The 72,089-nt window shown below is 42.4% G+C and overlaps 2 protein-coding genes across 4 annotated transcripts in view; both read right to left on the reverse strand.

Annotated features, from left to right (window-relative positions):
* Positions 1-426, reverse strand: part of MAB21L3 (mab-21 like 3) — a 17,939-nt gene extending 17,513 nt beyond the window's left edge. Inside the window, exon 1 of one of the 2 annotated variants that reach the window (XM_014286802.3) lies at positions 273-426. The gene's annotated coding sequence lies outside the window, so the exon portion shown is untranslated. Of the gene's footprint in view, positions 1-206 lie in introns of both variants that reach the window. The other variant, XM_055712560.1, reaches the window with a different exon arrangement.
* An 11,116-nt stretch (positions 427-11,542) lies between these two features.
* Positions 11,543-52,911, reverse strand: SLC22A15 (solute carrier family 22 member 15). Of its 2 annotated transcripts, XM_055711824.1 has the most exons (12): positions 52,713-52,911; positions 38,036-38,248; positions 34,783-34,915; positions 33,608-33,772; positions 32,485-32,614; positions 30,492-30,707; positions 29,030-29,170; positions 28,174-28,259; positions 25,968-26,088; positions 24,941-25,013; positions 23,771-23,959; positions 11,543-20,774 (listed from the first exon to the last, which is right to left on the reverse strand). In XM_055711824.1, exons 1-12 carry the CDS (start codon positions 52,797-52,799, stop codon positions 20,688-20,690), a joined length of 1,641 nt encoding a protein of 546 aa, XP_055567799.1. In that variant the 5' UTR covers positions 52,800-52,911; the 3' UTR covers positions 11,543-20,687. The 2 variants fall into 2 exon arrangements, with proteins under 2 accessions (XP_055567799.1, XP_055567800.1); XM_055711825.1 differs by lacking the exons at positions 11,543-20,774; positions 23,771-23,959 and adding an exon at positions 23,981-24,828.
* Between the last annotated feature and the right edge of the window lie 19,178 nt (positions 52,912-72,089).

The following is a 72,089-nucleotide window of genomic DNA, read 5'->3' on the forward strand; positions in this document are numbered from 1 at the left end:
TATTCCTCTCATTCCTTCTAAACCGTGGGTCTCACGTGCAGGCGCACACGCAGATACCCCAGGCACTGCTCGGTCTCAGGGCAGGTCTGGCAGCACTTTGCAGGTTGCGCTGCAGATTCAGTATGCCCATGCACAGCATTATTATTCCGTGTGCCACAGGTACCTCCCTGCCTCACAAACCCTTCCCTCAACCATTTGTTAAACACCCTCAACTATCCCTTGTTGACTTCAATCCACCCGCTTTCCATCTGAAACCGCACGGGTATTTTTACACTCGGCTCATGCACTGGGGTTGCCGTCTGCAGCCGCTGCTCCCCTCTTCCCCTCTCCTCCAGTTTCCTCTCTCTCTCCGGCTGTATTGACAGTAAATATCCTGCAGCCTGTCCCCTCCTGTAGTTTGCTTTGCCTTCTTTACAGTAAACAAACAGAAAGCTCTCTCTCATTTTCTGCCAGCAGCTCAGCTAACAACCCCGCGTGGATAATTCAGAGAGGAAAACAATTGATCAGGCCTCATTGATCCAGTGAGGGTTGGTGGCTTTTAGAAAAAAAAAAAGGGCACATCAGCACGTGGAAGGGAGTGACAGGGTATAGAGATGAGGTGCCATGCTGCTAAGTGTCCCTTATTAAGGAAGGCACACTCCACTTTTGAGTAAAATCGTTGTTTCCCCCTGGAAACCGAACGTTGATGTCCCTTGACTGATTTATGACCTCAGCAGCAGCTGGCGAGTGCAGGTGGCACTTGGGCAGGCGCCAGGTGCTACCTCAGGGCAGGCACTCAGTGCTCGTCATCCTGCACGATGGTCCTTAGTAAAATACTAAGTACGTTAGTGGAGTACCAATACCTGCAGGACATCTGACTCCCCCGAATCTGCAAAGCAAACCTTTTACGAACCTGGACAACGGGTTTGGAAGGATGTAGGGGCAGGCTGGCTGGGGTTAGGTCCAAGCAGAGCATATAAGGCAGGAGAATGAACCTTCTAAATGGTTGGGCTCTGGTAAAAGGGTGTCCCTAAAACATCGACTCCCTTGTGTCCCTTCAGGCAGCTAGCTGTACGTACAGAAGGCAATTTTCTTGACACTCCTGATACCGTACGTTAATGCCCAGAACCTCAGAGGCGTGTTAGGAAGCAAAGAGAGATTGGGGGTCTCTCTGTCACGCACCCCTGAGGTCTCTCCTCACAACAGCTGTCCAGAGTCACAGGTGCTGGCAGACAGATGAAGAAGTGGGTTTGGTCACTTTTCTTGTGTACAACAACACAACTTATGTTTATAATCCTTTTCTATTGGGAAACACTTCCCCAAGAAGGCCAGCTCCCCCTCTTTGTAGCGAGGGAAGGTGGCATAAAGCCTTGGACAAGGACCATCTTTTTGATTGATGTTCAAGCATATTTAAGTTCGAGTCCAAGTTTATGCCGAAGTCCAGGATATGAGCAACAGTTCCTACCTGCTCCTGCCATCTGAAGAGACAAAAGAGAAAAAATAACTCTCCCTGTCCCTATTAAGGAGGTGGAAGGGGAGATGGCAGAGGAAAAGGCAACAAAAAGTAACACCAACCACAGGCTTTTCTCAGCTCTGACAACTCCTTGCTTCACCTGTAAGAACCTGCTGCTTCCTAATTTCCTTGGACTTCAATGAATTCAGAGAAGGAAAGAAGAACCATTGCAAGAACTGGATGCAGGAGATGATAGCAGACGGACAACTGCACCGAGTACCTGTGGATTTTATTACGCTACTGATAGGATGAGAAAAGCACTCTTTGACCGACAGAAAATGGTGTTGCCTATAAAAAGCCCTTACACCAGCAGCAAAATAGAGTGCAGGCTGGAAGTGGCAAGAGGCCCTTCTGTAAGGGAAAAGCAGCGCGGTGGTACGGGAGGCAGCAGCCAGCCTTGGGCTCACTGATGAGAACAGACATCGTAAGGACTCTCACGTGAGGACCAGACAGCGCAGAACACAGGGGAAAAAGTAGAGGCAGATGGCCATGGGTGAGGAAGGAATATTACTGTGGGGAAAATCTGCATCAGAAAAGAATAATACAGAGCAAGGGCAGTGCAGAGAGGAATGTCTGCGGAGATAAAGGAGGACATAGGCTCAAACTGGGAAGAATCCAGGCTCCTTCAGCCAGATCTGCTGAGCTGATGCAGCGCTGTTGCAGTGAAACCTTCATCTAACTTCAGCCAACAGTCACAGCTTTTGCAGCTCTCCCCAGTCAAAGCTCAGGATTTCTAGATTGTCTCTTTTTTTCTTTCTTTTCTCCAGTTGACCACCAAAACTACAGAAGTAAACCCGTGCTCCCTCCCAGGGAGCATCTATCCTGATAGTTCTTCTATAGGAAAGTAAGATGATAAATGGAGAAAACCCAAGATGGACCCAAGGTCCAAAGGCTGATAAACACGATCACCTGAGAAAATATTTCCTCTGAGCCTACAGCTTAATGCCCCAGGCACACCAGCCAGGTGGAGAGAAAAAAGCCCATTTCTTTGTTCCTCACTCTTTGAGAAGCATAGAAGGAAAGAACATCCCTTTTGCCACTTAAACCCTCCTCCTTTCTCCAGCACCAGGCGTATTTTGTTCATTGAAGGACAGCGTTTGCTAACTGTTGCTTTTTGAGCAGCTTACACACTCCTTCCCCACACCCGCTGCACAGGGGGGCCATGCCCTGCCGCAGAACGTGGCTTCATGGAGTAGCAGCCAGGGCCATGTGTTCCCATTCAGCTGATCTAAGTTCATCTGCAGTGACTCAGCTGTATCACACACACCCACCCCCACACACAACCCCTTATTTTATTTCAGTACCCACCTCATAGCCTAGTATTTTAGTGCCCACCTTACACCCACCTTGCAATGAAGTTCAGTTTGTGGCTAATTGCCTCTGTACCTGTGCCTTCGTTGGCTTATCAGTATTCTTCTAAGAGGATTTAGGGATTTCCTAGTATCTGCAAAAATACTGAATCTGTGATATATCATCCCTATTCGTGCCTTTGGCAATACCCAGAACTTCACGTGACTGTGGATCTGTGAAACCCACATAAAGGTATTCTGTGAATATATACCTTGAAGGTTATTAGATTGGCTCTTGGATCTTCTGAAGCTGCCAATTACTGATGCTTTCCATGCTTGCCTGGCTTTCCTTTCTTCACTCTCCAGGTTCACAGATACGACAAATATATTTCAAACCTACAGTCAAAAATAATCCGAACTGTGAACGGTACAACAATAAAAAATGGCTGATCTCATGTAAATAAGAGCAGTAGTATTAACTGTATAGGGAAGTCCAATATTGTGCCTTTTTCTGTTTGGCAACTATTTAGAAAAACTACTCATACGGAACAGTAAGCATGTATTAAAAAGCCTCTACTAAATCACACAAATGAGTCAGTCCAGTGTACCACTTGTGACTCACAGATGATCTGCAGTGGCAACAAATAAACCCCATTGAAGACGCTGCCTTCCAGATGAAATATAACCCTTAATTTGCAGTTGCTAATGATGACCCATCACTTCTTGCTCTAATTACCAGAGGCATTAAGTCTGTTGCATTAGCTGAAGCATGTACTTGGGTCAAGAGAGACTACCAAAACAAATCATTCTAGTAGATTTAATAATCTCTGACAGTTCTCTTGCCTTCTTAAACTGTTGCCCCATTTCTCCCCATTAGTGGATTAAGTGACTGTACAAAATGAGTAATTGTAGCTTGAATCCCCTGTAACATTTATGCTGCAACAGTCTTTGGTAGTGATGGTTCAGTACTGTTCAGACTCTCCGTTCAGAGGATACTGGCATAACATCATCAGCCTTTCTTGGGACACTTCTGTGAATTGGGTTTTTTTTATTCCCACTTTGTCTTTTAACAAGTACATCCAGGCAAAAGCGATGCTTCAATGACAAAAGCCTAGGATGGACCACAGGAAAAAAAGTGCTGCTAATTCACTGTGACAGCATCCGAATCGCATAGGGATGCCAAATTGAAATGTTTCTCCACTCATTCCCACCCCTTACCAATGAATACTTGGCAGGCTCAAAAATGCTCCAACTGCCTGTGCTGCTTGTTCTCACTGCCACACGTTCTCACATCAGCCTTGGGCCTGCACTTCATATCAAGTAAGTTAAAGGTTTATATCCCTTCCAAACTAAGCATAGCATTGGATCAGGTCCAGTGGTTTATCAAGCCTGATACTTTTTTCCATTCATGGCCAGACAAAACATGTCAGAAAAAAGCAGTTAGTTTTTGCTAGAAATGAGTTCTCTTAACCTGGGAAGAGTTTTGAAATCCAAAATTATTTACAACCTGAATCTTTTCAGGCTGCAGCATAGCATTTCCAAAGAATGCAATCACTCCAGGATCACAAGCTGAGGATGCAGGAAATTCTGAAAACTGCTGAGCTTATGATGCTGCTACTCACCACTCACCAGCCTCAACTAGCAAATCCATAAGAATCCAGCCAGTTTTGCAGCTATAGTTAAGAAGCAAGCCACTGGACAGCAAACATAAATCATACAGCAAGGCTTCCAGCATTGCCAAAATCACGCACCCAGTGTGGCGAGCTGTTCAGAGAGTGTGGAGGTTTCCAAGTTCATAATGGTCAGCTCAGAGGGTGATGGGGGGGCAGGAAGCTGGGATCCCTCCCTGCATTGACTCTGAGGCTCCCGGGAGAGTTAGCCGAGATGTTGGGCAGGAAAATTGGTATTTTGAGTTCTAAATTCATGCATTGTCCTCTGGACATTCACTGAAATAGTACAAGTGCAGTGCATCATGATTTAAACATGAAATATCCCTCTGGACCATTTCCAAGCATCTGCAAATGATATTTTTCCTCCACCACTATGTTTTATCCATCACTGAACTACAACTACTGATCTTTTGTTTCAATCAGGATGCCCCACCATCCTGAAAAACCACCTGTGGCCAGCATTCATGAAAACAGGAGCCTTCCAGCACTTGTATTTATATGCCTAGGTAAATGGCCTGAATGCCAAAAAGGAAATACTCAATCCCAAGAAGCTCTCACTGATTTAAACACATGGTTAGAAGAAAGGTGTCTGGAGAAAACATGATGCTTGGCAGACCACAGTGCAACTGGAAAAACATTTAGCACTGGAAGTCTTGGCAGGTGAGAGAAAGCTGCCTCATTTTTGATCTCAGCATAGATTTGCTCAGCTCTTGGTAGACTGATCATTTTCAGCTGTCAAGAAAAGGACTTTAAATCTAGAGGCACAATAACTCTGGGACAGACAGACCACAGCCGAGATTTACAAGAGCCAAAACAAGAAGCTTGCTTGCAGTGATGCTTTGTCTGTATGAGGAGCTGAATCAGACTGGACCACAGCATTTCCAGGAGCAGGTATTTTTTCCGTGGCTGACCTCCAGAACACAAACAATGTTAGCTTGTATTATTTTTTACACTTTGACGTTGTGCGCAAATTGACCCAATTCAGAACTTACTGCTGAGTCTATGGCAGTTCAAAGCAAATTAAATAAATCACCAGTGCTAAGTGAGAGTAGTCACTCCAGCACAAACTCGCTTGGGAGAGAGAAGACAGACCAGCATCCCTGTTCATGTGCTTCATCCCATGACTGACTAGTAAAAAATGTACAAGTGTTCACTGGAGCCAGAACTAGAAACTAGGTCTCATATCTCACAGGCCACTGACAGCTATGTACCCATAAAATCTATTGGTTTCTCTTGATGAAAATGTAATTATTGCCGAACAGGTCAGCTTTAGCGAGCTGTTGAGAAAGGTCTCCAGACCCAAAGACCCCAGGTCTCAGGAGCTACTTCTGATTGCTGGGAGATATATTTGTATGGGGGGGAATGGGATTAAAAAAACCCAAACCACAAACACAGTAGAAAGGACTGGACAACCACATTCTGCAAGAGCTTGAACATACTAAAGCAACCGTGGGTTTGGACAATCTTAGTGGTATGGCCCATCTGCTGTCAAAGCTGTCTGGTCAACCTTCGCAGCTTGTGCCATCTCACGCACGCTGTAACAGATATCAAACTTACAGGTGATCCCTAGGGTATGTCCGCTTGGACGCTGTGTTGTGTTCCAGGGCTAACATGGCATTGAGGAGAGGATGAAAAACAGAATTTGAAGGGATAAAGGAAGGTTTTGTCACTATAACTGTAGAAGTGTCTCAAGAAAAACACAGGGAAGGGGCCAGACGAGTGCATGCTTTGGGTGGGAAGAAAGGAGGGGAGGAGGGAATCATTGAGTCTTTACGATGCAAGGGCCCCAAGGGGAACAGTTGCTGTAAGAGAGTAATTACTATACAGATGAGAATGAGAGCGCCAGCAGAAGAAAAGCGACGCTCTTCATTAGAAGTGTGCTGTATGTACCGCAAAGCAGATCAAGAGATTCAGTGGACAAACCGGTGAGAAGCAGACTTGTCTGAGAGAGAATCTCAACAGGGGCTTCAGCGAAGCCTTCTCAGAGCATTTCTACACAGATCAGGTCATGACCTCCATTGCTACACACTCCGGCTTCAGTCGCTGGAAAACGAGGTGTCAGCCTCCCGTCCAAGCCGTGCCTGGCACACACACGTCTCTTCTTTCAGACAGCAACTTCTAAAAACTTGTCATCATCGAGAGCAGGCGGCGGGAGAAAGGAGGAGGAATGCAATTGCATTCTTCGAGCAAACACTTCCTCCTCTCTTTGAGCCTAAAACTTTGCAGCTACAAGCGAATCCTCGTGACCAGCTGCCTGGCCCTTTCGGCTTTATTGGCTGGTTTGTGCAGTCAAAGCCAAATCGCCAACGGGAGAGGATCAATCATTTGCGCTGCATCTGCTCCAGGCAGTGCTAGGACACAGGGTAGATCTTTAGGGCTAGAACTAGTTAAATGCAGATTCAGGGCACTGAAAGCGAGAGTGGGGGAGGAGAAACAACCCTGGAATAAAAGCGCTGGGAATATGCAGAACAAGTTGCTTGGCCAGGCTAATTCATGGAGGAGCAAGCCATCTCTGCTCCTTGGCCTTTCGTGGAGGGAGGGGAGGGCAGGCAGGTGGGCGTGTGTGTATTTTGGAGGGGAAACAAGGTGAATAAAGCTATTAGTTGTCTAGGAGGAGAGCGCAGGACTGCTTTTCCACCATGCTCAGTTAGGGTGAGAAGGGAAGAGGATGCAGAACAGCATCCATAGGTCATTTAGTCCAGTTTCTGCTATCAGGGACAACAAAGATCTCATCTGAGTGAGCTTCTACTACATTCGCTGCCTTCTAACAACCCAAAGGCTAGCAGACCAAATGACCTCAGCTGTAACTCAGAATTTTAGAGAAGATAATGGACCCTCGATTCAAACAATCCAATATCCCTGAGAAAAGACCACTGTGCAAGCACTGCTTTCTCCTGCCCTTGTGTGTACTGTTTCTGAAAGCCATGCCACCCCCAAAGCTCGCCCTCCCTACGTATCGTGCAAGGATCAAAGCATTAAAAACTGATTTCCTAGAAATTTTCAGTTTCTCTACGACATCTCTGTGCCAGCTGTAACAGAGATGCACCTTGCCCAGCATCATCATTATAAACACTAATTGAACATAACCTGTGATCTGGCAAACTCAGCCACTTTATATGTGGGAGTGGGGGTGGGGGTGGAGGGTTCAAGAAAGCAACAGACTTTGGTGAGAGAAGGTGACTTACCCAGAGCTGGTGCCAATTTCAGCTGTAGCATTCAAAGCTTCCATCCTAATCACTGCATCGCTAGCGTATGCACTGACAGGGCTTGCAGAGGCTTCAGAGGATTTTTCTCCACTTCCTTTAACAAGTTGTTAATCAAACATTTCAAAATTAATATCAAACAAACCAGAAAGAGAGCTTGACTCAAACAAAATAAGGCCTGTGCAAGCACAAGGCTCTCATCGCTATGTAGGAAGCAGTATACAGCAGGGTGGGCATTTGGTACCCACTGCAACCCTATCCGTGGGTCAGGATACGCAACACGGCTGGCAAGGTGCCTTGCTGCAGGTTTAAAATCAGTTTTAAATCAGAAAAATGAATAGTATGAAGTACAAGTGGCCACTTCCACTATTACAGAAAAAGAATGGTGACTGCAGAGCAGGAAACCAGCACCATGGGAAAAAAAAAAAAAAAAAAAAGCAGCATTGTAGGCTCCAGTTGGCAGGGCAGATCTTCCCAAAGGGCAGTACCGGCATGCCGAAGGATGGAGCCCCACCACTCTCCTGTCACACAAGGGAGCTCTGCGCTAACCTGCATTTGGCTCCTTGATGTAACCATGGACAGAACACCTCCTCTAACAGCTTCTACTTTTACTTAAGCCCAGCATTTGCAAGGTAGCACCTCATACTTGGGGAAGAAGGAGAAACTGTCACTCAGTTGCTAGGACTCATGCAGAGGTAGCTTCTGCTATCTGGTCACCCACCATCCAAAATGAGGTAGAAGATTTCTATCAAATCCAAGTATTATTGATAGCTTTAGGAGGGGGCAAAGCTTGCAGGAGCTCTCGGGAAAAGTAGTTGATCAAGAGAGGAATTACCCTGCACTGAACAAATCCCTTCTTCAGTAGTTTTTGCTTCCACAAAGTGCCTGCATGCTGCTTACGCTTGTTTCTCTGCATTAAGCACACCCAGCAGACAGCTCCATGACAGCATTAGCAAAGGCATCACCTTGTCCTGGCACGGCTGGTAAGCAGAGCAGCTGGAAGATCAGGAGTCTCATACTGTAAGACACAGTGTCTAAGAGCTAACAACAGTCCTAAAAAAAAAAAAAATAAAATAAAATAACACCATCCCCCCCTCGAAACACATTAGAGCACTCCAGCTTTGGGATCTGGTCCATGGCTCAAACCATAGCTGAATCAAAATAAAGATGAACTAGACTTTTAATTGTTTCTGGATTTGCAATCTTCCAAGTAATCCCATCTGCATGGCTCCATCAGCCTTCCCTTCAATGAGTCCTTGTAACACCCCCCCATTGTAGTTTTGCCAAGCTGCTGCATAGATTGTACAAAGTGCGGAGAAATGAACAAAACTGCCCACTTTGAGCTGCAGAACAGATTGCAGGATTTTCATATCTTAGCTACCTTTCAGCAGCAGACATGAGGAAGGGAAAATGTGATGAAATGCTACAGCTTTTCTGGTGCATATTACCTCCTCCCTCCCCAAGATGGAGGCAAATCTGATCAGTTGCATCTTTGTCATCTTTACTAGCAAAACAAAGGGCAAGAATAAGTCACTCAAGAACCACTTTTCCAAGTGTGACATTATATTACCTGTTGTTACAGAGTTGGATCAATAAATTGAGGTTCCTCCCTCCTCCTTGCAGCAAGGATTGTTCATTGAAGGTGCTCTTAAGCCATAAATCAGGATTAGAGACCTTTATTTGCCAAGACAGAGAGAATTTCAGAACAAGTATTTGTCTTGTCTCTGTGTAACCAACAAGACACAAGATGACGATGCTGGAGAAGGCAGGGTTGAGTCTCTCTCAGAACCACACCGCTTGGAGACAGTCTGAGCCCAGCAGAAGTAAGGTAACTGTAGTGAAATTTCAGCCTGGCGCAGTTTGGAAGAACTGAGGAATTCTGCCTGATAGCTGCTTGGCAGCTGGTAGGCAACGCTTACTACTGCCATTCTGCACCAGTCACTGGGTAAGGGACAAGCACATTTCTCAAAATGTCCCAGCTTTCCAGGGACGGCACTTTAGCTCCACACCTCCCATCTGAAGAGTTCAGAGGCGTCTTCCTCTTCTCAGTATGAAAAATTACTGATGGCAGAAGCATCACAACAAAGCAAAGCTTAAAGCTACAATGACTCAAAAAACCCACCAAACCACCAAAGACAAACCATCCCCACCCCCTAAATAAAAAAATAATCTCAGAGCCATATGAACCAACGTCCCTTCAATTTGTGGCCCCTTCCCCCACTCTCGGTCTCTCACCCTGTTTTTCCTTATCTCGGTCCAACAAAGAGTCTGAGGCAACGGCCTGGTCGTCAAACCGGCTCCAGTCGCAGCAAGATACAGCCAGTTTAAAGCTGCATTTAAGACCAGCCCAAGTGGACAGTTTCAAAAGAAAGGTGCGTCCATGTACATCAGCCCGTGGATACGGGAGCTCATACTGCCATACCCAGCAGTGGCTCACAGAAACGCTCCTTATGCTGATGCAGGGAACAACCAAAGTCTTTCACGCCACTAGTTCCCTGCAGCAGGGAGTGGGAACGTATTAGAGAGGAGAGAACAACAAATCTGAATGGCTACGGGTGGAACTATGCTGAGCACATACCCACACATCTGAAAAATGGGGCCGTCAATCATCACCTCCATGGTGAAACAGCAGCGAAAGTGAAAACTAAAGTAAAATCCTAAGTATCTCAAGCACCAGGAATAAGAGTAGGGCTCACGGAATCAGAAAACAACAAGAACAAAAGATGGCCTTTGTCTGGTATCTTCAGATCAAGGGATGAACAAGTGATTTTGGATGCTTATGTATGCTTCATATATTCCAATTACTCACCCTAGAAAGGCTGCTGCTGAAAACACGTGGCATTCAAAAGACTTCAAAATACCTTGTTTAAAGCTTCAGGAGATTCTGGAAAGCATGACAGATTAATCCAAAAAGATACTTAAGATAGCTGTATTTCTCTTTTGCAGTAAGTCAGCCAAGAGCAAAGGGTGACTTTTGCCGTGGTCTGTGCCCAGCAGTGTGAACAGGGCGGCTGGCCGGATTGATCTTCTTAGCTCCACGGTGTCGAAAAGTAAAATGCAACAGAACACAAGGCCTGGTAGTGTTACCTATCATGCAGACCACCTGCCTCCTTCAGAATGTACACTTTAAAATACTGATCAATGCAGTGCTTTGGCATCTGCTCAAAGGACTGCCTAATCATGGAGAATCTTTAATTTATCTTTTTTTAAAGCATACACAGAGGTATGAAAGCTCTGGTACCCAGCAGTTTAAAAAAAGAGCACTGATCCCCATCTCACATAGTCACTTTTTTTCAGGTTCAACAATATTTTCTTGTCACTGGACAGGGGACAGGAAATGCAGTCAAGCTATTTATCACCTCATTTCCAGGTAATGAAGACAAATGTTCAAATTCTGCCATTCCCCGCCAAGATATTTAGGCAGAAGCCCCGGCCGAGGACAGGGACCATGTTTTTGTGCATTTGCCACAGCGCTTCAAAGGAGGGGTGTTATAGTGCCAACCAGGGCTCGTGGGAACTCCCCCAGACAAATATTAGTAACAGTACCACAGACACTTTGCTATTCCTAAACCCCCCAAAGTGTTTCCAGTCTTTCAACATCAATCAGCACAACTGGAGCCAGTAGTAAATTGATTCTCGCATTCCACTGGTGCTGGTTTTTGTTAGAAATTATTTGTGATAGATATGGTGGAATATATTGATTAGTACTGACAGTCCCAGTTTCCCAGGCGCTTTGTAGCACTGCCGTTCCAAAATGACCTGCTTTCCACCTTGTCAATTTTCTTCTGCAGAGTCCATTATAAATATCTATTCTATTATGAGACCTTCAGCCCCCTCCAGAAAACAAAACAAAAGGGTCAGGCAAGTAAAAAAACCAGGACAATAAAATAGGTTTGCAGTGTTGCAAAAGAGCTTGTTTTTATTGAGAGATTGTGTGTCAGGGGAAGAAAAGGCACAAAATAAGTTACAAAGACATTATATGAACTGTATGAGTCAGAGGCAGTATCAGAGCTGTTACAAGTCACCTTAAAGTTGGCTTACTAACATAGGTTAGCCTCTAAAAAAAAATCTTAAAAGAAAAAAATGTATTTCAAATGATCAAAATCATTCAGAAATTAAGTGAGACTGTGAAGACCACCAATATTAACTCTTGACTAAATTCACCTGGATTACCACCACCACCCTTCTCTTAGAAGACAGATATCACTGGAAAATATGTACTATTACAGAATTATTTTTAGAACTCATTTACATTTTATAAATTAAGAACCTGATATTTACTTTTTGTACCTTCAGTGAAGTACAGTACATACAGGTAAGGCAGTATGCATAGGAAACACATTAAGAAAACAGAACAGGTAAGTGCAATTGTTCTGAATATTTCAACAGCCGTTATGGTCCTTCACTCATGGCAAAGAACATCTTAAAAAGATGAATCCAACAGCTGTTCACAGAACATATGGATATACCACCAGAAAAGGTCTGTTGTGGAAAAGCTTATGCTGTCTTTAGTTGTGACTTCTCAGGTCAAGTATTCTAAAAACATTCGGCGGTATAACTCTGAGTTAACAGCAACACACTAATACAGTTAAAGTTCTTCTGAAACGTATCAGTCCTCAGTTTAACATGGGAAGGCTCATAACACTCAGTATTCAAGTAATCCAAATAAAATATTTAAAAATAACACACACCAACCATATAGAACTTGATTTTTGTTTGAAGCAGTGAATCTATTCCCCCCCCAATTTCTACTTTCCTCCTACTCAAGTAACTCTCAACTGCCAAGGACTTTTTGACGGTTGGTTCAAATTAATCTGGCATGAGGAAACAATACAAAGTCTAAAGGATATAGAGACTATACAAAGGTTTGTTTTCATGATGAAGGGTTGAGCAGAAAAAGTAGTTTACCCCTTTGGCTGCTCCTCTGGTCAAGTGGAGATCTAAGTTCTGTCTTCTGAAATCAGCAGGGATGCAAATGTAAACAGACACAGAACTTGGCTACACATGTCTGATTATGTCCCTAGGAGTTTCTTTTATTTGACCTACAACAACACTAACACAGAAAGGGAACACAGTACCAATTACAACTCACAAAAACTGTCAGCCCAAACTATAAGGCCTTTACTTGCAAGAAACCCCTACACCGTCATGTATCGAGCATAACTGTCAGGGTTTTGGTAGAGAGGGGCTGTGGGGTGTCTTGTGTGGGAAGAGGCCAGTGACTGCCCCGTGCGGGTCCCAGCCAGCTCAACAACAGGCGGCACAGGAATCACAGAATGGCTGATGTTTGAAGGGACCTCTGGAGGTCATCTAGTCCAACCACTCTGTTCAAGCAGGGCCACCTACTAGAGCAGGCTGCCTAGGACTATGTCCACAAACCTTCTGAATACTTCCACGCGTGGAAACTCCATTAACTTCCCCAGGCAACCTGTGTTAGTGCTCAGTGACCCTCACAGTAAAAAAAGTGATCTTCAGATGGATCCTCCTGCGCCTCTTGGGCACAGAGGGCACTGACCCACTGTACTCCAACACTGCCAGAGGAGTTTCTGTCACTTCTGCAAGGGCATGTTTAAGAAAGGGCAATAAATGCCAAGAAAGAGATTACAGTGCTATAGCAGTGGGAGGAAAAAAGGATGGGACCATGCCAGCACAAGAGGAGCGGGAAGGAGAGACAGCTGAGCAGGAGAAATGCCAAAGGAAAAATCATAGCCTGAGCAGAGGCTGAGAGTAGACTCAGAAGAAGCTACAACTCTAAAGGGATTGGCGGCTGGTGAAGAAACCCCACGAAAGCAGAGTAAGAAACAAGGAGCAGCAGAACAGCAGCAAGCGCAACAGACTGATCCCAGTCCCCTGTCCTACCCGCTGCCTTGCTGAAGGGCCCGAGCATAGCACACAGCCAAGGAACTGGAGACCACCTTGGGGTGGGGGGTGGCATGGGGGCGAGAGAGCGAAAAGCATTGTCTGGAAGAAAGCAGCAGTGTTTTCTTTAGGTTTTCTTCCAGTTCCAAAACCAGCACTTAAAAGCTCCTTAACTGCCAATAAATTAAATTGATTAAAACTCCCCAACTCAAAACTTTATTGCCTCAAAAGTCAGGTCCTCAACTGAGATTAGTATAACACCAAGGGCTTTCAGGCCCTTCTAAAAAACAAACAGTACACACAGGAGAATCCATGTTCTAAGTGTGTAATTATTCTGCTCCTTCAAAAGCTTAAGTCTTTTAACTAAATTTAAAAGGCCTTTAAGAAAAAACTTTAAACAGAAGGAGGACTTGTGGTCCTTAAGTCATTGACTCCTACATAAATAAACAAAGGAAATATTTTCTACCTTCTGAAAAATTAATTAAATACAAAATTGACAAAAAAGCTCAACATAAAGAGGTAGCTTAAAAATCAGACTCATTAGATTCAGGAAGGAAATGTAGTGCAATAGAAGTACCAATTAAATTTTAACAAGAAGAAAATAAAATTTGGATTAGACTTTGGAGAGTGACAAGGATTAAATACTCAAAATTAGTCTTTTAGAGGCATACTTGAAATCACAGCAACCACAATACATTCTTTCATCAGAAATCACCCAGCAGTTGTCTGCTCTGTAACAATTTTCATCAACACTGATTATTTTTTTTCTACAAACACCAGAAATGCCTGTCTCCCAATCAAATTTTCATCATTTAAAAACATGTTGTTTGAACACAGATGTGCCAGATACCTCTCATGGGTCATCTTTAAGTAAATATAACTTTCAATATTGGCAAAGGTATTCTTACCACCATACTTTTTCCTGCCTCCTGATAAAAGCAGGTATAATACGATCACCTCAGATATGTTGACGGGAAGCTGTAAAAGACCTGTTTCATCTACTACCCTTTTGCTTTTGTAAATGAGAGTGGACAACTACTTATTTAAATATATTCCACCCTATAAGCTTGCCGTGTACAACAGGACCCTGACACCCCATGGTCCTACTTCGCTCTGCCCACACACTGGAGAAAGATATATATTTTTTTAAACCATTCTTCTGGGGACAGCCAGCTCTTGCTGCCCAAACCTGCCTATTTACTGGCAAAGAAGCAGCCACAACAGGGCTGACTTGCAGTGAATTTTAGTTGTAATAGGGATTTAAACTTTAGATGTTATTATTTAGCAATGCCTCAGACTGTATATTTTTATAGAAAAGTGCTAGATACTCTGAAGCTCCAGGCGAGCTGTTATTAGCAATGCTAATTTGTAAGGCTGGTGAATGAACTAACAAATTCCAATGTGCAGTTTTAAACCCAGGTTTTATCAGTCTCAGAATAAGCTTTGACATTTGCAACTCTGAAGCAAACAGGCTCTGCAGATTTCTCGATAATGGCTACATGGTATAAATTCTGCACATTCTACAAAACCTAGCTTTATTTAAATCCTTCATTTAATTTATTTGGTTTCTCAGAAAGAAAAGCTACTTAAGTGAACTGAGCAATGAAAGACAAGCAAAGGTAACTCTTTCTGTCCCCTAAAGCTCCAGAGATGCTTGTAAACACCAGTTGTAGCAGGTTGCGTGGAAGAATTCCAAATGAATGCAGCTAGAACTAGTTTTGGACCATTGCTTTCCAGAAAAACTGTCTTTGGCACTTATGTAATACAATTCTATGATGTTACTTTACACACAGTCCCCTATCAAGTTGGCTGAGGAAATTAAAGATGACTTTTATAAAACAGGCACTTCAAATCAGAACAGAAAAATCTGCTCCCCATTAGGCAATACAGGAGCCCTTCTCAGAATGACAGAAACAGCAAGTAGTACCAAAAATAAGATGAGAATGTTCAGTAAATTCAAACTGTCAGGGTGAACGTTTTACCCAGCTGTTAGACCTAGCACCTGGAAAATCTGAAGGCTAACAGACTGGACAAGACAATAAAAATACATAGCACGGAAAAAAATTTTGTATAAATTTGTTCACCCTCCAGTTCTACATTTAGATCTGTCACAGAGGTTGTTTTTTTTGTGTGTGTAGGTATCTTTCTTGCACTTAATACATCTTGTAGTAAGATACAAGCAGTAAGACTCAAAACACAGCTACATCCTAAGCCTCCTGTTTGGTAAACAGCTGAATATAGACATTTCTGACACTGGCATTAAGTGTGTCAGGCCAGACTATCTTCCGCCATCAAGTGACAGCACTGCTCTCGGGCTTTTTTGACAGATTTACTGTATGGCTCACAACTTACATGCACAGATGCCTGGATTCAGCCGTGTCAAAGAGCATGATGAAAGAAGCTCTAAGAGGGTAGGAAAAGGTTTGCATAGCACACCATCCTTCAGCTAGAACAAAGGAATACTAACCAAACTTGCATTTGGTGATTACACAGAAGACTTGGGAAGAAAAGTGTTAGCTCAAACGTTTCCATTAACACACTCTCGGAAAAGTAGGTTGGTTCCTCACTTTCCCTTTTTTCTCAGTACAACAAAAACATTCTCTTGCAAACCGCTTTTATATGTTTAGGTTAAACAGACTGGAAAATGTACTGCTCAACTGCATTCCCCACAGTTCTGCAAGGGATATTCTGCTAACCTCAGTACATCCATACAGTCTGGAAACCCTGGCATGGATTTCACACTGTAACCAGGTGAGCATGTGGCAGCAATCCTTAAAGCCTTGGCTGTAACAAAGGTGGCAACTAGCTACAGTCTGCTCCACGTTAATTTGGTGTCTCTGGAGAGATGTGGACATGTTCTTCACTCAGCAACCTGACCTGAACATCAGGTCACCTGTGGCCCTCCTTTAACCTTCTAAGTTTCTGGTGCAACAGGGAGTCTGAGCAGCACTTTTCTAATCCTTAAATGGAGAGTACTAACTTTGTTTTCAGAGGAAGTAGTTTTGACAAGTTAATTTGTTTAATCACTTGCTTATTCTATTCTCTTCAGCCTATCAAAACCAGCCAGGTACTAAAACTGTTTTAAAAGGCTGAGGTATCACTTCACAAGAAGTTGTGCGAAAAAAGTGAACCAAATAATTGTGATCTTCCTATCTTTCTAAAGGGAAGCTGGCAAATAAGTGATAACCAGTTGGACAGCATTCTCCCAAAGAGGGTTTTATAAACGTTAATGATTTAAGTAGACATGCCATTTCATAGAAAAGCTGAGTCCAAAAGAAAACTGAAGTGTGCCACATTTTATATTGATCCAAATGTTTCATCACTATAGTAGTGCTGAACAAAGTCTATGTTAAAAGGAAATTATGAAACTGCCGGCCCCAGTAGGACATTTTGGAACCAATGCTAGCTCTGAAAGGAGAAGCTGCAAGCCAAGACAAGCAGCAAGAAGGGCACTTCCACCCAATGGTTACTATCTTGTGTTTTCACTTACCCTTGCCCTAAAGTTTTTTTGCTGAATCCTCTACTCTTTCAACTCCCTCCAGCTAATTCTCCTCCATGCTGACTCACATGACCTGTCACTCTCCCTCACTTTTAGCTGTATTCAAGGATCACTTGTGAGGTCCCCAGACAGGTGAGGTATGTTTGGGATTCTGCTGAGACAGTACTAAAATCTGATTAATCAGCACCATAGGAAAGCCTCTTTAATCTCTAGCATAATCCCACTAAGTGAGCTGGCTGGAAAAAAAAAAATGACAGCTCCAAAACCAAAAGGAGTCCAGGGAAGGAATTCCCATCCTGTGGGTTAGGTATTGTAGTGCCTGCACAACACAAAAAGCAGTTAACAGTGCAGGCTGCTTAGTATACAAAGCTAGTCTAGCAAAAAATGTGGGATAAGGTTGTCATCCTTCACTCAACTATAGCAAGGATCCAAGTCTCGGGCTCAGCATCACAACATATGTCGTACGCTGTGGTGTATCTAGTGCTGCCTCAGCCTCTGCTCTGCAGTACTCCTCAGGGCAAACGTACTGCTGAAACACTGAGATTTATTAATTGGGTCTACATACACTGCTTACACATAACTTCAACATCACAAGTTCTCTCTGACCTGATTCGGGCTTTCAAGTAACATGGCTGTGACACACATAAGAGCAGGTACTGCTCAGCTGAAGAACTTTTGCTTAGCAATAACGCTCTATCTAGATACAGAAAACGCTGACCACATAGGCTACATAACACTGTACAGCATCTCTCCCCAGTGAACATTATATGTAGCACAAGTATCTCAATACTATAAAGCATTACACTCCATGGGTAAGAAAAAAGTGAACCTGCACATTTCTGTACTAGAAAGCGAGTTTGTATAAAACAAACCTCTATGAAAAGAAGCTTAATGCACCTAATGGATTAGGACTTCCTAATCTAGGAATTACTAGACCAAGTAATTTTAAGAAGCCTGATATTACATTGCTGAGCTCCTCCTGAATGGATTCTCTCCTATAAAACTTCTGAATTAACTGGGCAGGGAAAGTAACAATAGAGAGTTCCTATGGTTGACAAAAAAAGGATGCTGCCCTGTAAAACTCCAAAGGTGCAAACACAGAACATATTTAAGGTTAAAAAAAGAGCAGCAACTTTTATGGAAAAAAACCTGCTCATGTTATTTTCACTCTTGGTTTTGCAATTTTACACATGTATACTTATGATACAAGAGTGCATGAGTGGAGAGGTAAGTTTAATTAAAAGTTGGTGACTGTCACAAAATCCAGCTCAGGTCCTGCAAAGAGTGATCTCCTCCACCTGAACCATTACAGCATCCTACCTTTCTAATGAAAATTATGTTGAGGTGTGGCATAACGAGGGGTGCCAGCGGCAACAACTGTGAAACTATGGAGGGAGGAAACCCAACAGCTCCTGTCTGCCTCCCAGATGACTTACTCCATCTACCATCCAAAGAGGGACAGAGGCAGCACACACCTAAAAAACCTGTTGGGTCTTAGCAGTTTGTTAATACCACCAGGCTTATCACTGTTTGCTTCTAAGCAAGCAGGTTTTATTTATTTAAAAGCCATCAGCAACAAAAAGTATTTTTTCCAGCTGTCCATAATTCAAAATGTGAATGCAAAACTAGGAAAAGAATATTTTTTTTTAAAGTATTTCCAAGTGTCTTATTTGGAGTAATTTTCTTGCATACAAAAGGACCAAATAAGGCAGAAAGACTATGCAGCTGTGTTTAAAAGTGCTTTGCCACATCTACAACTATTCAACAATCTGGAAAAAACAAAGTGCAGACTGCAGGCTGGAATTCTTCTAGTGAAGCTCATAACAGGCAAAAATTACAACAATATTGATACATTGTCCATAGGGACTGAAGTTCCCAACTTTGCTCACAGTCAATGCCTGGATGAAGTTCAGGCCAAGTGGGATTACTGCACGTGGGCATCTGCTGTCTCTGGGCTGCTCTCTGCACCAACCAGGGTAGCTGCACTTTGCTCAGCGTTACAGTTCCCAGCAAACAAAGTTCACGCAGCTAGGTACAGAATTCAGATGCATTTACTTTCACCTTCTTTCAGAGTAAAGAAGCTTCTCAGTTTAACCAGAAAATATTCAGCAGTCAGCTTTTCCATTTTTTTTTAATCCAGCTTTTTTTTTTTAGTCCAACATCCCTAAAAATGGCTAGTGAGCCTGACAATACACTTGCTGCCATTGTGTGGCACTTTGCTAGGAACTCCAAGTATAAAGACTAATAAATATTTTATAGAAATCAATCTTAATAAATAGAAAGCCACAGATCAGAGGATGAAGATGACAATGTAATCAAGAAAACTGAATCCTTGTAAGGCCTCATCTTTGTAGCTGTAACATTTCATATGTTCATGTTTCATATTTCAAGATTCCCTATCCCTCTGATGAAGCACTTACACGAAGTTCAGTGTAAACAGCAGAAGAAAGTTGCCTTCAAGAAGGTCAAGTAACCAAGTGCTTGAGCACACACCGGTTAAGAAACAACATCAAGTAACCAAATGCTGCCTCAAAGAGGTTAACCTTTTTTTTAAAAAGAAAAAAAACTGAGAACTTTATCTACACACAAGATTTATAAATAAATACTAGCAGCTTCCTGGCAATAACCCCCGAAGTGTAACAGCAACACACAGTTCCTCTTACCACTTCAGAGTTAAGTTTCTTCCAGAAATAAAGATACAGACAGGTCCACAAAAATGAGCTATATATTCTAACACACACCTCACAAACACAGTATGTGATAAATACCTCACCTATGCCCCACCCACGAAATTATATCCTTCACAGAATTATTTCACTGCACAGAGAAGTTGCTGAGCTTCTATACTTATGGCAAAGTGAGGACAAGGTAAAAGACTTAAAGCTATAAACAGCAGTGCTGAGATGTGAGGAACATGTGGCAAATATATGTATAAGACAGCCCAAGAAGATGCTTGGTGGATGAAAAGAAGGAAAAAAAAAAAATTATCAGTAATGTCCTTTACATCTGCAGGTTTTATATTCGCTCTTTTCCATAGTCCTTCCTCCCAGCATTCAATTATCACTACGTTAATGCACGGCACATGACTAATCAGCTGCACCCTGTAACTCTCCACACAGGTGTCTGTACGCACAGACAAGAACCTTATGTTCATAGTTGCCTCTCCCCCAGTTCAATATGCAGAAGCCATTTTAACATACAATTTCAGAACTCTGTTCCCACCAGGGTTTCATACAGCACATTCTGTGACCGCTTTCACCCTACAGAAAACAACAGTGGATGTTTTCAAGCTTATCGATTTATACGGAATCAAAAATCAACCACCTTGAAAATAAAATACAACCATGTGCATTGATGAACAGTCCAAATCTGTCTAAGCCTAGGTAATTTCCTAGGCAAATACTTAATCCCACCCTTGCTGTCTCACTTGGCTTCAGCTTCGGTCTGTGCACTGTTATTCTGAACCACAAGAATTTGAACAGCTGTCTCATATGGAGAGCATCAGCGGTGTAATTAGACTGAACAGTACTCAAAACCCTCTCCTGGTCAGGAAAAGACACAGGCACTCGCCCAATTACATTCCCTGACAGGTGAGATCCCCAGCATTCGACTTACAGCTGGTCTGACTGGACAAGTAAGAAAAGGCATAAAATAGGCCAGTGTTTCTTCTTTTCATTACTTGATCATATGAGTCTCTTCATCAGCATCATAAAACTCCTCATCTTCACTTCCACTCCCCGAAGAACTGTCTTTGTCTCCAGACTAGAAACAAAAATGAAGCCATCAGTTAGCACAGAAAACACTAAGTCAACCTCAAAATATGTAAGCATGAGCCATTACACCTCTGTTGGAATGCTGGTAGAGGAAAAGTAAGATGAGACAGGTCAAATCACTGTATTAAAGCCCTGTAAAAGACGCTAGGTGAATTAAAATTTGTGTCCTCAGTTCCTCAAAATCTCTTTAAAAGACATGGGCTTCTAGTGGATGGACTTTCTCTGCTCCATCAGTACACTAGAGAATACATGCAGGAGACAGCCTGGCTAGAATGGTTCTGAAGTGATAATCTACTCAGCTCTCCTAAAGTAAGTCTGAGGCCCCTACTCTGTGGTGAGCTACTGAACCTCTGTTTCCAGAACACACAGATTACTTGATAAGTTAAAAAGCTTCTCCACCCTGAATTATTACTTCTCCATGTGTAGCATGGGCATTTTCCTATGCAAGTTCAATTAAAAAGATCCCCTGAAATACCAAATAAAGGTGTTATGGAAAGGGGGGGGGTGGGGGGGTGGAAATTACCATTTTCTATGTTCGGAAACTAAACTCCTCATCATAAGTATACCTACCTCAGCCAGTGTCCTTTTAAAAAACAGAATTTATATCACATACCCAAATTACATTCAACTATTACAGCTAACTGATTTTTATTTGGCCAGTGTAGCATTTTTCCATTAGAACTGATACAAATCATTCCAGTTAAAAAGATTCTCTTGCTAGTATAAACTCCATCTAGTTTGAGTATTTAGGACTTTTTTCCAGTATGCTTGTATCCACCCTAAGACTTCTGCCTGCCTAGTCATATGTGAAGAAGGGTGAAAAATAGAGAAATGGAAATCATGTTCCTGACTGACAGTACCACGCAAGCAAAATCTGTAGCTTTAGATCTGTCTTCAGAGTTTTGCTACAGCAATGTGCGTTAACTGCAAAGGAATTTCAAACAGTTTGAGCACTAAGACATGTCAGAAGATATAAAGGGAATTATGTTATGCTTTTTTCTGGATTTCTAAAATTATTTGAGGAAAGTCAGGCTATCACTGGATGCTGCCCAACTTGAATGTCACATTCTTGGAGGTTTTGTCCCTGTTAACATACATTCTGGGCAACCAGAACACGTTATCTTGAAAGTGGTACAAAAGGACAATGGATTCCACAGGCGGAATTCAGGGTATGCCAACTAAATTCTACATCTTTCTTATAGCAGCTTCATAAGACCTCTCCATGGCCTTGTCAAATAAGGTTAATGTTTAACAGCTTTCCATTTTATCAGTGCTTTGTGGGCTTTAAAATAAACCCCTAATGTGTCACAGACATTCCAGATACAACTTCACTGCAGTTACAGGATTACTTCAGGCCTGAACCAATGACTTTTTTTTAGATTTGGATTCAATAATTTTAATCCATCCATTCCTTTATTTTCTTTTGTGGATCCTGTTCAGGTTGCGATTTTTAAGAAGCATACAGAAGTGCAAGCAGGGAAGATTTAAACCTGAGAAGGCTGCTTGACATAAGTGAATCAAGTTGTGCAAATACTGACAAACACTTGTCACCTCAAAGGGCAATACTGACCTTACTTTGTTAGAAAGGAAAATAAAAATGCGACTTTCTCTCTTCTAAGCTGTAACACCTGCACTATTTGCTAGAACTGTTTTTTGTTAGTAAGCCATCTGCACAGTTAAGATGTAATAATGACATAATTACCAAAATAACAGCTGGTGTAAACTTGATATAAGTGTATATGATGGATTTGTGTTGTCTTCAAGAATGTGGTGCCATAACATATTACCCAGTATGGGTAAAAATGTTTATAAAACGTGCATGTAAAGTAGCTACAGCATAAAATTAATTATTACAGAACTGCCTCTTTCAAGCTTTCTTCAAGGGTGTTTTTGTGAGCGAACTGTGCTGTCCTGTCAAAAATCACTACAGCTAAAATTGGTAAACAAGGCAACATGTTGAAGCCTTTGAAAGGAAACAACTGTTCTCATCCTAGAAACAAATGTTACTCTGCCTCCTGATTTGTGTGAAAATAAGTTTATGAATACACAAAGTTGTGAATCTCAGACCGCTTGACCAAAAATTAATCAAATGAAAGTAAAAGATGGTATAAAGATCCCATCTTATCTCTGCGTAATGGGACAACTAACTTTCTACTTGAAGGGCAACTCATCACTTCCTCAACTTTTGTTAGTCCATTGACACTTAAAATTTTGGGACTAGGATTTAAACATTAAAACCTTAGCCAAATTCAAAACACCCACTTCCAGCTCTCTAGCTACTTCTCTCTAACCCCACTCAATTCACAGAGAAGCAGCCATGTGAAAAAACCTCTGCGTGACTGCAAGATGTACACAGCTCAAGAGGAGGTGGACAAAAGGAAGCATGAAAAAACAACGTTCCAAGGAAATCTCAATAGAAAACATTTATTTATGCTTATGCCTAGGAATTTTGTAGTTCCAACATTTTCAATGAACCTCGTTTCCCAGAATCAACAGCGGGACAGATCTCAGAGGTCAGCCTAGCTTGAGCCCATTTAAAGTCTCTCTAGGATAGATCTAACCATCAACACTGCAGAACAGCCAGAGCAGAAGTACAGTGTGCTACCTTTCAGAACAGCCCCTCACGAACAGGCTTCTGTGTTCTTTAACATCTAAGGCTTCTCAGACTTCAATGGCCAGCTTTGCACAGAGCATGCTGCAGCAATCCGTCTTAGATTAGACTAGACACCACCAAGTCCTTTATGCCAAAGGAAGAAATTGTAAGCTTTGGCCTTAAAGGGATGAACTAACCCAGCTATGTTTCAGCCTGCATTTCCAGACATTTCAGATGCAATGGGTAAGGTCACTAACTATCTTCTGTACCTCCTTGGGGCCTGTCCTCCACAGGCCAAGAATCACTATCCAAATCTATCTAGAGTGGCATATTCAAGCTGACAGTTGAAATAAACACAACAGAAAAGTACTAGGAAAAAAAAATGAACATACCTGTGAGCCATCTAGGGCTTGTAATGACATGGCTTCGTCACCCAGCCTCCAGTACGAACACACTTGCAGGTCTGAAATAGTTTCTAGCAAAGGACTGTTTAAGGTCTCTGGCAACAACAAACTTAAGAGCCCAGACAAAAGACCAGTCGCTCCAAACACAATGTAAGGCAGAGACCACTGTACAGATTTCTGGAAAACAGAACAGAAAGTTAGGTTGAGATTGGTTCCCTCTAGTTCATACTGCATGTTAAAGCACTTCACCCTTACAACCATTCCATCTGGGAAGTATTTGTGTTCTTATTTAGCATAAAAGTTACCAGTCCTACTAGGGTTTTTTTTAACTAATATTGTCAGTTGTATCTGATCAATACTATTAGATCCACACAGGTTTTTAGATGGACTTTAAAAGAAATGCCTGCTGAATGTATACTCAATTCTTGTCCATAACATGGACTTTTTAACAAATGCAACATCACTTTGTAGCAGGGAACAGATATCACAGAATTGCAAATGTGCTAGTTGGAAGAGATCTCTTGAGGTCACCCACTGACTCTGAGCATGACTACAGCCAACACTAGACCAGGTCAATCAGAGCTTTGTGTAACCAAGTATTGAAAAAACTCCCAAGGATGGAGATTTCCCCCCCAAGTAGCCTGTTCCAGGGCTCATTAAGCCTCTCAAGACTATTTTCCAAATTTCCTATCTAACCCCCAAGCCAAAACTTGTGGTCATAGACCCCTGCTGAACACTGCTGGGAGAATCAGAGTAGCAACATTCCCTCAAGTTTTCATCTGGAGCCATGTGCTCTAGGCCCATGACCTCTTGGTTACCTTCCACTGGGCCCTCCCCAGATTTTTTAACATCCCTCTAGAACTGGGTGGGAATGTAATCTGTGGGCCACATACCCAGACTGGGTCTGATGTAGCTCAGTGTGAACTTTGCCTGTTTGTGATGAGAGGATGCTGCTAGCTCCCATTTTACTTGTCATCCATTTTCATACTCAGGTCTCTTCCAGCAAGGCTGCTACTCAACCAGTTGGTTCCCAGTCTGAGGTATACCTTAGTTTGTATACATATGTTAATACAAAATATTCCCACTTCTGTAAGCCTCTGATGATATATCAGAGACACAAAACAAAAATATACATAACAGTGAGAAGTTCAGACAAACCAATGAAGGGACGAAAGGAGCAATGATTCCACCAACACGGGAAAACATGGAGCAGGCACCCATTCCAACATTCCTAAGAAGAAAACAAAAATCATTGATCAGTGACATCTGCACAGGAGAAATTACAACTTTTGAAAAGTGCCACTGAGCAAGGAAAAAACCCTCCATCATGACCCTGACCACATTAACTATTGAAGAAAAGTCAAACATAACTGAAAGCACCCCAAGACAGGAATTAAAACATATGCTTTGGGCTTAAAGAGAAGCAAAAATCCCCTCCACGTTCAGAATTCTAACACATACGCACATAGAGAGGCAATGAAAGTACAATTTCAGTTAATGCATCTTGTCTCTGCCTAAAGCTTTAGCTAAATTCCTTTATCCAAATCCTATTTATCAGTAGATTTGCCCTCCTGTGAAAAACACCACGGTATAATTTCACAGGTGGCTGATCATCAACAATAATACCTGGTTAAAATATCTATTAAAAATTGCACCCATGTAATCGAGGCTTTTGTCTACCCTGTCAGCACAAGCACAGGGTACTTCTGCCTCTAATGAGTGAAACCTTACTGCTGCTTCCCTATGGCACATGAAGCATCAAGTTATTTTTTCCAAAGCTTACTGACCAGTCATCTTCAGTGTTGCTGGTTAAGCAAGTATGAACATTTAATAGAGTTGTCTCATTTATAAAGCATTGAAAAAGTTACAGATATCACTCAATAAAGAGATACCAGAAATACTATTGTAATCCTTATAAGTGGAGAGGGCTGTGAGCATACCAAGCAGCCAAACTATTTACTGTTACACAAAGAATACAGTTAGTCTGAAGAGAACACTGCATATTTGAGGGAAGTAGTGAGAAGAGGATAAGGGAAGAAATTTAGCATATAAGGCTACAGCTGATCATTATATATAACTGAAAAATCTCATATGAAAAGGTATAGTTAATAGAAAGAAGTAACAGAGAAGTAAAAGGTGAAGAAGTAAGAGAACTAGAAAAATGAAGACCTTAGATTTGCGTTACCTGATCACTGTGGGATAAAGTTCTGATGTGTAGATGTAGACAATGTTAAATGCAGCACTGATTGTCAGTTTCCCCAGCAAAGACAGAGAGCGACTATTCACCACAGCAAACACTCCAGTATCTGACAGAGAAAACGTGACTCTTGTAAGGCTTTCGAGCACTCAAATACATCTCCATAATAATTTCAATCACACAACAGTATGGACTGAAAAGGAATCCTCTGAAGAACCTGCTATGACAGCCAAGCATTTTTCCTTTAAAGGACAGTATTTGTCAGGGGTGATCTGTACCTTCAGGAGAACTCTCAAAACTGCAGAGAATCCAAGGAGCTTTCTTTTAGGCAGCAAGGGCAGAAATCACACAACATAATTTATATTCTGTCTACAGATTTATTACCTTTATCTGTGCAATCAAATTTGTACAAAGAGGAAAATTATTCCCCACGTAACACACTTGAAAAAAATAACTGAAAAAAATGGATTTTAAATTCATGGCAGACTTGCTACTAGCCCAAAATTGTTTCCATTCTATTCAATATAATCCAACAGAAATAAACTGAGTTGAATGACTGAACAGTTCCAGAGACTACAGAATGGAATTATTGCTCAAGGCTAGAAAAAAAAGAGAAACTGAGTTTTCCTTTCCTTTTCCTCAGCATTACAATAAATGACATCTTTAAAACACTAAAATCCTGCATTCTACCACAACATCAAATTCTAGATATGTAAGATAAAAAACCCTATAAACATAGTAAAGGCTGAAACTAAACCTCAATATTTTATGAGTCTACCACTAATAAAATACTAAAGTAGTCCCATTGCTAAGTTGAGGAAAAGAATAATTGATGTCTTTTGAAAAAGTGAGCAAGTTTGTTTAGTAAAAAGAGCCCTATTCAGTGTCAATTCCTAGTATGCAAGATAGCACGCTTCTAATGTTATTACTCTGAAAGAAACACAAAAGACAGGAAGATGCTGTAAAGAATCATACCAAGTTTTCCATCCAGCTCAGTTTTGTCAGAACAGCCAGTGCTTCTTCACCAGGCACGTCAGAACATGCATTAATTGCCTACCAAGGAAGCCCACAGCATAAGCCTTTACTGCTTTGGGCAAATCACAGGCAGAGACAGGTGGCTCCTGGCCAGTCAGCCATTCTGCTTCCTAAGCCACTTTGCTCCTGGCTGACTTTGGTGGTTCAGCATGCAGCTGATTTCCTGGGGTCCTGCAGTCCTATCCTCTGAAAAGCTCTCATTTTCACATGTTATACTTTGATATGCAGAAACTGCTTGGTGACTGGTACCAGCTTAACCAGAAAACCTGAGCATCCAGGCTCTAGGATTTGGAATACTTCTGGAAAACTGAGTTGCACCCCTTCAAAGAAAGTTTTACCTATTAGATTAATTGCCATCTAGAGCAACTTACACACTCTCTCATCATAAATGTTTAATCTTTTTGAATCATGCTTCAAATATTTGAAACATTTTCCCTCCTTATGACAGGTGTTATACATGCACAAATCTTACAAGCTGAGATGAATTCATGTACCTAATATTTAAAGGAAGAATTGCTCACTGTGCAATTCTGCTTCTATCATTTTGAAAAAATTCCAAAAATGAAGAAATGAGCATTAGTGTGTCTTTACAGAAAAGACATTTTATTTCACTTCTTTTAAAGACCCCTTGCTTGAGAAGATTTTCAGAATGCCCTCTGAACTATAATGCAGCCACATTACTAACACTACAATCACACCAGTCTTGAACATTACACAGCAGTGAGGAAAAGATGGAAACTTGCCACAAGAATCAAATCTTAGGATCTTTTGACATTGGTATTGCGCTTGGAGAGACACATATAAGTTGCACAGGTACTACTTACACTGACATTTGGCTAATGAAGATAATCCCAAAGAATGATGTTTCTTGAAGTAAGTCAGAAGCACTAGAGAGGAGTGATTGATGTGATCAGATATAAAGGGCAGAATCCAAAGACAAAAGTTCAATACTAAACCTTTCTACCTTTCCACCTTTCCTTAAGGTCTGAGAAAGGTTGCTGCTTATCCTTTTAGTGAGTTGTGGCTTCTCTGGCTTCAAAAATTGAGACTCATATGGGCTATGAGCCTAATCTACTGGCAACCAACAAATTCTTAGGCCATAGGATGCTGTGTTTACCAATTCTTATCACATACTCCAGAGACAAAAGGAAATATTTACCTTTCTTTTTAGGAAGAAACATGACAATAAGACAAGCCAATCCTCCCAGGAACAGAAATGTACTCAATGTTCGCTTCCGACCAAACCTGATGTGCAAGGATAACAAAGCTTTATTCTGCATTAGATCTGTAGCTTGCAGAGCAACAAGTCCTCTAAATTCACGTTGTCTCTTTATCTGCGGTTGGAAATTCTGAATGCCATCTCCCACAAATACTTCCTCTCACACTGTTTTTAAACAAGCTTCTACTGCACTCTTAATAAAATGAGCACTAAGAAGTCTTTATGCAGTGGCTGACAGTTTCTAGGATTTTTGATTTGCTTCCCACTGTGTGTGCACATTTGTAAAGCTCCTCAGGAGATACGTAGAGAAGAGATTGAGAGGTGAATTCTACAAAAAGTGAAAGACATTGTCCAGAGTATCATGGCTCAGGAAACGGCTAAATATCTGAATCAAGAGCTCTGCTCACATACTAGCGCACACAGCAACTATTCCATGAAACCACACAGCTTCTGTTGCGTTTAGTTGCAACAGCTCTGACCTAGCAGTGAGAATGGGGATCAGGAGAGAGAGGTGGGGAGAATGCCATCTTGTGTTAGCACGGAGTCAGCACCGCTCGGTTCAACTGACCTGGGGACCAGCCTCATCTCTGAGCCAAATTTAGATGTCTCATTAACAAGGCAGCTACTGAGAACAAGTTAAATTGTTATTTGAAATAAAGATATAGCAATAGCAATTTCAAATTGAAGCAGGAAGCCCCACACAGCAGATATAAACTAGGAGATGCAATATACAAGAAATTATCTTTAAGAAAAATTATAACAACCCCCTGAATGGGTTAATAAATTTCATACTTACCATTTCTGGTTAATCAAATAAATACAGATTGGGTATGCTGGGATTTCTATCAACCCTGAAAGGGCTAAATTGGCATAAATACTTCCACCTAAGTCGCCCACATTAAGGGTAAGACCATAGTAAACCAAGCTGCACACAAACCTGCAAAAGACAGAGAAAGAATAAAATCAGAGCTGCTGCTTTGCCTGCCAAATCAAAGCACTGGTCTGGCACAATACACTAAAAACTACATTTAGTGTTTCCGAAGATAGGTCTAAAATGTTTCTCTACAAGCATATGATGTTTTCTAGGTAAAGAAACCATTTTGTCTCTGCATAGAGCCAATTCCTGACTTACTACTCAGTTAAACTTCAGACTACACTTAAGAAGAATGTGCATAAACCAGAATAAAGTTAAAATAAGAACATGATTATAGTATCTGACTTGACAAATGATATCTTGGTCCTTTTTGTTTTTATCAGATTTCACTTTTATCCATATTTTTCCAACTGTGTGTAAATCCTTTCTCAAACAGTTCAGATGACACTTCCACCTTCTAATTTCTAAATCCTGGTCCAGTTTTATTAATTTTCCAATTCTGATTTTTTTACTTTTCTTTTGTAACCCTGACTGACTGTTATCCTTACAGAGAAGAATGGAACAGGCCACCAATTCATTCTGCAGGAAATCAGCAATTCTCATTTAAGGAACAAAAAAAGAATAATCAACTATTTTGCAGTAAGCATCTGGAAAAGAACAGGAAAACAGCTCTGTGTTGTCTGCTGACAAAATACCTTTTTTTTTTTTTTTCTTAATCAATACCTCTTCCCCAAATACATGCATTATAAAAGCAACTGAATGAATGGTAATGCCAGAGGACCCCCATACCATGTCATACACAAGGTTTATTTCCAAGTAGCACCAAATAACCTCAGGGGCAGCAGAGCTATGGAAAACAAGACAAGACACTTTTGGAGTTAAATTTCTGCTAGTGACAAGAGGTCGCATCATGGGTTCCTGCTCCTTACTACCACTGGCAGCACTTTCTCTTAAGAAAATAAACACACTCAGACAAGGTAGGCCACCCACCTGTTAATGGGCTCCTTACACACAAAACAATGAATAACTCATGTGACTTAAAGTACTGACAAAGCACTGGGCCAAAGAGGAGGACCGCATGACTGACCTCAGCTGCCTTCGAGGGTCAGAAAAGAAGGGGTAGTTCTGAACTATTCTGAGATTGAGAAAGCATGACAGAAGCGCATAGATAAAACACCTAAGAACTAGACTGTAAAAATGGCTTCATGTTACAAATGCACTAAGGAAATGCTATAATACAAGGATCCTTTTTAGGTACAGTGTCCCTAACACCACAGGCTGAGACCAAGCACAATCTGCAGGATGGGCCAATTCTCAGCAACATCTTCTCTCAAAGACTTAAAAAGACAACAGCAGCACAAAGCCTACGAAGTATTTCAAGTACCAGGTAAACATCATGATCAAGGTGCGTCCCAAGAGAATCTTATATCGGAACAGATCCAAGAAGCTGCCAGCCTCTCTGGAGCTCCTCTCTGCTGGGAGTTTTAATGAAAAAGTGCACTTTTGCTTGCGGTTCCTCTTCGCAATGAGGTAGAGGGCATCTTCTGCTTCATTCAGCCGGCCTTGTGAATAGAGCCAGCGGGGGGACTCTGGAATGAATCTGAAACACACAAACACAGACAGCTTTAGGGCACTTCTTGTCTATGAGGCTGGACTTGTCCACATAAATAAGGCTGAAATACATTTTGGTATAACAAAGAGTTTTTCAAACAACCCTTCAGGTATAAAACTCACTTATTGAAACAGAGACAAAACATGTTGAAAGGGAACATTGTATGTAATTTAAATACTAAGCATTACATTGAATATTACATAGATACACAAAACTACAAGTCACAGTATACCATTAGGACCCTGTCTTCAGAGAATTCAGAATTAAGGAGACACCACATGACTACAAGTAACAGGATGTTTTTGTAACACCATTTCGCATTTTCCAAATTTTTCTCAAGTTCTCTCCTGTAGACAGGAAGGCAGAGGCTGTGCAAAGTCATACTCTTGCTCCCCACATGCACTGTTCACATTATAGGTTTGTAACTCCGACAGAGCCTTCAAAACAAATGTTCTATTATTTTCAGATTCCCAGAACTAATATAAAATTTAGTCTTTTGCCAGAAGCTTTTTAAGATTTTTGCCTCTGATAAGAAATGACATTTTTATTTAAAACATAAAGGAAAGTGAATCTGTGCTTTTATAAAAGAAAACAGCTTAGAAAGGAACATGTTTTCTTCCTCATGATAGAAAAAAAATCTGGTAGCATTTTCTGCACAGAGTAATTTTTAAGTAATGTGGGAGGGAGGCAGGCAGCGTGAAATTTGGAATAAGAAAATATCCTTTCTTACAGTAAGACAGGCCTCTGAGCACAGCTCTGAAGTTCTAAGCATAAAGCACTTTGAGAAACTGTACATACCAATATGAAAGTTACAATTTTTTTCCCCAAAACCCCCAAACATCACTAAGTTTTGAAATATCAGAAGTGTCATCTCTGCCTTTCACCCATGAACAGCCTCTAAGACCTTTCCCTGAGTTCTGATGCTTCCTTTGAAAGGGTGTGTTGACTCTTTAGCAAAGACCTTTATTCAGAAAGTTGGTTACTGAAGTTAAATAGATGTTGGAAGGAAAAAAGCCCTAAATCTAAACAGCAAATTTATCTTCTTTCAGTTACTGGGATTCTGCTGTCAGGAAGTATATAAGAAGAGCATGCTGCATCATATAGCTTTCAGTGCAAAAGCCTACAAACACAAAACCCCTACTATATTGATCTAAAGAAGCCTTCTTCCTATTCTTTCCTAATCACACTTGAAAAATAAAAGGAAGCTGCCCATTTTGCATGTCACCTTTAAGACTGTATGTGCAAGTAATTCTGAAGCTGTTCCTTCTGTGTAAGCACAAGTATAAGAGAAACATCATGTTATCACTTAACTGCAAAAAACATTTCTGTACCTTTTCACATGCATATATAGTGTCTTCTAGCACACCAGACAAGAGTTTAGATCATCTGCATACACCGGTTAAAGACAAGGATATGCTTCTACAACACTCTGCTGTGTTCCTATCTACAGTACTAATGCATATACAATACCATGTACACTTATATTTTCCAATACTGCAGCACTGCTATTTAAAGAAAGCACAGAACGTGAGGTGTCTACATGGGGTTGAGAGAAATACCTTAGTTACACCATTTCGTTCCATCCTCAAAAGGCACTTTGACTTAGCTGTTTGGTTTGTTCCCTAGGTTTTTTTCTTGGGTGTTTTGTGTGTGTGTGTTGGGGTTTTTTTTGGGAGGGGGGGGGTGGTGGTGGTGGTGTATGTTTTTTTAAAATTTATTTATTGACACCTTTCTTGATGAAACTCGGTTTGAAAAAATAACTTACAGAGAGAGAAGAAAGACGATTGTTCCTTCCAGGTTAACCACAACAGCCAGAGTCCTCCAGGAACGAATGAAGTACCCTAATAAAGCATACTGGGCAATTCCCACAGCAAAGAACAAGCCACCAATAGATCCTAACACACAATTAAAAACAAAACATTATCACACCTTGAAGGAACATTACTAACTCTCAACACATGGGAACAGACAGAACACTTCATTAAGAAATATTCACCCAGCAACACATCTGACCAAAGAATATTCTACCGTTTTCCCATGCAGGGCAGCAGTATTACATCTAATTGCAAAGATCAACACAAGACCAAAATGCACTTTTCTACATCCTGCTCAACAAAAGCCCCCATGAACAGTAAAGTCTTGTAATTCCAAAAGTATGTTTCAGCTTTCCATGTATAAAAATAAATATAAAAAACCCAAAGCATTGGAAAACTGGTATTTTTAGGAATACATAGTATTCATTTGTAGCTCTCACAATTTCTAAGATACTCTGTTTTAAAACAGTCTCAGCATAGCACTTTGGCACTTGTCACAGGTGGGCAAGCCAGGTCTCAGAGCTGTAACAGTGCAATTTATACACATCATACCTGAAGGACAGCTTCAACACTGGCAACCGAGACAGTTAAGGTGTCTGTATCTTTTGTTGTAAATTCTAAAGTTGATTACTACATGGGGCAATTTTTGGTTTTTTTAACATATAAAAAAGGTTTTTATATAATGGGAAGATAAGACGCTTAAATCTATTAATTTTTTTTGAGAACTGCCAGAAATGAAAGGATTTCTATTTAGTGTACAAATACTAAGCTCTGTTTAGCAGAGTGCAAAATTCCGATGGACAGAGCTCAGCTATCATGAACCTTGGACGAATATTTAACTGTGTAATATTCACAGGGGACGTTTCAACTAGACCTTTGTCAGCTTGAGTGATGCAGAGATCTGAATGGCCCTAAGTCATCTACTGTGCTTGTCTAAGGTTCATATTACATAAAGATCTTGAAGCAGAGTAAAATTTGCAACTGCTATGGTGCTAGCTTTGGGGTGTCTCAAGTGATGCACGAGACTGAAATTTATAAATTCTGACAATAAAAACACTAGCACTCAAACTTTACCTGCTAACGCCCAGTATGCAGTACCCACACACTCATTCAGCAGAACAAAGGCCACCAGTGACATCCCACCATTCATCATCCCTACCAAGAAGCGAGAGACGGCGAAGAATTCATATGAGGGTGAGAATCCATTTGCAATGGCAAACAAGATGTCAAGAGCAAAACCTGGAAAACGAGACAAAAGGTTTCATTTCACAGGAGTACCTAAAGAAAAGCAGAAGCATTTTATCAGTATCTTTACTTCACGTTCACTAGGATCCATCCTAAGTAATCATAGTCAACAACTACAATGCAGGTTTGGGCAGAAGTTTAAGTACCTGAAGTCAGTACCATGAAAGGGGACACACAAAAGGAGTGGTTTCTGATATGTAATATGCAGTACTAAACCTTCAAATTCAGTTCACAGCAGACAATGTTTTCACATACTCAGAACTACTGTCTGGCTCCAGTTAAGATGGCTTAATATTCATCCCTGTACAGGAGCCACAGATTACATACCTGACCAAATACCTCCCCTCATTCTTGGAAAGTGCCCTATACAAGCTAGAGAAATGTTACCAGGGGACAGTACATGGGGAGTTTGCACTGTGTAGCAGGCCCACCTTTATCTGCTTTGAATGAGATTGTTCCTTTTAAAAACAAAAAATAATCAAGTTTTTTAATTCTACATGCTCATCCATTGACATACAAATTTATAAATACACAGACAAAAAATGAAGTTCCAAGTGTTGTTTGATCCGGAGACAGTAAAAAAGCTTACGAGCTTTAAAACACTATGAGGATCACAAATATATAAAAATTAAATCACGCAGACAGGAGATAAAAAGTGCAACAAATTCCTAGCAGGTTATATATGTAAGAACACTGCTAACAAATTACTAGAAATATTAATTGCAACCTGTGGAGATCCCATGAGCATGACATGAATGAGTGTAAAACCCTTACAGTACAATTCCTAAATCCAGAACATCTCCCAGATATTCAGATGGTGATTGAAAAGTCAAATATTAATTTGTCACTACTTATATTCCTGAAGAATACTGGAAGGGCAAAACAGAAAAATAAAACTCAAAGCACATCACTGCTATGTATCAAGCTCTCAGCAGAAACTGAGCTCTTGCCATTGATCTTCAGAGGCACAACACCACTACTTCATTCATTTCGTTAGATGTTACCTGTAAGATAGACTTTCTTCCTCCCGAAGCGATCAGAGAGCTGCCCAAAGGAGATGGCTCCAATAAACACACCACTGAAGTAGAAAGAACTGGCAGCACTGACTTTGTATGATGTGTTGCCAATTAAAAACCACTGGATGGAGGGGAAAAACAAATAAAGGTGAATTAACCAGAATACAAGAAGTTCAGCAGTTCACCAAGAGCCAATAGCTGGAGGGGCATGACACATATTTTAAGAGTGATCAAACTTTACATACATCTCCTAAGCATCAGGTCACCAAAACACGACTGCTGTCTCCCAGACTCACCAGGTGGTAGTAACCAATTGCATTGTTCCCCCAAATCACATGCAGTCGTTGATTCTGAAACCAGGGACAGATCCCTCAGAGTATTGTAGGTTTTGCAGTCTTCTCCCACTCTCTCTTTTATTGCTTTTTTTCACATAAGTCTGTTAGCTTAAAAAGACTCAGTACTATCTCTTGATACATGTCACCCACAGTGTGTAGGCATACTATGCAAAAATAAAAATTGTGGTTTACGTCCAAAGAGAATCCTGCATATGCTCCTCCAAGAACTGTCTTGTCACTGAGAAACACTTTGGTTAGACAGGTTTTCTGGTATTGCAAATACTCATCTTTTTTACAGTGTACTTCCTGTCATTTCCAGTTCTTTTAATTCCAAATACAAAAGTGACCTTTATATGTTTTCATTCTAACAGACTTAATGTCTCAATTTGAACCTGACAGGAGATTTTTTCCCCACCAAAAAAAAAGCAGAATGAAAATAAGCCATGCCCTCACTGCTCAAAAGTTATTTCCTTTTGTATTCTAAAAACTCCACATCTGTTCTTTTTCTACTCCTCTTGCATCTTGAGATAATGTTTCCTATTAGTGACACCCAACTTTTCTTCCTGTGCTGGTAAGCTGGTGATTATGTCATTATCCCAGCAATAACACTCTAATCTTCTCCTCATAATCTTCTCTTCCTCTACCAAAATCCCATTAGATATCCTTTCTAGCAAAGCTTATATTATTTCAAAGCTCAGTTATAAACTACCTCACCACGAGAACAGAGCCATGCAATTAAACCTCACCAAGATTAGGGGAGCTAACAAAACAAAATCATTCAGAAGCTCCAAGAAAACAACTTACTTATTCTCAGTATATGCTTCATTTTGAATTGTCACTTTAACGGCGAGGTGTTTACGGATATGGTAGGTAATGTGCCCATAAAACATCAAGACTGACAAAATTCAATTCTAAAACTAACCACATGACCGCAAATCAGTTTTTGAAGCTTCTCCAGATTTTAAAGACAATTCCCAGAAAAATCCATCTGTATAATAATAGCACATGAGATTAATTTTATCTTGAAATAACATGGTCAGTTTGTTTTATAAGAGCTACAAGAATCATACCCTGACTTTTGGTATAAAAATTTAAAAAGCTGCCAACACTGAAACTCAGTGACATTAGATGCTTTCTGAATCATTCAGGGATTAAGGGATAATTTGGTTGCGAAGCAAAATTTGTTCTGCAAATTAATCTCAACAGCTAAGAAGCCCTTTAAAGGACTCAAGGCTTTTCCCTTGTATAAAGCATGGTACATGTATGTACATGTATGTTACATGTATTTACATCAGAGTATTTTTCAGTGCAAATTTGCAATGGTCATGGTAGTAGTAAGTGATGCTACAAGATAAGCATTAAAAACATCCTCCTCAAGTATAGAAAAAGCTTCTTTACACATCAATAAAGAAAGTAGACAGTGATGACATACCCCCCCCAAGTCACACTAAAATCTTTCTATTTAGCATGCAATTCAACTTCCAAATATACCACACATTCAGCTAAGAAATTTTGAAAAAAATTATACTTTAACAGTGGGAAACAGGAGAGCTAACAAGATTTTATACACATGGGTCTTTACTGAGAAATATGTTAAAAGAACTACAAAGCAGAATCTACAAGTTGCCTGGGTTTTTTTTTTTGTTTGTTTGTTTTTGTTTGAGGTTTGTTGGTTTTTGTTAAGTTTTGTGGGTTTTTTAGTTTTGTATTTTTCAAGTAAACTTTGTTCTTTACCTCAATTTATTTATGCAAGTAAAATGCATAAGAATCTTCATAAAATTTATGTCCTAAAACACTGCTAAGGTCCACAAATGTCTGACTTGTCAAGTTTAAGAGAATGAAAGACTCTTGGATAAACTGAAAAGCAAAAAAGTCCAGAGAAAGTCTGAAAACCTTACTGAGCTTTCAATAACACTTACAAAACCCCACTGTCCATTACGATTTTAATTTAAATAGTGGCATAAGTACTCATATCCTCTTTATTACCAGAATAAGAGGAAATGCCTGTTGTACACAACTGTTTGGTACTATTCCAAAACTGGCAGCTTACATTAATATGCTCATAACCAATAAAGTGCTTTGGAGGAGTAATTCAGATAGCATTAATACCTCTGGACAATAGCCATGAATTATCAGGTGGTACTACACTTGACTCAACTGTACAGCTCTAAATTCAGGTCTTTTAGCAGATGCACTCAGACAGGGCTCTCGCACGGAACAATTTGACATTAACAGATACTGAAGGCCCCAGGAAGGGCAGGTGTTGCACACATCAGTGCAGAGGCTGGAATAATTTCTGTAGGGATTGTGGCTAGACCCATGAAAGAAGACACTTAGAAAACACAGAGACCACACCAATAAAGCTAAAGCTTGGTTTGGGATGGGATGGGGGAGTTGCTTTGTCCACCTGACTCCCTAGTGCCCATGTCTTCCCCCTATCTGGAGTTACAAAGACTGCAGAAGCTACTTTCCCTCCAGTTCCTCCACTGCTGGCTAGCTGCATGATGGATGCACTATATGCATTTGACCTTAGCAAGGGAATCTCAAGAGGTGGCCAGAGCGAGCTCAGGGTCCATAAAGGATTTTGAGCACATTAGTACAATGGACAGCACGATTCCGGCTCAATTGTGGAACCAGGCTACAGGATCCAATACATAACTTCCACATGGAAAAGGTGGGAAGTTTTAGAGCAGAACTTTGGTCAGAGTCTGCACAGCAAAATAAAGCTAGTTTTTGTTGCCAGTAAAGATATGAGCAGATTACCTGTTCTCTACTTGGAGGTAGCACCTGTTTCATTTGTTAATCAAAACATGCATTAGCATGGAAGAAAGCAGCAGTACAACCAGCTCCCTGCAACCGACTCGGTAAGATCAGACACAAGGCAGCAAAACACATTTCCGACTTACCTCAGAGACTATTGATGTGAAGCTGCTGCTGAAGTGTACGTGCTTATGCACCTCACTGCCATTGGCATTCAGAAGCCATTCCCCAAAAGCTCTCTGCTCGCTCACTGACTGGTTGCTATGGCTCTGATTTGCTGAGAGCTCTTGGAGATCCCAGTGGTAAGGAGGAGTTGCGCCCACCAATGCGATGAGGATGGCTTCAGTGGCCGCATAGAGCTGGCACAAAAGAAAAAAAAAAAAAAAAAGTAAAGGTTGCTAAACATAACCCAAGCAATGTTTCCTCTGCAGCTGGATCAAGTCGGTATTAAAAAATATTCCTTTTTAATATTTGCCTTCTACCACTATAAGATGGCACATGTAGCCCCCATCTACCAAATATCACACACTAAACCACAACTTCAACACAGTGGTTCTTGCACTTTTTAATCTGTTGATTATTTGAGAGAAGTTTCCCTCCTGACACCCCTCCCTCAGCCAGAGCCCCCCCAGCTCCCACACACAGCAAGTGCACCTCCTGGATGCATGAACAGTTGGTAGTACTGCTAATGACACAATAAAACTATTCTTTAATGCAAATATATTTATTATATCCTCTCACTTCACCTGTGTTGTTCATTCCTCTAATTGGATATTTGGAATAGATCTCCTCTTCACTGTTTCATATTTAATCTATCCTAGTTTTACCACAATTAATTCTTTTCTATTTTTAATCTTCCGTGAACCTGTTTTACTCTTACAAAAAAAAAAAAAAGATAGAAGCACACGTGAATGTACATAAGCATCTTCTTACAACTCTACACATTTATACAAGAGATTTAAATACAGTGATTAACAGCTGGCTTTGTTTAAGAAAGAATTAATAAAACTGCTGAAAACACAGACATTTCAAGTGTGGTCTAGAGCTGGGTCACTGCTGCTTGCTCAGAACATTCACAGGCCACTGCTTTAACAGGCTACATTACAACTCCATCTTAAAGCCCAGGGTTCTTAGACCTGTTTGAACATAGAAGTGCCATGAATTCTGGAACAGAAGACGTATGAGAAAGTCTTCTGAGAAACAACACAAGTTGCTGGCAACAACACAAAGATCCCCTGCTCTCCAAATAAAACTGCTTTTTGTCTCAAGCCCTCACTAAGGGACAGTAACGCAGCACAGTAGCTCCTGAACAAAAGAGATCCTGTTGCTTCTCCCGCCTACTACTTCCTCCATGAATAACAACCCCTTGGCCATGCTGTGGACACGAGGCATGTGTCACTCCATTCCTGAAACCCCACTTCAGTCACATCCTGAATACAGTCCTTGCTCTGCTCTCAGCATCCCCTCCCTCTGCTCCTGAAGAATGTACCTGCAGGAGCTGTGTTCTCTCAGAAGGCTGCTACACAAGTAATTCTCAAAACTCAGAAGACCATAGATAGGCACAAAAAAAAAAAAGTCTGAAGACCTCTGAATTCAGATGCACGCAACACCAGGTAACCCTATTTCGTTCTGTACAACAGCTGAGCAGTCAGTTACACCCAGATTTAAATGAGATTTACTACTAAATTAACACAGAGACCCCAAGGTATTAACAGAAAGCATTTTCTTTTCACCAGCTCCTTTTTGCATTCTACATGATATACTGCTGCCACAGCAGCAGGAGGTAAATAAGTATTTTTTAAAAAATCATCCTCTTTCCATTTTTTAATATAAAATTGTTGAATATCAAAAGCCATTTAGAAGAAAAACCACAGTCTGTTGACTATGTTATTATTTAAGCTACAGAACAACTTCCAGACAGACAACAATGAAAAGTAAAAGACTTCATCTGGGGAAGAAGGCAATGACTTACATTATATAGGGAAACAGGTGTTAAAAACCTGAGTGGCCACATTGCTAGGGATGTGTGGATACAGTACTCTCAACAATATTGAGAGGTTTTGAAATTGCCGAGAAATGAGAATTATAGGTCACAATCTGTGGTGCATCCCTGTACCTTGACTCACTCAGACAATTCCGTGTTAGGACTAAGTGATAACATCCTTGCTTTTGTCTTGTGAAATAACAAAACATATTTTTGAAGTAGTTCAGGAAATGAAATCCTCAAGGCATTTGGTTTAGAGAAAGAAAGCATAACCCTTTTGATTTTTCCTCTAGGTGAAACCCACCCCAGCTACAGAAAACTAAGTCAAAAAATAAGTGATTGCAGGTACAATGAAACACTATGGATATTTTTTCAATTAAAAAAAAAAAATACATCAGTCTTAAGCATCCTAGTAGCTGCAGCAAGCAAGGATGTAACAAAGATAGAAACACTTCCAATTGATCTGTTGAATAAGAAATACATGAAAATGGAGACACATTTTGATGTTACCAAATACTATTGTTCTATTTTCATGTTCACTGGAGTCACTGCTGACATAAGACTGTATTTCCTAGAGCTCATCTGCATTGTACTTTGGGTAACAGGTAAGCCCTCTTCATTTCATTGCAAAAACAAAAAGAAACCCCACCAAACACCCCAAAAATTCATTTATAATTCTGAAGATCAGAAACATTTTCTAGAAGCAGTCTTAAAAAATGATGAAACAAACTCTAAAGTTAAAGAAATTAAAAATACAGTTATATCATTCCAGTAAGAGGCAGGAGTTTGTGTTAAATGAATCTGCAGATTCCCCCCTTAAGAATTCTAAATGCTTGCACTTAGCAACATAGTTGTGTAGACTAGTAATCATTATAAACAAATAAACACTATCAAATATAAAATATTAATATTTATATTTATGCAATTTAAAATATTAAAATATATATTAAATATAAATCAATATAAAACACTATTAAAGCAAATATAAATATATACACTGACTTTATAAGATGTAAAATGGCTACAATATAGGCACTGTGGCAAACAAAGCCCTTCATTTTTCATTTGTTCTGTAACCCAAGTCAAGTCAAATTTATGTCATTTAATGTATACCTTCTATTCATAAAACATTTTAATTGGCTCTGTGTGGATGTTAACAGTTCCCTATTGAATTCCTTGCACTGATCTGTGTTAATCAAGATGAGTACCAAGCACGGGGGAGGAGGCACCAGCTCATAGTCACCGATGATGAAATGCTGAGTTGCGTTAGTTTGGTTCAAGTTTCACCTGTTTGTTTGTATTCTTTGTATGTTAAAATTTTATAGTCTGTCTAGATTAAAAGTCTATGGTGTAAGGAGATTTGGTAAAAGGCAACACCTTAATAACCTGTAAACTTTCACTTTCTCTGCTACGCAGAAAAGATTTTAGTTAGCCATTTATAGCTATTTCATTAACAGGTTTTGAAACTAACTTCAAAATAACATTTTGAAATTAACATTAACAGAAATGCCTGGAATGCCGTGACCAGCTTTCTTGGTGCTCATTTTGATAATAAATTATTTCCACAAAAAATGTAGAATCTCTTGTAAGACTAGTAAGGGACAAGGAAGAACTTCAATAGTTTCATTTGTGTATAACGAACACACCCACAAAAATAATTTATGAAACTTTTAGACTTCATAATTTACCTATTATGAAGCAAAAATGAAAAACAAAAGCAAGACTTAAATTCTGTGAAGTTTCTTCAACCTTTTTAATCAGCTCATCAGCAATTCACAACCAGCCTGGTCATTCCAGACAAGTATCAGCTGAAGCATTCACTGCTGACCAAGATAATGAGTAAGCCACTAACTTCTGACCTTTCAAATACAGAAACATGAAAAAAACTGTACCTTGAGGAAAGACAGAAATTAAGGAAGAACAACAAATGACCTTGCTCTGGTAGAAGCCCGTGATGAAGAGACGGTTACATTTTAGGATTAGACTTATTTCTCCTGAACCCATGACAAGCAGCTGAAAAGCTGGAGGGTCACCTGATTTTTTAAAAGTCTGATGATCTCATCTGTTCTGAGTTATTTCAAAAGAGCGATCTGTCTTGAAATTCACATGATGTCCCATGCCCCCCCCCCCCCCCCCCCAACTCTTACTTAGAAAAGCCCTAAAACGTCTTCCTGCTGCAAAATTATCGGCTGCTGAGAACACGCTCTTCTACCAAAGTACCTTTCCCCTCTTGGTTGTACAATGAATGTAAGACAGAAGGAAAGGCTGTTTTAGTTACAAAGCAAGAATCACAGTGCGCAGAACATGATGTAATCTCTCAGACACTTGACAACCCCAGCCCCACTCTGGCAGGAAACATTCCCTATGAAGAATGTAACCACTGTTGGATTATTACCTGTGTCAATGAGAGGATCAACACACATTTTGAAAGAACTTAGGATTTCTGTAGAGAAACTGAGAAAATCTACCCAGTTTCGTTTTTTCAACCTTAAAATGTAGACCTCAAGAATCCACAGAAAAAAGTCCAAAGTCTGTCCAAAACCACACCTAACTTTATTCCAGAAATTCTTTAACATCTACAGCGAAATCTAACACTGTACAGCAAACCACAACACTCAGAGCCTCATTTCCCACAGGTCTGTGGAAAATGTCCCCTTAGCTTCCCCTTCTTCTCTGTTTGAAACATCCAAACAGACACACGCCTCAATTCTGTTTCATGCTCAGTATCATTTGGATGGGCAATGGCAGCAGTAGGGGTTTGGTGCTCCTTCTGCTCAGACTGGCCGGCCAGCACGTGCTGATCAGCCAGGCAACTGCTGCCACCAAACAGTGCATGCACAGACAAGGGACACGTCACTCCCCATCAGCACAGGCAAATATTTGAGTCTCAAGAGCAAATAGCTTCATTGTACAAGTTTTCTGCAAAGACAGACCAAGTGGCAGCTAACTCCCGTGCACACACCTTTGCCTGTCAGAGCCACGGGAACGCTGCACATGTCTTGGACCTGTACTCGTGCCTACCTAACAATGACAAAACCCATTACAGCATCGGTGATAGGACTGCAGGACACGTACCTAAACCTTCAACTCTTCAGCTCAAGTTGCTTTAATAATTATTTTGTAGTCTATCACAATAAAATGAACCTCCCCTTTTTCTGCCAACATGCAGAAGTGATCTTTACCAGCAAAATTTAGTGAGGTATTTTCAGCTCTGCACTTTTTTCACTAGTGCCATCCTAGAGATCCAGTATCTTAAGTAAACTGATACCATTTGATATTTCTCAGTTACTGCCAATAAACCCAAGACAGAGGGCATGTCAGAGTCTGCTTATAACTGGAGAGCAAAACAGAGGGTGGAATGAAGATGCTGACAAACAAAAATCAAAACAAAGTTCCACAAAATGTTCTCCAAGAACAAAACAGTATTCTTCACACAAGATCATGAGTGAGTTTTAACTCTGAATACGCATATTTCCTTAAACTGTGCCAAAAGCATTCTTCTTCTACTCTTCCACCACCCCATTCTCCCAAACATCAGAACAATCAAGAAAACTTGCCATCATGAAACAGGTTGCTATCACTTTCTGCAAGCTGGATTTCTCCACAGTGCTATAAATACAGACAATGAGTTTGCTGTTAAGAAGTCAGTCTTGTACTGAAGCAAAATCTTGCAAGACAGTTATCTATATGGTTTGCTCCGGGACAGATGAAAATTTACAAGATTAAGAACAGCTCAGTAGGATTCCTCTACTGTGATGTAAGTCTGTTGGATAAATTAACAGCTAGTGTCCTACCTACCACAGAATCGTTAAAAATTACCATAAATACTTCCCCCCGCCCCCCCCCCCCCAAAAAAAAAAAAAGCATAGGAGGTAGAGGCAATGCACAGGATACCAAGGAGACCTAGAATTTGCTGAAGACCTAGACTGGAGAAGCAGATGCTACAATGCTTCTGGCATGTTACAAAGTACACCACGCCGAAAAAAACCTCACAGCCTTGCCCTACAAAGCATCAAGTTCAGTGACAGAAATGAACAGTAGTTTTACTATATATTTAAACAGTTAGCACAGCAGCCAACTGCATGCTGGGTAGACCGAAACCATGAGTCCAGAACTGCTTCAGGCACTATAGCCTAAACAATTTTCATTTTTGTAGTATGCTGGAGTACGTGCAACACCACTTAGAAGAAGCAAACATAGTTACCTAGCATGGCCTCACAGCCTGCATCTCAAAGGGCCGAGACAGGACTTGCCACTGCTACAACCGGATCACCCTGAGCAAAGGAAATAGTCACCCTCAGCATCACAGGTTGAATGGCCTCTGAACATGCAAGTTGGAAGTATTAACTTTCTGCCTTTAGAATCAAAAGGACGAAAGAAAGCTTAGGTGCCATATTAAAATATCTATATGTAAACTTGCAGTTCCTCTCTGCTAAAAATGCTCACACACTGATAAGTTAGAGAACCAAGCCAATAAACAAGAACCAAGAACAAAAATTACAAAACCCATTATAAATACTACCTCTACTTTAACAGGAGTATTCCAGAAAGTTAAATTACATTAATGTGTAAAGTGCCAAGACTCCCCAGTTGAATACCAGCTATACAGTTTCATCAATACCACATCAGAAGTGCCACTCCACTATTATGTGAAGAAGGACTTAGAGGAGAACAAAGCAAAAAAGTGCCAGAAGTTACTATTCCACTTTATCAATATACTAAAAACCAGCCCAGGACTGAACAGTCTCAATGGCGTTATATGATAACATGACAAAAAAAGTCAGCAACTCCTGGTAACAAAAAAAGCAGGAATTGTGGGCTGACAAGTATCAGGCAGAATTTAGTCCTGCCTCCACAAACAGGATTATTCTTTTGTTTGCATTTCATCTTTATCCTTCTTTCTCTCCGTGTCTCCCAGCCTGCTTTGGCTATCAACATAGCCAAATGACAGCCAATATCAGTATCGTAAGAGACCAAAGTCCTCACCTTAGACGCTGGTTTGGGACACTGCCAAAGAATATTGGGCGAGTGTCTTAATCTCACAGAGCCAGTTCTGCTAAGAGTATGAGAAAAGCCCATTCTCAGCTGTGCCTGGACTTCCTCACTACCAAATGACTACAGCATTTAACTCGGTAAAAAGACATAATAAAAGCACACACTGATTACTTCAGAAGTTTCTGCTATTTAAGTATCCAGACTAAAAGACATTGCTGACATTTATATAAGCTGCTTTCATTCATTTATTCATTTTAAGGACTTGCCTGCAGGATAAGCAATTGGATCTACTCGTGTTTTGTTTTGGGGTTTGGTTTTTTTAATTACAAAAGCTTTTGGTTTACTGCTATTTCAGAGCAACACGATGAGCCAGAACTGAAAACAGGTTTTTTTTCTAATTTTCTGGTGGAACTTGCTAAACCAGCGATTTTTCAATGTACAGCCTACAGGCCTCAGAAGTCCCTGAATTACTTCTTAAAGTTCTGGGAAAAATAATGAAGAAACACAAAGCTGCCAGCAGTCTTAGATTTACTGTACAAGGATTTAACATCTTCAGTGGGAAGTCTGTAGGGGGGGTGGAAATTCAAAAAGACTGAAGAGCTCTGGTCTTTCTCTAAGTATTTTTAAGACACCAATAACTGAAGAGCATACCACAAATGGAAAGCAGTAATAGGGCATACACGCAACTGTCTTCAGCTTTCCTTACCCAAGGATCTCAAAAGCTTCATTGTGCCTTCCAAGGCAAATTCTTAACACCCTTTCCCCCCCAAGCCCACCGGGATTAGGAAAAAGAACAGGTGAACAGAAATACAATGTTTAACCAGGTTAAGCCCAAACTTCATCAGAGGTCATACTGCAAACAGAAAAGACCTAGAAGACAGATGCGATTGCTCCAGAGGGACTTCAGTCCCACTATGCTTGCTTTTTCCAAGTACCAGCCAAGGTTTTACTTAATGCAAACAACGCACATGAAGCACTACATTACCTATAAATAGAAGTAGTTACATTAACCACTCCAGTCAAACAAACAACATTTGAGAGCACAAAACTTTATTTGGGTCAGAAATAAAGAGCAACAGTTATGTGCAAGTTGGAAACAATTATTCCGAGTTCAATTATACATCTACCGGTTCTATCACTTGAGAGAAAAGGAAATTAGTCTCTAAAATGGAGGAAGTGTCAGTGACGAGAGACTTGATGATGTGACTTGCTAGTGGAAAAATACAGGCAACTTATTGCCTATGAAATATGGGAAGCTAGACTGTGTGTACATATGGGCAGGGAAGCAGCAAAGGGAGATAAGTGTGTCAATACAAGTATTTTTATTCCATACTCTTTGCTGTCTGGTAGAATTATGCCTGCTAACCCCCCGGCTCATCTTCTGAAGGTGCTCAGAGGACAGACTGGCTAGATGAATTGTCTCAACAGTTTGCCAGGCTGAAAGCCATCTTGATTAATAGCAGAAGATGGGATTGCTTCAGCTCCCGCTGAATCCAAATACCATCCCATTGCACAAAATATTCTAAAACTTTCTTGTTAATAATCTGAAAACATGTCCCCATATGTTTTACCCACACTACATATAAAGATGCCAATCACCACTGACACAGTGCCTCCCAGGCACCTTCCACTCCCAGTTGTTAAAAAGACATTGCAAAAACAAGGCATTCAGCCATAGCTAGAGTAGAGCCCCAGAGTGAGTTCCTTCTGACAACTTCGCTCTTTACACAGCACGTAACCTTTGCTTTTAAAAAAAAGTTTCATTTGTCTGCTGTTGTGTTTTGTTTTTTTTTAATAGGCAGAACAATCTGCTTCCTTCCCTCTGTTGCCAGGCTTTCAGAATGTCTACTGTGGTTCTCCCAAAATTTATGCTTTTTGCTATGCCCATCAGCAGTAACTCTGCTAAGTCTTTACAACAGCACATTGAACAGACATCTTCTAGGACTGAACTGCAAGAAACTGAAGTCACCTTGTAAGTTAAATTGCAAAAGCTGGCTAGATGTGTTTATATAGCTACATACATACAGAATGCCTGGTTTCCCTGTCAGAGTGAGTGTAGTGATCATTAAAAGAGCAAGACACAGCAATTGTGAATGACACTTAGAATCACCTAAATGAGCTCAATTACATGTGCTTTGCAGTTTAAGTGCAGCTAAAAGGAAGGTCCCAAAAGCTACGGCTCATGTTTCTTCTATACCTCAAGCTTGCTCTGACCATACTTTGACCATACTTATCATACTCTGACCACACTTTTCCCCCTGCATAAATTTAAGGCTTAGCTATGTGGATGCACTGGTTTGAATTAAGACACAACATAATTTTGAGGGAAGACTGGGATGTAGGCAGCTGATAAGGTATTCATGAGACTCTTCCACTCAGGATTGCTTCTGGAAAAAACAGTAGCAATTTAGCTATTTAAAATTAATCGGCAAGGAAACAGTTATTAGAATTTAGACTTCTGCATTATTTCTGAGAGTTAAGGACCTCACTGCTAATGAAGCACGTCAAAACTCAGCATTGTTATTTCAGGTTTTCTAAAGAATATAGCATGATGTCTGCATCAGCTGCATTCACTTTTATAAGGTGATATACATCGCTATAGTATCAGAAAATATGTGACTGTTTCTTTTAGCATTCACTTTTATAAGGTGATATACATCACTATAATATCAGAAAATATGTGACTGTTTCTTTTATGGAACAGTTAAGGATCTGAAAGAAGTAATTATAGAAAGCCAGACCACACTGGTCTTGACTGTATTAGATTCTTCTGGCAGCTGTTTTTTTCACAGAAGGCCACTAAAGGACCAAGGAATCTCGGTTAGCATCTGAATCATTGAAATGAAATGTAATAAGTGAAAAAATAACTACTTCTTTTTCTTTAAAAGACTCCCTCCACTCAACTGGAGCAAATGGTAGGAATGGTCTTCACCTCAAAGTTCCACTGACTTTCAGGCAGAAATATTCTTAGCTAAATGAGTACTTTGTGTGATTAACTTACATAATTACATCCACCTAGCTTATTTTTTTCCCAAGCTATACCAGAACAAGGACTTATATTCAGTGATGCAACTACTTTAAAAGCCTTCATAATTTCTGCAAAGAAAGCAACACCATCCTCTAGCATAAGCATGTTCTGAGTAAGATACAATGCACAAAAAGATGTGGAAATAAGAACCTTACTTTAAGAAATAAGAATTTGGGCCCCTACTTTTTATGTTTGTATTCATGCCACATTTGAAACCGCCCCTCCCATGTAAGTGGCCACACATTTGACATACATTCCACAACTGCTTTCTTGACAATCTGAGGGACTTAAAACTCTTTCTTTTCCCATAGACATAAAGAAAAAAGGCAAACAGTGAGATAATCAAAGTGAAGGAAGGTTACACAGCAATTCTGCAAATCTTTTTTATATCTGCCACCTTGCTTACATACCTTACAGATACTTACAGTTGAACTATGTCCAAGTAACTTTCAGTAAACAGCACACCTGTCATGAAGCCCCTGGAATGCCTTCAGCACCCTACGCTAGCAATTGTAAGGCAATTTGTGTAATTCCCATCTCTTTCTTTCATTTTAAATTCTTCATTACTTTTCAGATTTTTTGTACTTTCTATTCAGATAAAGTTCTAATGGTATACCTCATCAAGGACTGGGAGTAAGCTGGTCATTTCTGGCTAGTTCAAACAGCAGCTTAATAGACTCAAGCAGATGTAAGTATTAAAAGAAGATGCACTGACAAAGTATTTCATTACTGTCACTACAACTACAAAGTAACATCTCATGCTATTAAGGAGGTAGAACGTGTACAGGGGATATATCAGAAATGTCAAGGAACAGAGTTAAAGAAGGCTTTATATGGGATCACATCTGTATCCTATCCAAAGGCAGACACTACTGCTTTTGATGTATTTCTAAAGATTTGGAATGAGTCTGCCTTACTTAAGCCACATGTCCCAGAATATGCTTTCCCTCAAAACATTTGTGCAGATGAGCTGATTAAAGAGCAGCTTTCTGCATTGGGATGTTCTAATGACAGAAGTCATACATGACTTGCTGCCAACAGCGAAGAGATGTTAGCAGCACCACTCATTACAGCTGCACTACATCAAGAATGTCTTTGCCTTAAAATAATTATTATTCAAGGAACTTGATGTTACCATCTTAACCGTTCTCCCTAAGATGGATGGAAACACCACCCTTGGTAATTATCCATACTGCTGCGTAATGCACATTACTCATTACTTTAGGCAAAGACTTTTTCAGCTGTGCAAACAAGACCTCCCTTTTAAACTCTTAACATGTTTTAAGAAGCCTTTTACTAGAGATCCAGTAGGAACACACTCCTGTTCTCAGATTTCTGCAAATTCAGTTTGGACTTGGGCTATCACATAGCTCAGATTCACCAACAAAGACAGAGCCTCTTCCAACCATGTATTTTGGGTCACAAGGGACCAAGAAAATTTTTTTTAAAATATGCTTGCATGCTTTCAAGCATCGGATCAAGATGTGAGATTTTATCTAACATTGCTACACACACTGAACAAACATCAGAAGACATCATTCTTTAATAATGCTTCAATATAAACTCTTCAAAAGGTAGTGAGCACCTTTTTAGTAATCAGTAAGTGTCAAGCAATTGCTTTTAGTTCAGAGCCCTAAGTATTTTAAGAGTCATCAGCTCCCTTTATTCCTCCCTCATTCTCTTAAAGGTTCACTGAAAACGCAAGACTCAAAGTCACATCATTAGACTATCCCCACACTCGTTGGGTAAGTTTGGTCTTTGCGTAATTCCACAGATTTTGGAAAAAAAAGAAAATGTTTCTCTACATTAGCTGTTGTCACTCCATTATAAAGTTACCAACCACTGCTATAAAACATTCCTAAAAAATCTTGCAAAGTCCTATGAAGTTGGTAGGGAATAAGCCAGGCATATCTTAATACAGTAACAGCTCAACAAGGTAATGAATAACAGCAGCAGGTAGCAGAGAAATAATACAGATCAGTGAAGAAAATGAAAGAAGCAGCCCACAAGACTTACACTTAATCTAGTTTTACACTGATGACATACAAAAATATTTTTTTCAACTACAAGCAGCCTGGAGGTTTTTTCCCAAGAGTGTCAGTAAGTGCGTTACACAGGTCGAGTTACCAGTTCGCTCAAGCCCACAGGGAAGTTTACTATCATGTGGAAAGTCTCATCCATACAGACACAAATATTTGGTACAGCTTGCCTCAAAAAAGTTCTCTGACTAAACTATGGTTGTAATTAGAATTCAGAGACCAGATACATTGGCATGTCAGTAAGGCTGCATGGTAGAAACAGTCCACTGTAGAAATTTATATGACAAAAGTACTATGATGACAAAAAATATAAGTAGAAAACTCAAGAGATAAGAAACATGCAGACATAAAAAAGCACAAATGCCTATAAGGAAAGCAAGAACATCTGCTGGGCATCTTATGGGGCAGGAAAAACAAGAGTTTAATTTCAGTATATTAGCATCAGAGATTAAGGGACTTGACACAGCAAAGACAAAAATATTTTTCACCCATGTGGTAGTCTTATCTTTAAGAATGTTAAATTATTTTTTATATCAATAGGCCAATGCAAAAATACAAGCCAACTGAGGGAGCACATGGGAAGGGACAGGGAAACAAGCAATAAAATGGCATACTCAGTCCATGGCAGAGCCAGTGACATAGACTAGCAGGAGTTCTCATTCTGCAGCCTGATGCTGCAGCAAATCCACTAAAGGAGCCCATGATTGCCTAAATCTACATCACACACCCTCTACATTACTTACCCTTGAGTCCATCCTCCAAAGACTTGACGATAAACCAGACAAACGACTAACAGTGGCCGTGGAACCTGCCTTCAGTCTTGCTCTTGCACATCCCAGTGACACATTACATAACTTGGCATCAGTAAAGGAACACAGAAAGCAATCAACCACCCAAGCAGGAACCAGTTGTACAAGTCTGAATCAATTTATGGATTGAAAGACAACAAGCTTCACATCTAAATCCCTTACAAACTCCTGTGCCTGGCATGATAGGAAGCAAAGAAAACATACCAGTCAGGGGACGATCCTCATTGGTAAAGTTCAAGAATTAACAATAATATGAGAAGAAAAAAAAAAAAAAAAAAAGAAAAAAACAAGTCCTGCAAACCAGCTACCTTTTTTCTTTAGTTATTCTGATTAGCTTCCAGATTTGTAAAGATCTTTGTTTACTTCTCCCATGAGAAATGCAAGTTAATTCATTAAAAAGAAAACAAACAAACAAAAGCATTACAGAACAGCTGACCCATACTACTCAAAACCGTAGGAATACAGACCACTTGTAGATTGGTCCAGAGCATGACTGGCACCAGAAGAAAAAAATAACTATTCCTTCCTAAATTCCTGATCTTCAGTGAGCATACAAAGCTGGTCAGCCAGCAGAACAAACTCTGAGCAATGTCTAACTTTAAAGGATTAATAAACTAAATCAGTCAAAGAGAAACAATACAAAGAACAGAGACCTGCAAATTTTTTGCTGTTCATCATCATAGCTTTGCAACCAAGTACAGATATCCCAGTTGACAGGACCGGGCATTTGAATTTTCTTTGGTCCTCTCATACAGCTTCTTGACACTTCTGCCAGTCCCCTAGCTGCCAGGAGAAGACATCTTCAGTCTCACAGCTCATGACTAGAAGTTCTTGATCACTATAAAATACTGGGCAGCAGAGGCAGGAGGATACTTAAGTTCTCCTCTCCCCTCCTGCAGCTGCTAAGTTTCCACAGTGGCTGTAACCCAGCATTTGTCAGCCTAGCTGAATTCACTAAAATTAAATTTCTGAAGTTAGCATAGAGTAAACCAAAGTTCTGTCAGATTCAAACTATACTTTATGTCTAGGCCTGACTGTGAAGGTGCACATATTAACCTCATCTCTCCTCTCCACCTCCACAGGAATAGGCACAAAGATGAAGCAAAGCTGGAGTGAAGACAACACACCTGGTTGCAGAGCACATCACCTGGTCATGCAGCCTCTAATACTAGAGCATACCGCTGTTACTTTGAGCTCCATTTTAATCATGAAACTTAAGGGCAGTCCAGTTTTTTATCTCACAGAACACAAACCTGACTACCCAAAATGTAAAGCCTCGTTCAAATACCTAATGCAGAGCCACTGCCCCTACATTCCAAGAGTTAAGGCAAATCAAAGTACCATAAGCAACCATAGCCTATCAGCTGATTAGATGACAGCTTCTGCACACAGAGGTATCAGTGACCACCTGTACCTATTCAAACATTTCCACCACAAACAAGCCACGCAATCTAGAAATGACTAGCCTAGGCCATTAACCCTAGGTTGTGTCAGATTCCCAGCACAGTCTCTGACAGAAGTCACTGTCTTCCAACCCAGCTCATGGAAATCTGTTTAATTTCACTTCAACAAGCCCTTCACCTGACAGACTGAATACTCCCAGTTTGCTCACCCAGTGACACGAGGCACACGACTCCCCAGGCACCACGGCACAGACAGCACCAGCCGTCTGCCCCAAATTCACCCTGCAGAAGTTCACCCTGCCTTTGCACAGAGGTCACCTCCGCGCCAGCGGCACAGCAAACCGCAGAAAACCAGTTCCTGCCACCAGCAGCCCTCAGCAGAAAACCTCCAGCACCAATCTGCACCCCAGGCAGCACCCACCCCAGGCACACCCACCCAACCACCCGAGCCACCACCTGCCCAAAGCACCCACACTGAGCGGGAGGGAGCATCCCCCGCCGCCACTGCCTCCCTCATGCAAGCCGGGCGCTGCACCCCACGGAAGGGGGGGGGGGGGGGGCTCACCTGGAGAAGCACGGCCAGCAGGACGCACAGATACACCTGGTAGGGCCCCATCTGCCCCACCAACGGGAACGCCTCCTCCACCTCCATCCCGCTCCTCGCCCGCCACGCAGCGCATCCCCGGCCCGGGGCGGGGCGCGGAGCAGCGGCCGGGCCCTCGCCGAGGAGGTGGAGGAGGAAAGGGCGGGAGGCGCGAGGCGGCGCTCACGCGCAGGCGCCCGGGAAGCGGCCCGCCCAGAGCGCACGCGCAGCCCCCCTCCTTCCCGGGCGCGCGCCGGGGGAAGCGGAAGTGCAGCGGCTGCCGCGGTGCCGGTGGGGGCGTGTGGCGCCCGCGCGCGTCTCCCGAGTTAGGCGGCTCGCGCGCGGTTGGGGCTGCTGCCGGCTGCCGGCTGCCGGCGGGGGGAGAGGCGGGGGGGCGAGGCAGCTCTGTGAGGGGTCAGGCTCTCTGAGAGGTCTCTCACGCACTCACTGTCCGTGAGGGGTCGCGCTCTCTGTGGGGGATCTTGAGCCCGCGCCCTCTCAGTGAGGGGTCTCTTGCATCCGTGCTGTCTCTGAGGGGTCGCTCACGCTCTCTGAGGGATGTCTCTGTTAGGGGTCTCACTCTGTGAGGGGTTGCGCTTGCTCTCACTTTCTCAGGGCTTGTGCTATCTGTGAGGGGTCTCTTGCACACTCACTGTGAGGGGTCGTGCTCGCTCTTGCTCTGTAAGAGCTCGCCCTCTGTGAGGGGTCTCTTGCACCCACGCCCTCTCTGTGAGGGATCTCTCACTGAAGATTCAATCTGTGAGGGGTCTGTCATGCTTTGTGAGGGGCCACTTATGCACTTAAGGGATCGCACTCTATGAAGGGTGTCTCTGAGGGGTCACGCTTGCTCTTGCTATCTGAGGGCACGCGTGCTCTGTGAGGGGTCTCTTGCACCCGCTCGCGTGCTCTGAGGGGTCACGCTCTATAAGGAGTGTCTCTGTGAGGGGTTGTGCTTACTCTCACTCTGTGAGGGCTCGCACTTTCTGTGAGGGGTCTCTCACACACTCGCTTTCTGTGAGGGGTCTCTTGCACCCGCTTGTGTGCTCTGATGTGTTGCTTGTGCTCTGAGGGTCACACTCTGAGGGGTGTCTGTGTGAGGGGTCTCACTGCGAGGGTTTGCACTTGCTCTCGCTCTCTGAGGGATCATGCTGTCTGTGAGGGGTCTTATGCTGTGAGGGCTCGCCATCTGTGAGGGATCTCTTGTGCCTGTGCTTTCTCTGTGAGGGGTCTTTGTCACTCTCTGTGAAGGGTCTTGTGCTTTCTCTTTGTGAGGGGTGTCTGAGGGGTGTGTGAGGTGAAGTGGGATGTGGTGGCTATGAAGGACGGGTGAGAGGACTGAGGGAGTTTGCCAAGGGTGTGTGAGGCGTGGAGGTGGCTTGGATGGCTGGGCTGCTTACAGCAAGCAAGCACATGACTGGGGAGATGGGCCCTAGGTGGAGGGGAGTGGTCTTCCTCATGAGGTGCAGCACCTCTGGTCATAGTTGGAAATGGGAAGGGGAAAGAGGCATTACCCCTGGACCCTTGGTTACGCCAAGGCAGCGCACTGGCCCCACAGGCTTGGCAAGAAGGCTTCTCTGGGTACCTGCAAGCAAGGTGGTTCTGGGTTTTATGGCACTCTCCATGCAGCAGCGTAACTCAAATCCAATTTCATCGTAAGAGCACGCTAAGTTACAGTCTGTGCTCAGTGGGTTTGCACCTGCATTGAATAGTGTTAGCCCTGTGCCTGAGAGGCTGTACCCATGTAGTACATGTCGCTTAAGTTCTATAAATTCACACAGGGCCCTAAATGCTGTCATATCTCAACTGTGGAATATTCTGTAATTATACTTAATAGCATACCTGCTGGTAGCTGAAAAAAACCAGATTTGATGTGAGACACGTAGGTGTCACGAGTTCAGTTCTGGACCTATGCAGATCTCACTGTTCTTGATTTAATGCCTAGTGAGGACATGCCTCTCTGTTACAGCAGTCTTCATGAAACTGTAGTTGTAATGTGTTTTATGAAAAGCATTTGCCATTTATTTGGAGAGCCTTCATTGTGAACATGTGGTAGAAGTTCTCACTTAGAAGTAATGGGACTGGTTTGTGAAGAAATGTGAACTCAGCTGAGTAGGAAGGAAGATAAATACATGTGTGAAATAATATCAATGCAAAGTGGCAATGAGCTTTTCACGGTCCATTTTCATTCCACTTTACAATAAAGCTCCAAGAACATGAAACAACTGAGACTTTTTTTTTTTTTTTTTTTTACCTGGTGGTACCAAAAAGCAGCAGCAACATCTTTATACTTGCAGCTTTTATCATGTGAACAACAGCTGGAGAGAAAGGAAGAGGGTTATATGACAAGATGTGACCTTTAGGACCATGCCAGGAGCCTGGGAAATAATACTATTTCCTTGCTGTAAAAATCTCAGCAAATTGACAAGCATCAAAGCAATTTACTCTTAATATGAAATTCACCTTTGCCCTAAGCACTTCTTTTTGTATTTGAGGCTTAGTACAGATTGATTAAAGGCAAAACAGCAAAGGATTTCTGAAATGTCAGGACCTTTCTGGTGTTCACCCAACCGCACTTATTTTATTACTCAGCTAAGATGCAGAGGAGGTGTCCTGGTGCTCAGGAGCCCAGCATTCCTCTCCCCTGCACCCTTCCCACCCAGTCAGTTCAGCCACACTCGAGGGCAACCACAGCTTTATTCCATCTTGCCCAGCACCAGGCAGAGCTGCTGCTGTTGACACCAGCTCCCAGCCCCCCTGCGGCTCTGGAGTCAAAGTGAGCAGAGGCAGGGGAAGGTGATAGCACTTAATCCCTGTCAGGGAGGGTGCTGACTCCAAATCCCCGTGCTCCCTTCAGCCCCTTGGCACTTCTGTCCTTGCTCTTGCTTGGGACCTCCAGCACACCTGCCTGGGAGTTTTCCTTCCAATGTTCCCTGCTTCCTTACAGCCACCCAAGCTACAGGCTCTGCCTGCTGCGTGCGCAGCAATTAGGACTGGCAGTGCTCTGCTGTATTCATCTCCACATGTTGCTGCCTTCCAGATGATGCTCTTGCTCTGCCCCTGCCATCACTCTGCTGAGATAACACTTCTGACTCCCGTAGCCTCCAGTCCTGACTGTACCGAGGTTACTGGGTTGGCTTTAGGCATATCTGTAGCATGCAGCAATGCCCTGCGTCTGGGGAAAACAGCTACTGGGGAGCTGTCTCCTCTTGTGCAGGTGCTTCCCAAGCAAAGTCCAGTGGAGGACCATGAAGATGATGGACTGGAGTATCTGTCATGTGAGGAGAGGCTGAGAGAGCCAGGAGTGTTCAGCCTGCAGCAGGGAAGGTTCAGGGAAGAACTTCCCAACCTGTAAATAATGTCTGATGGGAAGGAATGAAGAGAGGAGCCCAGACTCTTCTCAGTGGTGCCTACCAACAGGGCCAGAGGCAATGGGCACACATTTAAAAGAAAACAACCACCAACAAACTTGATTTGAATACAATAATTTTATTTATTTATTTTTACTGTGGGTGTGGTCAAACACTGGAACAGGTTGCCTACATAGGCTATGGAGTGTCCCATCTGTGGAGATAACTCAGCACCCAACTGGACACGGTCCAGGCGTGAGCAGAAGAGGTGATGATCTAGATGATCTCCAGAGCTCATTTCCAACCTCAACCATTTTATGATTCTGTAGTTAGCACGTCCCAGCTATGACTGAGCCTCTCACATTCCCACTTCGTTCTTACAGATTTTGGTCACACCACCAAAAATGCCTGATTTTAGCAGGGATTTGGCTTTTCATTTTTTGCAGTGAAACCTGAGTGTTGGGCAGAAAGGGTGTTGTTTCAGAGTCAGCCTGAAGGATAGGACTTGGCAGGAGTGTATCTATGGGACACTGACCAGAGGTATAAAGCAAGGAACCCAGGTGGAGCGTAGGGGGAGGAGAGGTAGAAGTGGCTGAGTGAAGTAAAATACCACTAACTGCCACCCTACACTCCAAACATGCAGGTACCTCATGTCACATTCTGCAATGACCATACGGTGAATTTAGAAGAAAACAGGCTTTTTCATCTTCCCGATTTTCACTGACAATGAAAAGTATTTGCCCTGTGAGGCTGGCAGTTTTGGAAAGGATTGGATGCAATGTTCAGAGGTTTCAGCATTTTGTCAACGTAATGATAGCACTGCACTCCACTTGGCCAATGATCTTTCCTCACTGGAGCCCTCAGATCTTCCCAGAGTATTATTGTCTGAGAAGTTCATTAATGTGCAATTTTCTCCCTCCTCCTCCTCATTAATAACCATGTCAAATAAGAATAGTCTTAACAATCCTGTCTGTGGGGAATTTTTCTTTTAATGAGAGTGATTCAGGCTTCTAACTCAGACACAAATATGGTATCCCTGAGGTTTTCCCACATCCCCCCCACCCCCCCACCTCCCATTACTACCACGTCATGGTTTTGTTGCACTTGAGAGGCTTAGATGTCACATTTACATGGGCACTCCAAAAGTGAGACAGCTTCATGGCTTCTTTTTCAGCCTTTCTGAAATAATAGTTCTATACATGATCAGCCCCTTTCTGTCTGTATGTAATGATGGCCCAGAGCATTCAAAGCTCTAGATACATGTAAATGCAGAGGGGTAACCCTAAGCTAAGTTCTTCTCTTTAAAAAAATAAATCAGAGCTAACCTAATTCTGGTTCATCAGCATTGTTTCCTGATTTGCTGTATTCATTTGTAGTAGATTCTGACATGGCTGTTAATTTTGCCTTGGAAACACAACCAATAATAGTTTGAAAAAAGAACTTAAAAGGACTATTGATGTTCCCACCTTCTAGGTGGGGATTTCTCACCTATTCAGAGGGTGGCCAGACAAATCCTTGGATCAGCACTTAGCACAGCTGAAGTCTGAAGATCTGTTTCTGGTGCAGGAAGGTACAGCTTGTCCAACAGTGGACATTGTAAGCTGTGAAACGTTTTAGCCCAGGCTGCCATGGATGCCGGAAGATCAAGTGGGTTCAAGTGAGAGCTCGACAAATACACAGAAGAAAAGTCCACTGAGGTTTATCTAATGCAAAGAGGAAACACCTCTGGCTCCAGAAAGTCCCTGAAAGATAAATTGCTCAAAGTTGATATCTGGAGGAAATATTTATCCTCTCTTCTTATACTTCTGCCTAGGCATTAGGTTTTGGCCACAGCAGGAGATGGGATTTGGGTCAAAAAGGACATTTGCTCTCTTGCTGCACAGCCATGTTTGTGATCTTGCACTTCATCAGGTTCTCATCCCCTCCTGACTTCCTTCCCTTTAACTCACAGGAGGTTTCCACTGCATCAACTGAGCTGAATGCTGAATGGCAAATGATGGAGCTCTGACTGAGGCAATGAGAATGGCAGCTGCGAGAAGAAGTGGTGGGAACCTCTTCCGTAAGAGTACAAAGCGCTTATGGTTCATAAAAGCAGTTACCATTAAACCAGCTTAGAGCTGAAGAGGGTCTCTCCTTTAGGACAAAAATGAAGCAGAGGTTTCTTGCTCTCTTAGCTTCATCTGATCCACAGCAAGATGACAGGAGCAGTGAGAGGGGTTGACGGTACCTGCCAGAATGCTTGCCTTTGCTGGCCTTCTGTTATGGAAAATGAAGATTTTTCCAGCCAGATTAGTCAGCTGCGCATTGCAGCTGGCTTACTCCATAATACTATGCAAAGCTAGCATATGGCTCATTACAATACACCCTGACTAAGTGTTCAGCCAAACAAGCCACCAAGGCATTTTTGCTTCTCTGATGTGCCGTTTGCACTTTTTGCAAACAAAGCAACAAACAATTCCTTTGGAGGCACTTTTCAATTTTAAATGAGGCTTGAGGATGCTGAATTTCTGGCTGTGCTGTGAATGATGCTACAAGCTGATTCCCTATCCCTTGCTAGATGGACAGTTCCCTGTTGAAACCAGCTCTGATTCAGGTTCAGAGATCTGAGCGTCCTCACACATTACGTATCTCTGACAGTGGACAGTTGGTCTCAAGATGTCTCCCCTGGTCATGCCCCAAGGTGCACATCTGCAGACAACACCCTTCTTGGCCAACAGCATCTGTAACTACTGTCCTGACCCTGCTCAGTTTCCCGTCACTTAGACATTACTTGCAGTGTCCCCCGTGGAGTGGGAGCTCCAGTTTCACCACGAACACCTTCAGGGGTTTCAGGCTGAGAAAAGGAGTTTAGGAACCACACTTTGTGCTTAAACATACTAAAAGCCTAGACATAAAAAAACACCTAGATTAGTCCTAAGAGGCAGCATTGGCCATTGTGGTCTCCCAGCAGTGACTGACACAGAGATAACGATGTTGAACATAAAGGTGAGTGCTTGTATCTCAGAATGGTTCTCTTGAACGGTTGTGCCACACTGCCATTGAGAGAACCCATGTGTTCTTCATAGGCTCTTTTCCTTTCAAGCAGTTATCATTTGGCTGGAGTAGTGTTCATAATCTTGACATTTACACCCTTCATTCTCTGCCTTATCACCAGTGTACAGATGATTTGTTTGGACTGCCTCTCTCATTCTGCAGACTGCTGAAGATCCCACAGAAGTACACAAAAGCACTTAAAGGTGTTTTTCTGGCAGAAGCAACAGTGCTCTGGGTTTGGAGGCAGAGAAGGCGCTTGGCAGGTGGTAGCTTCCTCATTAAGCCCTCCAAACATGAAAAGCCCTTAGAAAGGACAACTTCATGGATTTCAGCAGCTATTCCTACCTGAGGTGTGTCATGTAGTGCAATACTGGTATTCTGCTCAGTATGTTTGGTCCCACGAAATTATCACAGGAGTAACTTGTCCTTCAACGGCAACTCCAAACTGCAAAATAAGGCTTTTGGTTCTCTCCTGCCCTTGCAAAAGTGAGATAACTTAGGAAAACCCATCAAAAATGAAGGTGCAAAGACAGCCAGACATCAGACAGGTGCTGCCGAGTGTCAGGTAGAAGCTCACAGTCAAAATTAACAGAAGTTTGGAGACCTAAGGTCACTGTGGCAGCAACATGGAAAGTCTCATGAGGCCCTACTTGTCTGACCTGATGGGCTGGCACAGACTATATGGATTGCCGGGCAGTGGCTGGCACTAGCTCAGGGCTATCCGAAGTGTGATCTACTGAACTGAACATAACTTAGGCATCTGCACAGAAAAGAGAAAGCATCCATGGGTAATGGGATTCTGTATTTTTACCTTTAGATGTGGGAGGCAGGGGACACTCATTATGTCAATAATCAGGATGCCACAGCGTGGTTTTCTATAGGTAGCAGTACAGCATTTCTCCAGCAAACAGGTTTGCAGCTTGGGGGAGTTCCCAAGACGCAAAGGTCTTGTGGACTTTGTGTCTCCAAAGAGCTGTAGTTCTCAAAGTGAACTTGGGATCCTGCAAGAGCATTTACAAAAGAATGTAAGCAAGGAAAGACCCTCACTCAATAATAACAGGAAGGGATAGTGCATACAATCAGAGTTTCACAGCAAAGAATGCTTTTGAAGCTTGTGCAGCTAGCTACACAGTGGGAACGGAGAATTTCAGTACTTTCCGTTACCCAAGGAAATGGGAGGTTTCAAGTTATCCTTGTGTTCAGACATTCCAGTTGATAAGTGGGAAAAGAAAGACACCAAACCCCCTACCCAGCCCAGGATCCCAGAGAAAACAGCTGCCTTTGCCCTGCAGCTCCTGCCCACCTACATTCAGAAGGATCTCTCAGCCATCCACGATACTATTTATTTTCCCGAGTTGATTGTTGGCCTCAGAAATTTACAGTCTGGTGCAAGACATGAGTCAATGAGAGCAATGAGGGACAGTGAAACAGGGAGGCAGGAATGTGAATCCGAATGAATACACAAGTTAGCTGGATGCAGAACACATGGAGACAAGTTTTGCCACTGAGGCAAATGGTATGATAGAAATGAGATAAATACACCGGCACTGAACTGCCTGTTACAGCTGATACGTGCTGGCAGATTTCCACAGGCATTCAGGTAGAAAGAGGTCCTGAGGAAGGCTTTCAAATGGAGTGGATTTGGACTTTCTCCAGCAGAGGTGATAGCAAAGGATGTTACGTATCCTGCATGTGAAAGTGCAGACGGTGTCATAGCTGGTGCTATTACAGTGCCCTAACAGCAGGAAAGATGCTTGACTGCCTATGTGCTAAGGACCTCAGGAAGCCTCGAGGTCTTACCTGGGACCTCCCTATACATTTGGTTCAGAACAACCTGCAAATGACTAGAAAAGGATGGACATCCAGCTGGGCTCAAAATGTTCAGCTGGCTGTACAAGGAAACAACATGGCTACATCTGGATTTTGGAGAAGGTCGGATCTGTACGGAGGCTGGCTGTCCCACTGCTCATAGTCTGAACATTTGTAGCTGTCGGGTGAGTCAGGGAAGGAATTTACAGGTTCAAAACACTTCAGTCTCACCTCATTTTCACTGTGCAGTTAACAACCAGCTTTAACACCAGCTTAAATCACCCAGACACCAAAGTTGAGCATAACCATTGATATAATTCTTAAAATAGGCCCAAACCCAGGGTTTTGCAACTCAGCTGGGTGGGATTAGCGTAATCTTTTGTACAGGGCACAGTTTCTCACGTTCCCGCTCAGTATCCTCAGCAATTCGCACTTCTGGAAGAAGAACGGGGTGGAAGGAAAGCAAAGCGTGCCACGCTGAGCTGGGGGGAGGCTCCCTCCGCGTCCCAACGCAGATGAAACAAACGCGGGAGTGCGGATTCCCTCCACCAGCAAAAGGGGGAACCGAGGGAGTTGCCGAAATCACTTTCCAGGGCGGGAGGGGGCGGGGGAGGGGCAATAATCAATCCACAGCGGCCCGTGGTTCCCTCTGCCCCGGGAACAAAGAGCGCCTGCGGCGCCGGTCGGGGCCAGCAGGGAGCGGCCGAGCGCTGCCGCGCCCGCGGGGCCGGGGCCGGGGTCTCCCCGCGGCGCCGGTGGGCTCCCCACGGGGCGGGGAGCGGGGCTGTGTGCTTGCAGCCGGCCCCGGCCTTGTGTCGGTCGGGAGCGGATCGTTGCGAGTGTAAATGTCCCCCATATGTGGCTGTGGCGAGTTTTCTCCCTCACCCAGCGCATTCTCTGCGTCTGCTCGAGTTCAGCCCTGAAACAGGAAAATGCGGTGGGGAGCAAGGGAGAACCCCAGTTCACCGTGCATTTTATTTAATTGCTGCAAATTAGTTCTGTGGCTAGGCGAGTGTGGGTTGCAAAGTGCGTACACAGAGCGGCACTCAAGCATCAGGCTCCTGAAGCATGGATCGCACAGAGCATTACAACTTGCACATCTTCCTGCTTAAATATGCTATTTAAATATGACTGCACTCGCATGTCTGAAATTTGAATGCTGTAGCCTAGATTAATCTTTGTCAGGATATGAAGGCAGACTTGTCAGATGTTTCCAGCAAAAGATACGCAAATTTGCCATTCAGACTTGTAAAGATCTAGTTCTTAGTTGCTATTGCTATCAATCACTGCGCGCATCACTGTACCATGCTATATACAGGCATGGAGCTATAATATACCACCAAAGCCAAAGAATGTTTTTCTACCAGAGGTGAGGGAAGCAGCTGCTCTATAGAGGACTGCCTTCACATGACAATGCTAAGTACCAAGCTTACCAGCATATTGGTCACTTAGCCATGATGGTCACATTTTCTAGACTGCTGGGGAGTATTAAATTGCCATAACAGTACAGAATAGCTGCAAAATTTGTTTATGATGGCAAAACCCGAGAGAGGGGCAGAAAGAATGCAGCCATTCCAAGTCTAAATCACATAGCTGTATTCCTGGAGGTAAATGCATGCGGTGTTTTTATACCTAGTTAAGTCTCTGGACGGTAGCACAGAAGCAAATTTGTCTCCAGTTAGCTTAGGCTGAATGGGAGAAATGCTTCCAGAAAATATAAATGGTAGAATCCAAGTGTTGTGTGCAGCAAATTCAAAGACTTTTTAAAAAATCTGGATGATGCTAAAATCTAAGAAAGTCACCCTTGTCCTCCAAAATGGAGAAGAATGTCTCCACGTTAAAAATACATGCTCTTCTGACACAATGCATTCCAGGGGAATTTAAAATACATTCCAAATCTCTGGTATTTCTGGATTTGTATGGTAAAGGGAGATCTTAATTCCCCTAATATGTTTATCCCGGAAAATCGTGGGTGATTCCCTGAATGAACTTGGCAACCCTGCTGCATGCATTCCAGGCCAGATTCTGTTCTTTGTAGGTCTGCTGAAAATGTGGATGGTCTCTCCAAAACTTAGTGTTGCTGTTCTGGGTGGATTTGACTCTTACACAGTTCTTACACAGCTCCATGGGAGGGTTTGGATGTCCCCCTTGATCCAGAGTCAAAGGCCATGAATGTCTGCACTTCTGTTCTCATGATTATTCGTTTTATGGCCACAGGGAAGGTGTACTTTACCCATGTTAGCCATGGTGGGCTATTGAGCTTTGAAATGAGCTTATTCTGGGATCTACCTAGTCCCATTAACCTGTATCATTAATATGCACTTCATATACACGTAGCTATACTGGGCCTGATAAAAGATCAAAGATCAGTAGTGTCTCCAACACTGACCAGTTGCAGATATCAAGGGAAGAGTACAGGGAAGAGGGAAAACGTATCCCAAGACTTCCCAGACCTCTTGCCCAGTCTTCTTGCAATGTGTAGCTGGTTCAGCCACGGCTAATGCCTTTATGCTTAGTGGGTCTGGACAGGCTCGCATCCATTGCCCAGGTCCCTCTGGAAGTCCTGCCAACTCTTGTTCACTGTGCCCTGTGGCAAGGATTTCCACTGCCTAACTGCATGTTCTCTGAAAGAGGACCTCCTTTTGTTATCCTGCGACCCACCATCTGTCAATGCCATGTTCTTCATTTGGTGAAGTGGAAGAGAGTTCACATCCTCCATGCCACTTGGAAGTTTTATAAACTTTGATAGGCACTGTTAGATCTCCTGCTGTCCTTCTGGGACAGTGCACAGGGGAAGAACTTCCTGAGGAAAGCTCCTTAGCTGGAAACACAGGGAAAGAGTGCATAAAACATTCAGATGTGTGATTTTCTGTGGACATCTCCCAAAACACTTTGCTCAGTCCAGAGCTGTCCATTTGGAGCAATCTGATTTAGGACTGTTGCTCGAAATGAAATGAAAGCTGGAGAGCACTTCTGCTGCCAAAGGTGGTGGCGGTGCTGAATTCAAGCTACACATAGCCTTCATATCTACAGACTTCTCAGTGAAGGTGAGGCTAGTCATCCAGCTGAGTTTGGTTTCCCAGTCTAATTCTTTCTGATAGTAGCAAGCAGGCAGAGGAGGTAGGATATACGTTTCTCCCCCCAAAAATCTGGACATCGACAAGCTGTATTTGTCAGCTGGCCTCAGACGCTGCAGTTCTTCCTGGGATCACTCTGCCCATCCACCCCCAAACCCGTCTGCAGGAGACCGGTGTGGAGCTAAGGGAAGAAGTTTCCTGAGCAGGAGACAGTTCACACAAGCAGCTCTACTGGATTCTGGTGACAAGCAACGTTAGTAGGAACTGACATCAACTCCAAGCCCCAGTAGGCAGTAGCAATGAAGAACTTCCCTTCTGCTGTTTGCACTACTGCCATTTGGGGCCTGAGGCCTCCTTTTGGAGACCAGGTTCATTCCCCATCACTTAGCTCCCCGTTAACTCGAACTGCCAAAGAGGACATCTGGTAGCAAAGGGAGCTGGTGCTTTTTCTGAGATGGAAAGACAGTATCTTTATTAGCAGCTGCATTTAGACTTCTGACTAATTTCTAGGCCACTGAACAGTTGGAGGATGACAGCAACTCCACTGAGTTTTGAGGGTACAAGTGCACCTAAAGGCTTCAGCTGTATTAACATGTTTGGCTACTGTGTGACAGATCTGCCATCGGGTATGAATTCAGGGATGGCATTCTAAAACGAGCTGGCATTTTTGATCGGTTCATTGGTCATGACACCTGAGGCAGGAGTTTGCATAAGTCTGAGACCCTATTTCCAACGCCTTTAATGATTGCAATCACTGAAGTGCGTTGTGTCATGGGGGCAGAGGCTGTGTTATGAGGGCTGAAGGAAGCACAAGTGTGAACAGCTGTGTTACTCTTCGCTGGGGCTGGGATATCCATCCTAACCCCAGGGTGGGCAAGAGTAAGGGCTCCAAGCTTCTCAGCAGAGATTAACTTCCTCATTGCCTTACAGTTTATTTTTAAATTCTTGTGTGGGGGTATTTGGAATTGAATCCCACCCTAGATTACCACATCTCCCAAGGGTCGGTGTGGAGCAAGAATTCACAAATCGGTGTAGGAGGCTTAGGGGAGCGGAGACCATGAGCTAAACTGACTTTGTAAGCTCTATGAGATGCGTGGGGAGTCAGGAACAATGCTCGAAGAAGTTAAAAGATCTTTTTCCACATATAGCTGTGGACTGACACTATCCCTGGTCTTGCTGCAAGTGAGAGAGTGTAGTCAACAGAGAAACAGGATATTTGATGAGGAAGGACTGGAGCATAGCATGCTCTGGGCTGGCAACCTTCCGGCAGGGAGGGGGCCAGCAGTAGAAGACTCCCAATAAAGATAGACAAGGTAGGACAACAGAGATTTAGGAGGATAAAAATAAGGCTTCTTCAGGGATTTGGATTTTAAATTATTTGTGAGATTCACAGGAAGCCAGAAGGGTTTTAAACAGGGATTGTAGGGACAAGCCTCTGTGCTTAAGCAAAGAATCCTGATCCAGTTGATGCCTCAGATGCACACCACATTTTTTTATACTGAGTGGAAAGAGAAACCAAACTTCTTGGACTTGACATGCTTTGCTTCCAGTGTAATGTGTTTCTAAGGCCCAGTTTGCAGAGCTAAAAGGGATGCATGGGACATGAACAGAGTGATGCTAACACACCACAGCATTTCCAGTACCCTGAATCAAGTATCTCTGTATGGCACAGTGTGGACCTACCAGCTCATTCAAAACCAGCTTACAGCTCTTAGCCTTGATGTCCATTTGTGTAAGACTCAGCCATTCTGGGCTCGCTGGGAGGGACTTTGCTTGTTACTTCCTCACTGGACGTTTTTTTCCTGGTCAAAATCTTCATGTCAGTTCAACCCTGTCAAGTTACAGTTACAGTGGTGGAAGAGGGAAAGCTACCAATGTTTGCTTTCTGTACCAAGAACAATAATGTTAGAAGCACTAATGAAGTGTAGGAAGGATGTTTTCCTAGAAAACATGTTGCCTACATTTCATCTGAGAATGCAAAAAGCCCTGTGATTGCCAGATCTAAACTTAACGGTTGCTGCCAAAACAGAAGCATTGCCAATAAAAGCAAGGAAAGATTTGCAAGGAAAGGAAACAGGCAGAGCTGTCTTTGCTCCTTATGAGTGTAGAGTGGTTGGGAAGCGATTAGTCCACAGTGCCACTTAGCACAACTTTATCATATGTGCCATATGGACTGCAACCCAAACTTCTGACCAGTTTCATATTTGCTAATAAAGAAAGAAGCAGAAAGAAGTTAAGTGGAAAATATTGTATATATGTCTATGTAGATTGGAAGAGAAGAAGTCAAAATGGAAATAGTGGGTCTATTTTTGACAGGGATGCACGGCTAGACTAACAAGCAAACAGTCAAGAGGTGGAACTGGGCCCAGATTTGACCATGGGGCAGACAGAAGAACAACCATCAGCCAGTGTGGATGGCACAGATCCTGGGAAAGGGAATGCAACACTAGAGGTGGAGTTGAACAGCCCCTTCTTCAAAACTGGCTGTGATTCTAGGAGTCTGAGCAGAGTCCTATGTTCCCCTCTGGCATGTTCTGGCCCATCTTGGCCACTAGTTAAGTTGTATTTCTAATACATAAAGGGGAACCACGCTCCATGATTCAGATGGGGATCTAGTTTTTCAGCTATTTGGAAGTCAATAGAGACTTGTCAACTGAGTCAATTGAGAGCTGTGATCAGAGCTAGGTCAGTCCTGTGCAGAAAGCACAGCACTTGAAGTCAGTTCCTAGGTTTCAGGTTGGGGGATCAAACTTTTCCCTAAGCCAGGAAAAGCTGGGGCCACATTTGGGTAGCCTAATGTATTTTCACCCCACATGCCAGAATGTACCTGCTGCCACCCCATCCGTCCATCCATTATTATTGCCTCTAAGCAAGACTGTTTTAAGTATACACTCAATTTCTGATTTCTTTGGAGTTCCAGTTGGACTCACTGAAAGAGTTTATATTCCATTTTCAATTCTCTGTAAATAAAACGTAACAGCTACACAGGCACCAAAGGAGCAGGAAGGCAGAAATGGAAGAGAGAATAGTCAAGAGAGCTTTTTGGATACAATTAAAAGAAATTTGTCGTTAATTCATGCTATACCAAATTCATATGAGGTTTTGGGGTTTCTTTTAGATTAAAAAATTTCTTGAAGCAATTAGAATTTGCACTTTAGCCAATTTCACATCAACTGCACATCCTCACCCCATGGTCAGTACTTCCTAAAACATACATATTTACCTAGTGTCAGTCTCAGATCATCCAAGCAGCACCAAGACAAGCTGTTTCACCTCTGTGCCTCCATCCCCACCCACCACCCCTCAAAGGAAATAGATTATTCTTCTTGCCTACATGTCATGATTTTCCAGAACCTGCATATTTCCATATTTTGTCACTGATCTGAGAGCTACTTAAGGCTCTCAATGCAAAGATTTCAACTGATTTTCCTGGGCTCTACCTTAGTTAATAAATATACTCTGAGGTCTTTTGACAAATAGCACTGCAGAAATGCATTGCTAGTACTAGTGCATCTTATACTGTCTTCAGTCAGTTCTTTGGCTGGAGACCAACAGAATTCCCACAGAAGACAGACTGAGTGAAAGCCAAGTGTCAAGCTCCAGATTTCGCCCATTGTCTTCTAAAACAACTGACTTGTAATGCAAATTGTTCTGCTTTGTTAGGAATGAAGTGTAGCAACTCACCAGAAGTGTTTATTCCCAGGGACATTTCTTGATAGGCAAGATGCCTTGCACTCAGGTGGGGAGATCTAGCTTTTTGTTACATCCTAGGCAGCACAAGCCCAAAGAGAGCCTCCCTAGTGAGGAGAAATATTCTTATTTCATAAGAAGGGAAGAAGAGGCAATGACAGTTTAAAGCCAAGTTACTGGCAGAAAACAGGAAACTTCACATTGGCCTCAGAAGTACCCAGATTTATCTAAGGAATTGGTAGCACAGGCAGGGAACTGACCCAAACCTCACAAGCAACAGCAGCTCTGCAGATTGGCTCTGCGACTCTGCCTTTTCTTTCAGTGTTGGCTAAACTCCTTGCGTTCATTTAGTCATGTTGATGAATGGTTGTCTGCTTTGGCCGTTCATCAGTGCTGGTGCTGGGAAAGTGTGGAGGCACTTCTGACCTTTTAGGTCCCATTCGATTTAACACTGATCTGCTCAGGTCTCCGCTTAGTGCTTAAGACCCTGACAGGAATCTTTCCGAGGTGAAGATCCAGCACTAGTTAATACTGGAAAAGAATCTTGTCAAACAGAAAAATCCTGCATGTTTCCTCAGTGTCTCCCAGGCTGTAAGAGTTTACCTCTTAACAAGATTGCAGAGATGAACAGATGCACCCTGACCTGAAAATTCTCAGCATTTTGATCAGTGTATTAACACACAACACTTGAATTGTCAAAATCATTTACACCTCCAAACGCATTCCTTTTGCCAGGCAGTTGGAAGAAGTGTGCTGAATGTCTAAACAAAGGCACTGACCTATATGTGAGACTCAGCCAGCTCTTTGGATCATACACCCTGTAATGTTGCTTGTCAAAGCAGGACAGGGGTAGTAGTCCCTGCGTTTGAATTGCCACCCTGGAGTCACACCAGCCATGACAGACATTTCTTTCTAGCCTAGAAGAGGTGCCACATCCCCTGTAAGCTTTCGGTGGTGCCTGTCATGCAAGTGCACAGAGTCAGATGGGTAAACAGGGAAGGTCAATCACACCACTTCTCACAAGCTGCTTCCCAGGGCTGAGCAAGAGGGGTGGCATTTATGGTCAGATAAAAGTCAGGAATCAGCAGGTTTCAAGGCATGTTTCTATGATCTGTTAATAAGCAAGTTTGTCTTTAGATCCTGTTACAAAATGTGCTGTAGCATTCAACCTCAGGGGTTGTCCTTGAGGGGCAGAGGTTGAAGATTTTTATTTCTGTAGCCTAGGGCATCTTTGAGAAGCTGCCAACATCTTATTTCTATCTGCCAGGTAATATACCAAAGCCATTGCTTCATCTCAGAGGACCCAGAGACCACGGAAGAAATGGGTGACAATAGTTCATTATTAGACCTGGGCTATTGACTCCTTCTCCAGTGGATAGTTTAGATATCAAGCATCAAAGACATTGCTTCCAGCAGGAGGGATTTGCACACACATCTGCTTAGCACTAACAAAGTAACAACTACACAAAGTGGAGGCTTCAGCCATTGAAACCTATCCATCTGTTTGGGGCTCAAAGCTCACAGCTTCCTGGGCCATTTTTGCTGTGATTTTGAGGATCCAACAAAAGGTATCTTTTCTGATGTAGCAGTCTGCTGAAGGGGGAAGGAACCACTGGAGGAACTGGTAAGTCAGTGCACATGTGTATTTTAATGCTGGCTGCCATATCATTGCAAAAAGACATCTTCCTCTCTAAGGAGGCTTCTCTTTTATAGATGGAGCCCTTCCTGGTTCTTACCCAGTGAGCATGTGGCAAAATGGAAGATCCACAGCAAGGAGGAGACTACATGGAAATAAAGCAACTTGCAGAAATGCTGCAGGGATACTCTATTTACAATCTCAAAACCATGTGCCCAAACCTGGAAAGGAGTGTTCCTGCTTTGGTGCTAACACCATTGGTCAAGGGGCACATGGACACCAAAGCTAAAGCTATCCCTTTCGTATCTCACTGGAAGAAAAGTTTAAGTAGGGAGTGAGATACACTTGTTGTGGGTAAACATGCCCACACCCACATGATGTAGGGAAGCCTGCAATGTATTTGGTGAGTACAGTGACCCCAGTGCAATCAGAGTTCAGAGAGCTACTTTTGGGGAAGTTACAATGCATTGATGATTATACAAACATAATGCAGAAGAAACATATACTTAAAGCAACAATAACAACAAAACTGGCTTGGAGACTCACTAAAGATCCCTAAAAGTGACCCACCTCTGAAACAAGAGAACTCCACTTTGCCCAGAAACACAGACCCAGACTCAGGGAGTCGCAAGGGCTGCTGAACCGAACCACAGACAGCACCAAAAAAACCCGTCTGCAACAGTAGAATGCCAGAGCTAACAGTTTTCATGAAGTAGGAAAGCTGACTAATAAATCATAATCCAGTGCACACCCCACAGAATCAATTCAAGAGACAAGGAGGATAATACACAGGTCACGAGTAGGTGTGGAAGATGTTGGAGAAACGGCACCATTTCACCTCCCAGTGGGGTACCTTCTGCAGAAGGAAAGCACAGCTGTGTAATGGATGGTAAGGTACATGACACAGACTTCCAGTGAAGAGGATTTCTGTACTGCAATAACAGAGCCAGGGAGATTCAGACATGCTAAGCACATCTCTGAACAGTGCCGTTCAGCTACCATTGTACTAACTCTGCTCTAAGATCAATCACCAATTTGATTTCTGCTGGACTGCAGACCCAGCTGCTGTGTAGTACTAACAAAAATGATAAGGAGGAAAATGAGCTGGGAGAAATACATCCGTGTGCTGATGATATGCATTGGCCAGTGTAGGGCAAATGCAATTCATAGGAGGAAATGCATTATTCTGTACAAGAAATGACAACCTATTATGTGCTTGAAACGGTTAAACACATCTTGCTCTCAGGAAGGATTCAAAGGAAGTTTTCCTCAGAAAAGTCAGGAGCAAAACCACAACGGCGGAAAGAATTTCAGTATTGATGTGTGCAGTGTACTAAAGCAAGCTTATCTAGATGCCAACATCTCCCTGAAGGTTATAGGCATGATGACATCCTTGTCTCTTTGGATCTTCCACAACAACATTGGGCTATTTCTCCTGACAACAGCCAGAAAACTGACTGCTTTTTATTGCCATAGAGTCGACCAGACAGGACGTGCGTGACTACCAACATGATACCTGTCCAGGAGCAGCATGATAAGGGCTACTCTGCAGAGGGGAGGCAGGGAACTGGGGATGACCTCAACACAGTACCTGAGCAGGACAGAGCAGCTACAGTGCACTGACAGTCCCAGACAATGTGAAGTGATATGTCAGGTAGGAAGCCTGATCAGGAGCAGTAGGAGCCAGGGTAAGAGCCAAGAGTTGGAACAAAGCTGTTCGCAACATAGGTCTGGCATTCAGCCTGGAAAATCCTCCAGTAAGGCCAGATGAGGCAGAGGTACACCTAGGGCACTGCTCAGGCTAGACCTGGGCACCTGCACCCTGAGCTTATACAGATTCCTTAGCCCTACAGGCAGAGAGTGTGTTGGTGGAGAGCCTAATAAAAGCTGGGCAGGGCAATTAAAGTCTAATTCGTGCCCTCGGGTCCTAGTAGCACCTGGAAACACTCTTTTCAAGTAGTGATTATTTAAAACTTTCAGCTTGAAAACCTCAGGGAACAAGAGATGCTATTGCTTATTTTGTGATCTAGGATCATGATGGAATGCCAGAACATACTCGCCATGTGTAAGGATGAAGAAGTTATTGTAAATCTTATCCAGCACTGTAGAAAAATATTTCAAGAAGGTGAAAGTCCTGTGAGGCTAAGATAAAGTTCGATATTGATCCCTTTGTGCCACCTGTGAGACTACTGAAGTATAAAGTTATGCTGGCCTTGACTGTCAAGCTAGGAAACAATGAAGGTCTGCATCTATAGCTATCTATAGACTTTTTATGACAATGTGAAGAGGAACAGCCAGTGGCAAAGCAAGCCCTGGTTGTATAGTGAAAATGAAGCATGTGATCTGCCACAGGCATAGCTAGGATTCATGACCATACACAGCATTAAACTGATAACTTCCTCAAATGAGACTGGATCCTTAGAAACTGAGATACATTAGGGATGTGATGGGAATCTAGGAAATTATGAGAAGAGACAAATAGATTCTACCTACACCACTGAGAAGCATACAAGCCCTTGAAGCGGGCCACACACCTTACGTACATCTACTGTATTTCAAGTGCAAGTCTGGGTATATGGTTAAAATCAAAGTTACCCCGTATCATCAGCACACACCTAAGTGGCATCTACCTTCAGTGTTGGCAATGGGAGACACGCTGTTTCCAGCCTGAGGCTGCCACCTCACAGTGATATCATGTGGACAGTGTTGGGCAGATAAGACCTCTGTTTGGTCCTCGTGGTGCCACACACCACAGGGGTCCCTGGGA

This window comes from Falco cherrug, chromosome 5 (assembly GCF_023634085.1).
Source record: "Falco cherrug isolate bFalChe1 chromosome 5, bFalChe1.pri, whole genome shotgun sequence".
Taxonomy (NCBI): domain Eukaryota; kingdom Metazoa; phylum Chordata; class Aves; order Falconiformes; family Falconidae; genus Falco; species Falco cherrug.

What these genes read in the sequence shown, in the direction of transcription:
- SLC22A15 (XM_055711824.1), bottom strand. Translation starts at nt 52,799, where the DNA reads ATGGAGGTGGAGGAGGCGTTCCCGTTGGTGGGGCAGATGGGGCCCTAC. An exon ending in TCACATCAATAGTCTCTGAG is followed by an intron (nt 34,916 to 38,035) that starts GTAAGTCGGAAA and finishes CCCTCCATCCAG; the next exon opens with TGGTTTTTAATTGGCAACAC. An exon ending in TATTTGATTAACCAGAAATG is followed by an intron (nt 28,260 to 29,029) that starts GTAAGTATGAAA and finishes CTTGCACATCAG; the next exon opens with GTTTGGTCGGAAGCGAACAT.